Source organism: Vigna unguiculata, chromosome 2, assembly GCF_004118075.2.
Source record: "Vigna unguiculata cultivar IT97K-499-35 chromosome 2, ASM411807v1, whole genome shotgun sequence".
NCBI lineage: Eukaryota > Viridiplantae > Streptophyta > Magnoliopsida > Fabales > Fabaceae > Vigna > Vigna unguiculata.
The window spans coordinates 25,758,600-25,829,374 of record NC_040280.1 but is presented as its reverse complement, the minus strand read 5'-3'; the positions used below and the strand labels follow the sequence as shown (position 1 = coordinate 25,829,374).

At 31.5% G+C, this 70,775-nt stretch overlaps 10 protein-coding genes across 16 annotated transcripts in view; 5 read left to right on the top strand and 5 right to left on the bottom strand.

The window, feature by feature from the left end:
- The window catches only part of LOC114173669 (transcription initiation factor TFIID subunit 1-like), a 24,158-nt gene extending 5,465 nt beyond the window's left edge, over positions 1-18,693 (bottom strand). Inside the window, 15 exon segments of the mRNA XM_028058177.1 lie at positions 744-950; positions 2,180-2,383; positions 2,840-2,932; positions 3,339-3,548; positions 3,670-4,006; positions 6,618-6,855; positions 6,991-7,193; positions 8,267-9,380; positions 9,618-9,774; positions 11,414-11,532; positions 14,119-14,367; positions 16,172-16,217; positions 16,369-16,431; positions 17,474-17,580; positions 17,953-18,693. Of these exon segments, the coding sequence (XP_027913978.1) occupies positions 744-950; positions 2,180-2,383; positions 2,840-2,932; positions 3,339-3,548; positions 3,670-4,006; positions 6,618-6,855; positions 6,991-7,193; positions 8,267-9,380; positions 9,618-9,774; positions 11,414-11,532; positions 14,119-14,367; positions 16,172-16,217; positions 16,369-16,431; positions 17,474-17,580; positions 17,953-17,998 (3,393 nt within the window). The 5' untranslated portion in view covers positions 17,999-18,693.
- Positions 18,694-19,423: 730 nt separating this feature from the next.
- Positions 19,424-21,095, top strand: LOC114170542 (mediator of RNA polymerase II transcription subunit 32). Of its 3 annotated transcripts, none has more exons than XM_028056060.1 (3): positions 19,424-19,519; positions 19,623-19,725; positions 20,429-21,095. In XM_028056060.1, the coding sequence occupies exon 3, from the start codon at positions 20,433-20,435 to the stop codon at positions 20,871-20,873; it is 441 nt and encodes a 146-aa protein (XP_027911861.1). In that variant the 5' UTR covers positions 19,424-19,519; positions 19,623-19,725; positions 20,429-20,432; the 3' UTR covers positions 20,874-21,095. The 3 variants fall into 3 exon arrangements, with proteins under 3 accessions (XP_027911861.1, XP_027911855.1, XP_027911846.1); XM_028056054.1 differs by having other exon boundaries at positions 20,381-21,095; XM_028056045.1 differs by lacking the exon at positions 19,424-19,519 and having other exon boundaries at positions 19,537-19,725; positions 20,381-21,095.
- Positions 21,096-29,952: 8,857 nt separating this feature from the next.
- Positions 29,953-35,226, top strand: LOC114168845. Of its 3 annotated transcripts, XR_003600778.1 has the most exons (5): positions 29,954-30,799; positions 33,245-33,300; positions 33,382-33,574; positions 34,339-34,752; positions 35,143-35,226. XR_003600778.1 is itself a non-coding variant. In XM_028053821.1 (4 exons), the coding sequence occupies exons 1-4, from the start codon at positions 30,152-30,154 to the stop codon at positions 34,687-34,689; spliced, it is 1,245 nt and encodes a 414-aa protein (XP_027909622.1). In that variant the 5' UTR covers positions 29,953-30,151; the 3' UTR covers positions 34,690-35,123. The 3 variants fall into 3 exon arrangements, 2 of the variants coding, with proteins under 2 accessions (XP_027909622.1, XP_027909610.1); XM_028053821.1 differs by lacking the exon at positions 35,143-35,226 and having other exon boundaries at positions 29,953-30,799; positions 33,385-33,574; positions 34,339-35,123; XM_028053809.1 differs by lacking the exon at positions 35,143-35,226 and having other exon boundaries at positions 34,339-35,121.
- A 27-nt stretch (positions 35,227-35,253) lies between these two features.
- Positions 35,254-35,860, bottom strand: LOC114168860. The gene has a single exon (XM_028053831.1). It carries the CDS (start codon positions 35,811-35,813, stop codon positions 35,274-35,276), a length of 540 nt encoding a protein of 179 aa, XP_027909632.1. The 5' UTR covers positions 35,814-35,860; the 3' UTR covers positions 35,254-35,273.
- Positions 35,861-38,284: 2,424 nt separating this feature from the next.
- LOC114170136 (acyl-CoA-binding protein) lies at positions 38,285-40,159 on the bottom strand. The gene is made up of 4 exons (XM_028055623.1): positions 39,953-40,159; positions 38,879-38,996; positions 38,695-38,757; positions 38,285-38,610 (listed from the first exon to the last, which is right to left on the bottom strand). The coding sequence occupies exons 1-4, from the start codon at positions 39,962-39,964 to the stop codon at positions 38,531-38,533; spliced, it is 273 nt and encodes a 90-aa protein (XP_027911424.1). The 5' UTR covers positions 39,965-40,159; the 3' UTR covers positions 38,285-38,530.
- A 2,130-nt stretch (positions 40,160-42,289) lies between these two features.
- Positions 42,290-45,481, top strand: LOC114174606 (probable LRR receptor-like serine/threonine-protein kinase At3g47570). Its single transcript, XM_028059435.1, has 2 exons — positions 42,290-44,987; positions 45,108-45,481. The coding sequence occupies exons 1-2, from the start codon at positions 42,290-42,292 to the stop codon at positions 45,479-45,481; spliced, it is 3,072 nt and encodes a 1,023-aa protein (XP_027915236.1).
- Positions 45,482-47,817: 2,336 nt separating this feature from the next.
- On the bottom strand, positions 47,818-50,032 carry LOC114166199 (60S ribosomal protein L13-1). The gene is made up of 5 exons (XM_028050889.1): positions 49,906-50,032; positions 49,086-49,206; positions 48,860-48,993; positions 48,399-48,557; positions 47,818-48,269 (listed from the first exon to the last, which is right to left on the bottom strand). The coding sequence occupies exons 2-5, from the start codon at positions 49,192-49,194 to the stop codon at positions 48,048-48,050; spliced, it is 624 nt and encodes a 207-aa protein (XP_027906690.1). The 5' UTR covers positions 49,195-49,206; positions 49,906-50,032; the 3' UTR covers positions 47,818-48,047.
- A 6,024-nt stretch (positions 50,033-56,056) lies between these two features.
- On the top strand, positions 56,057-58,856 carry LOC114173465 (probable polyamine transporter At1g31830). 3 transcript variants are annotated; one of them, XM_028057896.1, is made up of 3 exons: positions 56,081-56,295; positions 56,677-56,773; positions 56,997-58,856. In XM_028057896.1, the coding sequence occupies exon 3, from the start codon at positions 57,042-57,044 to the stop codon at positions 58,452-58,454; it is 1,413 nt and encodes a 470-aa protein (XP_027913697.1). In that variant the 5' UTR covers positions 56,081-56,295; positions 56,677-56,773; positions 56,997-57,041; the 3' UTR covers positions 58,455-58,856. The 3 variants fall into 3 exon arrangements, with proteins under 3 accessions (XP_027913695.1, XP_027913697.1, XP_027913696.1); XM_028057894.1 differs by lacking the exon at positions 56,677-56,773 and having other exon boundaries at positions 56,057-56,295; XM_028057895.1 differs by lacking the exon at positions 56,081-56,295 and having other exon boundaries at positions 56,302-56,773.
- Positions 58,857-63,317: 4,461 nt separating this feature from the next.
- Positions 63,318-64,933, top strand: LOC114174298. Its single transcript, XM_028059117.1, has 4 exons — positions 63,318-63,698; positions 64,171-64,266; positions 64,339-64,387; positions 64,534-64,933. The coding sequence occupies exons 1-4, from the start codon at positions 63,372-63,374 to the stop codon at positions 64,620-64,622; spliced, it is 561 nt and encodes a 186-aa protein (XP_027914918.1). The 5' UTR covers positions 63,318-63,371; the 3' UTR covers positions 64,623-64,933.
- A 2,541-nt stretch (positions 64,934-67,474) lies between these two features.
- Positions 67,475-68,824, bottom strand: LOC114173160. The gene has a single exon (XM_028057406.1). It carries the CDS (start codon positions 68,361-68,363, stop codon positions 67,608-67,610), a length of 756 nt encoding a protein of 251 aa, XP_027913207.1. The 5' UTR covers positions 68,364-68,824; the 3' UTR covers positions 67,475-67,607.
- Positions 68,825-70,775: the final 1,951 nt, after the last annotated feature.

Below are 70,775 nucleotides of genomic sequence, written 5' to 3'. Positions count from 1 at the left end.
TCTGGACAAATCAGAACAATTCTTAACAATTGGATTAAGCCTAGTTAAACCCAAGAAATCCGGCTTGGGAAGTGAGGGTTATACTTCACTTATATACTTTAATCTAACAACACTGTAGAAAAGTGAGGGATCTAAGATGTCAAGCATTTGAATTGGCAGGATCAGACATCTGTGGATAGTCTGATAATAGCTAGATAGTGAGTAACCAAACAAGCCTAGCAAAAATCACTAAGGTAGACACTGCTACAGTCTGAAAAATTTGTATTTGGGTCATTAACCTTACAAAACCGATTTATAAGCTAAGAGTTACCCTCCACTTAAATACCTTAATTTGGTCTTATTTTTAATCAATGTAAGAACTCCAACAGAGATCAAACCATTTTTCAGCAATAATTTTCATTTTTGAGATGCAGCTTGTCTATCGGTTCAGTACATAAACAAGATTCACAATTAATATCTCCATTAATATCAGCTTTATTCATAACATAATTGAATACAAGATGAGAAAAAAAAAAAATACTTTGCTGCAATACTTTTCACTTTTTGAAGTGCAGCTTGAAAAACAGTTTATTACAAAACAAGATTCTCTGTTAATATCAGCTTTATTCAGAACACAATAACACAATTGAGTACAATATATGAGAAAACTATCACCTGCCAGAAAAAAAAGCCTTTTTAACATCAAGCTCTATAGCTTACTTAAGCATATAAAGTTCACAACAGATCACCAAAATTCCACGCACCTCTCGTGCAGCCTCCATGCTTAATCTCCGTAGATCAGCATCTGTACCAGTAACAGTGGAACCTCCACGGTTAGCAGCTGCTTTCTTCTTCACCATTGCACTAGACACTGGTGCCTTTGGAGGTGCCCGAGCATAGCTGAAACCCATGCCACGACCAGAAGGATCACCAACACCAGTAATTTCCATTCGTTCAATATTTTCCTTGCCCTGCTAAGAAGTCCCACCAATGTAAAATAAATAGCATACAGAAAATTAAATTTACAAATACAAGCATATTATCACCACACTATTGCTCCATGTTTCTAAACTCCAGTATAACATACATTTTCACTTGTATTCAAATTCTATTGGATTCATAAGACAGTAAACAAATCAAAGAGTTGCAGAAATTGTAGGAAACATAAGGATGCAGAACAAATATCTTTCAGGACAAGTCTCCTTGTGCAAATGTCAAGAAGCAAAAGACCATCTTATCAACACAACACTTACACAGCTTAAACAGGTCACCTTTATAATATACTACAGCGATCTTCTATTTTTGGGCTCAATTATTAAGTTGAAAAATATAAATTACAGATAAGAAATTAGAAAGACAAGATTTTGCTTTTATAAGGGATGGGGAAATATAGTGGATAATGTTTATCCTTTTGCAAAACGTAATTGTATTCTAGTATTTCTTTAGCTACCATTCCAGAAATTTTACTCCATCTTTTTGAGTCAATTAAGTTCATCATCCACTTCAAATTAAGAAAATTTGATCCTCCCTTTAATTTTCTTCTATCACAAACACTGGAATAGTAAATTTTCAATCCAAACAACAAAAGTCTTAACATGGGAACATTAAGCTCAGTAAAAGATCAATTCTTCTATTAGTTTTAAATCAAACATTTGACGACTTGTAATATAATCAAGATTTGAAATAATTTTATGAGTTTAGCAGTCATAAATTTAGTGAAATTTTGATCAAATTTAAGGAAACTCATGAGATTTGAGGATTTCATAAGACTTTATTGATGTTTTAATTAATGAATTTTGAATTAAAAAATGTTAAAAATAATTCAAAACAATTACCAAGTAGAAAATGGGAATTTGAGGTACTTGGTAACAGAAAATTAATAGCAGAATCCCCCTCGCTTCATCTTAAACACACAGGAGTTAATGAGCTTGGAAAAAACAACTCTTGGAACCAAAATTCACTCGGTCTAAACTTAGTGCAGTCAAGTCTATTTCAAAATATTATTTGATTAAGGATTCTCAGACCCTGGCAAAAGATTCTGTGAAAAACAATAGCATGTTTCCAAGTTTCAAATTCGTGTACAAAACAATAAACAAACAGTGCAAATGTATGAGATCATTGCATATAGTAGAAATTTTTAACACGGCCAGGATAGATGCCAGTGCCAAATATACTGAAAATCAGATTTAACATAGATCACCTGGCTTGTACAAGCAACAAAATTGCTACTTAAGTTCCAAGGAGTAATCTGCAGTTCCCTCTCAATGTGTGATGCAGCAGCCAATGCTATTGCTTCATCAGGAAGCCGACTCATTGCAGACGAAATATTTGTAGGGTGTGTTTCAGTTATTCCTAAGTGTTTTAGCCGGTAGAGACCTGCTTGCATGCTTTCATAGGCACAAACCTAAAACAATTTAAAATAAATACAGCACAACGAAGGAATCTTATTAAATGAAGCAAGATAACAGGATATATCTTACAACAAAAAATCGGTAAAGCAAAAAACACCCAAATTTGCAACGAAGATTGACATGCAGTTAATTCACTTTATCGCAAGCAAAGCAACATGTAGATTATAGACCACCCAATCAAAAGCAATACAAGGTGAGCATGCATAACCATGTTTCGCATCCAATAAAATGAATTGTTACTTAATGAAGCCTTATTATATCTACAACCCAAAAGCATAGTATGAATCAGAAAGAAGTCTACAAATCATGCAATTCAAATATTAAGTTTCAGAAAACAGCTTCCAAACCTCCACAAAAAATTTTAATTGACTTTTTTTACTATTAGTATATTTCAACAGAAAGACATATCTTAAACTATAAATAAAAGAATTTTATACGATATAACTCACAAGCTCTGGCGGAACCATTTTTCTCAATTCATCCTCTGACCACATGCGGAAATTTCTCTTTTTAACCAAAATCGACTGTCCATTTGCTCCCCTCTGCAGTAATAGATAACATCCAGGAATACATAAAACAATAAAAACAACAAATTGAGATTGTAATTCCAATATAAAACTATTTTGCAGAAATTTCAATTTTTCTCTTTTTTTTTGGAAAATACAAGTGACAGTTTCATTCGAGAAAATGTTTCCTTTTATTTTTCATTTCCTATTTTTGTAAATAACTACAAAAGTTTGACCTTTTTTACTTTATTTTTGTTTTCAAAAATCCGTACAGAAAACAATGAAAACAATTGTTCTTTTACTGTTTCTATAAATATATTTGAAAAAAAAAACAGAATGAGAACACATTGTAATAAACCAACCAAAGCCATAAGGAATTCTGTTAAGCATCCATTTCTTATAAATTGTTTCGAGGATAATAAGCTTTGGGACTCTCTTGTACCTGTAAATTTGCATATTCCTTGATTTTCTTACGAAATGACGCTTCCGATTGGTAAGGAAACTGTGAGAGAAATTCATCAACACGGATATGAGGAGGCAAGTGCCGCTTCTCTGCTGCTTGGAATTCACGGCACATGTGTACCAACAACCTGTTCATCATGTAAGTCTGAAGATTTTTACTTCCCGGTGAAAATACCTCCATGAGTGGCTCCTGCAAAGAGTAATTTAGAGAAACAACTTAGCACAAATAACAAATATAGATTGGACTTTTATTCCTTCCATTGTGATATTCTCAGAGACAAACCAACAAAAACCAACAAAAACCAACAAACCTGCTGTCCAACAACATTAATTTTATCAATGCGCCTTAATGATAGCTTTCCCTTTGGTGAGCGAACCAGCAGGTAGTCAGTTAGTGGAACTTTATGAGGAAATACAGGTGCTCTATACATATTTGTCTCTAGCGATGACTGACAGCAACCAGGTTTTAAATCTCCAAGGAAAGGAGACTTATCAGCAGGATCCAGAGAAATAACGTGCCCCAAGCTACTATCTGTGTTGCGTAATAAAGAGCCAGATTGATCATCAGGTGAGCATTTTTGATAGTATGTACAAAGTCTTGCACCCATTCCAACATTGCTCAAAAGTAAAGGTCTTTCTTCACAATACCTACAAAAAGAACATATTCAATGCCGTTAAAAACATAAAAACTTAAGAGAAAATGTGTGAAAGAGGGAATGTATTATTGTGTTGACCAAGGACCACAAACTGGAATTTAAAATGTGTACATTAGTTACAAAAACAATAATTAACAGTTGGCATTAGTAACATCATACAAAAAACTATGTTAACAACTAACTACCAACGGTGCAGTTGAAAACTGAACTGTAAAATACACTAAAATAAATGCAATTCACAGAATCCAAAAGAGAAACAAAGTAAAAAACTGTATCCCCATTCCAGGCAACAAATTAAAAAAAAAAAAATGCTCTTAATATAATAGAGCTGAAGGCAATAGAACATGCTTTATATGCACAAAAAATATAAATTGCAAGCATTTTTAATTTCAGATGAGTACTCACTAATACGAAAAAATGTAAAGGCAGAAACTGAGTAGGTAGAATTTTATTATCCGAGGGATTCCCTCTCTACAACTGAGCCAATGTCCAATTCACAAAAACGCTGACAAAATTAATGAATACTTCTACCATTCTTTCCCTATTTATATAATCATATCTAATTTCTCTTACTATCTAACACCATGGTACCATCCTAGTCTTACCTAAATATATGAAATTACATAACAAGCAAAGTAACAAGTTGAAGGGCTGTATAGTAAAAAAAAGATACTTCCAAAATTTAGTCAGCCAAAGTCAACAATCCAGAACTTGCAAATGGAAATGGATATATCACCAAACAAAAAAAAAATTGCATTTAGCATCAGTAATATGTGAAAACAAAAGCTGAGTAGTTTCAACTATCAAGCAAAAGTTTTTCTGGTTTACTGCTTTAGGAGAATTCAAGATGCAAAGGATGTTATTACTTTTTAACCAAAACGGCACTGTACCTCTGAAAGTAAGAACTTGTTATAATCAATCTACAAAAAGAAACTTTTCTCACAGCAAGTGAATAATAAATATTATCATGTACCATTCTCCTTCTAGCCTTCAACACTTCCCCCACCCACCACCACCAACATTTCTAACCTAACAAAAATATAAAACAGACAGTAGAGAAAAACAGAAGAAGATACTCGACCATGAATGAATGTGCAAGCAGAAACTCAGTCACCCATTTCTACATATGTCAATAGATTCCGTTAAAAAGTGAACTTAAGCCTAACTCAACCCTACAAAATTGACTTGTAAGGTGAGGTTTCTACAAACTTATATACCGTAAATTCGCCTTATTCCTAATCGATGTAGAACTTTCAACACCCTCCTAATGTCGAGGCATATACATCTTGTGCGTGAGACTAGACATTAATGGGTGATCCGATAGCGGGTGGAATAATAAACCCAACAAACTACAAATTTCGCTAGAATAGGCTATAACACTAGTTCTGATATCATGTTAAGAAGTACACTTTAAGTCTAAATCAACCCTACAAGTCGGTTTCGTAAGGTTGAGTTAAGCTTAAATCTCACTTCTGCTGAGCAATATTGCTTTGAAGAGTATATAGAGCATATTGAGACATTTGCTATCGTTCTTCTTCATTTTGTTTGTTTTGGAGAATATTAGTCTCCCGATAGTTGTGCTTCTCTTTTTTCCCACAGAAAATTAATTTATTTAAGACAAGATTCTTATAAACAAAAAGTTATACAAAAGAAAACAGATTGTTTTCATTGTTAAGACAAGGACCCAAAGTTGTAAAAATCACCCGTACAATCGCATACTCCTGCGAGTTTGATGGATGCAGCAAGCTTATGCGCATTACAGATAGGAGGTGCAGACAGTACTCAGATTGCATGGTTGCTCGCAAAATCGCAGGATCATGCACCACACTGATTCGCTTTGGTTTGAGCACACGGGCTCAAGAGTTAAAACAGGCCATTTCTAGGCTAAAAGACTAAAGTTTGACCTAAAAAGAAGCTCAACTTACATGGCCCTTTTGTTTTGGTACTGTTGTCAAACAACCATCAGTCTAGTTATCAACAGTCATCGAAGCACTAATGCTGCTGCCACCAACACTATCCTCACCATTGTAAGCCACCACAACACTCATGACCATCATGCCAATGTTGCCTTCCTCATCTCCAGCATGCACTTCTACTCTGTATTTTTCTCTTGACACTTTTCTCTGTTCTTGCTGGAGAGTAATTTTATAAATTGTTAACCCGTTTTTAGTTCTGTTATGTATTGAACCATACTACTTTGAGGATCCTACGAGTTATTTATCCTACGAGTTATTTTATTGTTTATATTACTTTTAATGCATGCACCGGTCTATGAATATGATTTTTCGTATACTCATAACTCTTATGACTGAAGTTATGAGTTGAGTCACAATTTTACGATCCGCAGGTTTGACAGCTTTAAAAGGGAATGAATCAGATATTTTGCAAATTCAATTAATGAAATAGACCCATAATGACTTGAATACAAACTCTTGCAAATTGCATGTTAAATCAAAACAAACTGCAAACAGGAAACATAGTACATTGAATATGAATATAAGAGCTTGCAAATACATAGAATATATCAATATATTAAAAAACATCTAAGTTAATATTAATTCACTGCTTCAAAATACATAGGATAAAAGTTTCAAGTCACTTACTCCATCAGAAAAACATGTCCGTCTTTTACAGACAGATCAGACTTTTTCTTGAATGCCCCAGGAGGACGCAAGGACTTGTTCTCCCCAGGAACCCTCTGTGCTTTTGGCCACAAATGTATCTTTGAACGAACAAGATGTAACAAGGAGTTTGGTTGAACATTTTGTTCAGCAAGTGACTTCTGATCTTCAAGCTCCCTCCCTAAACAAAATATTTTCACTGTTTCCGATGCCTTAAAATCTACAAAAAAATCTCATATCAGCCATACAGAAGGGAGAAAGTACACTAAAATCTAAAACTTACTTGCAGCCTCATTATGATTTTAAATCCATTACAGAAATAAGAAACTTTATCATAGAAGGAACAATTCACAACCTAGCTTTTTGGAAGCTCTTGCTTTAACAGTTGAGAGAGTTTCTTCAGTATCCACATGCAATTTACTCCCCTTGCCACCCAAACTCTTTATAATAATCTTCATGGGTCCATGTATTGGCAATTTCCCTTGTTCTTTGACAGCAACTTCACTGTCATGGGGATACCATAATGCTTTTGGCCGGTGAAAATTTGCAATATCTTTACTGCAAAAGAGTTGGTAAGATTATAATGACAGAAAATCTACAATACACATGTAGACAATAGACATTAAAACCCCATATAAACTATAGAACTTGTATGCCTCACTTATACACAAATCAACAAAGGTGTTGCAAGAACTTGGTAAAGAACATAAGAAATCTCCGTATTGTTAAAAGCAACTAACATATAAAAAAATGGGCTGGTCTAATGGTGACTGATTATGAGCTAATATAGAAACTGTGAGCTAGGTTCAAACTTCAAATGCAATGAGTCGTTCTCTAATAAAAGCATCGGTGTCAAGGTCTATTATTGTTTTGCAATAGCATTTCGGAAGCAAAGGTCAAGATGCAAAGAATCAATCTTTATATCCGCCACAAGCTGTAACTGGTGGAAAACATCCGAAGCACTATGATACAGAGATTTCTCCAGCAATTTTGCTACCAGGGACGTTTGACAATAGATAAGGAGCTATGTTGATGGACATAGTAAAATGATAAGAGTGCATGTATGCACCATTTTAAGGTGGAGAATGAGACAAGTTCAGTTAAGTATACAGAGTGGGATTTAGTTCCATGAATTGTTCAGTGAAAAAAGAACTGAACTGCAAACTTGTATTTATATTAAGTGAATCGGTGTGTGAAATGAGATCCATTTAATTGGTATACTATGAAAAAATTATAAACAACAAACCTACGAGAAGATAATGCATCAAGTAACCAGTTCACAAATCTTGGACTCTATTCATTTAAGTGTACAACAAAAGTTCACCTACACTGAGACAGATGAACAAAGACATTTTTTTTCAAAATGATGGTAGTTTGAAAAAAACTGTGGACTGAAGGTATATTATTCAAGAATAGTGCATAGAGGCAAGAAAGAAATAAAACCCAAAAGCATTTGCAGATATGATGCTCTCACCATTGGGTATCTAGTAGCCTAATCATCAAGTCTGAATGTAAGATTTTACCTGAAGTTCATCTAAAAGAATATAATATTCTAAGCCAAAAATGTCTCAAAACAGGTAAAGCATGCTACGGACCAAATAGCTACCTCGTCCAAAAAAATAAATTCTTACTTGCTCAACTTCAATTTCATTGTCTGCAGCTTCAGCGCAGGTTGAGAGTGAAAAACTTTGACACCGTGTGCTGAGCGTTTTTTGGAATTTGATTTCAATTGCTGAGAAGTTTTGCGATTTGAATAATGTTTGTCATTAGAAACGTATCGCCATCCATATTGACTTCCATGTCCTGGTAGTTCAGAAGAGTCCCCACTGCTTGATTTTGAAGAACGAGTTAAAATTATAGCCCCAGCATGAAGACGAAGATGTGCACCATCCTTGCTATCCAAAACTTCGAAGTGCATTTGATCATCCTGAAGATCAAAGATAAGCTTTGGTTTGACCACAGGCTGATCAAGCTCCTCCCATATTATCTCGTCTAACCAGGAACCCTCCATCATGTCTCTATTTTGTGATATAGCCTTGTTAAAACGTGTAATTTGACCACTTTGATTATGTTTAGATAACTCCTCCTCTTTTCCATCTGCAAGACTAGCACTATCCACTTCAGATTTGGATTCTAACCTTAAAAGTTGGGGGTGAAAAAGACTTCTAGATATTAGATTGGTTTTAGCTTCAGAAGAATCCCTTGAGCCAAAGGCCTCCAATGAGACAGGAGAGCTGAGCAACACATCATGATCTTTATCTTCCAGTATCTTGTGAGGCTCCAGCTGAATATTCTGGATCCCACTTTCAATTTCTATTTCACTGCCACCAGAAACCCCCAACTCAGGTCCAGAAACTTCACAACTTTCAATATTATTATTACTTGGAACAGGAGAATTGCCCCAAATGATTTCATCTTCCCAGTCTTGCTGATCAAGAGGATAAAAGTTGGTCCATATGAAAGGATGATCTTTCCAGGAAAGGTCTTCTTCAAAATCCCCTTTCATTGGTTCAGCACTGTGACACGAGTCCTTTGATTGATGATCATCTTTCCTGGCCACTGAGGGCTCCGCATGAAGAAACCCAAATTTTGGAAACTCCAAGTCAACATCGTTGCTTTCTGATACATCATTATGAACTACAGAAACTTGTTTAGCATGTGAGAGACTCTGGGAGGAGCCCTTGAGGAATTCCTCTTCATCCTCTTCTACAAAATCATCAGTAAAATCCAAAGACTTGTATCTATCTGTAAACATGACAGGTAAAATGCCCATTAGAACAGAAGCCCCACATACAAACATTGCAAAAAGATAGCATTCATTTTGCCATTCAAATCTAACCATTGGCAGCCCTTAATTTCCCTCACATACTGTACAAATAGTGCAACAAAAATTTTAATTTTCTAATCATATCTCTCCTAAAAGATTTAATAGACTCTGACATAAAAACAAAATTCAGGTAAACATTTCCAATCTCCAATTACCCCTAGGATTAGGTTGCCGATGTTCTCTCTTTTCTCCCTTTCTGAGAGGTTCATGAATGCCAAAGATTTCAGAGAAGCGTAAAATTGCCACACCATCTTCCACATATAAAACAGGCAACGGCATAGCCATAGACCTTTTCTGGACTTCAGGCCCTTCCTGTTTGTTTCATCAATTAAGACATTAATATGTCAATAGAAAGTCAAACATGATCTTTTATAATCCTATCAACAATAATTATCATCAATGTTAGAGAAAAAATGTGTTAGTGTAAGCATTACTAATGCGCTGTGCTTATAGCAGGGTACTACACTCGATATACATCACAGTTAATAGCAAATACACACACAAGGAGCCAACTTGTCATCAATTTGATGCACACATCACAGAGAAATCCTTTTACTCTTTCCCACCCCACTTTAGCCATTTACAATTAATTAAGCACTAAACTGAAATGCCATCCTTTTTGCTGTTTCTTAAATGCATCAAGTGAAACAATAAATAGGCCAGTAAAACCACCATTTCAAAACAAGGTCGAGAGTTATGTGCAATTATGCATAGTTCAAGTAACAACTCTTCAAAAACCTAAAACTGTTTGGCACAGGCTTATATCTCTGCTTGTCCCACGTCACCACTAAAACCAACTTTTCCCACTAGGCAGGGTTGGATACAAAGAGCAAACAGCACCACAATTTACCCAAGATTATTTTAGGATTCAATTTTCTGTCCACTTGAATTATATTATTTGGTATTCAAAACAACTTATTATTTAACTTTACAGATTAATATTTTCATATTTCATTTTGGGGAGGGGGTGAGGGGAGGGTTTAAGATCACTATGGGGGCGCTATGTTTCCCTAAAATTAACCAAAAGCAAAAGGGGGCAAAATTATGAAGAATGAGGATCATAGGGTGACATTGGCAAAGGATTGAATTCCTTAACATGTGCTCATGGGCTCAAACCACACACACACACACACACACACACACATATATATATATATATAAACATACACAAACACACTGGATTATCATTCACGTCAATATAGTTTGAGTACTACGTAAAGTAATGCAGTATATGCACTCATTGAGTAGGCAGCTTCAGTCAAAAAATTACTTATGTGATCTGTCTTTAATTCTCTCAGTGGACAAGTTTGGCCTTATATGAGTAGACCAATTTTAGTATTTCCTACTTCTAATTAAGATTTCATTCAGTATAAACGAATTTAAAAGATATATCAGGATCAACCAATTTTCTTAAGAACAGAAAATTTTCTTCTATTTACCCATCTTATTAATCAGAAAATCAGCCTTCCACACATATCAACTAAGCCATCCATCAAAATTTTTTATCTATATAGTTGAATCACTTATATTTTCATCTGCAAGACTACAAGTAATCTAATAAAAATATTCAATATACAACTTGAAGGTCAAATATGGTCCAGAGTCAAAACAGTACAGAACTTAAATATCATTCATTTGAATTGTTATAATATATGAAGAATATACAATGATATCTACACAGTATCATAGAATATCGTATCTCTCGGGACTAATTTCCATATATTAGTTTTATGATTTATTTCCTCATGTCGCTGGAACTTCAGATTATGACTTGGTATAAGAATAAATAAGGGATAGTTGTTTACATAAAGTCAAATATCAATCAAAGAGCCTTCAGTCTCTCTTATTTCCTTTCCATCCCTTTATACCCAAAACCCTATTATAATTTCAAGAAGAATAAATATCAACGGCCAAAAAGAAATATTTAAGAGGTGGCAAAACTGAAATATACCTCCTCAGGTTTTTGTACATCAGCATCCAATTCTTCAGTCTGCAGTAAGTCAACATGTAATTCACGTTCAAGAGCACTCTCTTCTTTAGATGCATCTACCACAGCCTCTTCCTGCTCCTCTGAAAGAACAAAGCTAGCATATGTGAACTGCAAGATTCCAATATGAAATGAGGTACATCTACCAGTTATTAAGGGAAAACAAGCAATTTTATTTTTCTTTCCTAAAATTTCCAAGATTTCAAATTAACATACAATATTCATGGTTCAGATGACAAATACAAAACTTGGTTGATAGTCAAAGTCTACACACAAAAAACTATGATTGATTTCTTAAATACTTTGTCATAAGTGGTCAAACTTGCTCCGGTGTGGATCTTATTAATCATTTATTGCAAATAATTGGACCCTATAACAACTATTAATACATTTAATACATTACTATTATATATAACACAACCCTTTCTTATTTATTAAGGATATATTTGATTCCATAAATTGTTTTATACATTTCTTTCTTTAATAGTAATAGAAGAACCCATATCAATATTGATTCTATATAGTATATTACAAAATATAAATTTGTGTTACACAAACTTAGGAATGACACAGGGTGGGGCATATGCAGGTTTGAATATCTCATTTTCATTTCTGAAGTAAAAATCTATCCTCTTTCCTAACGTGCATGGAATTTTTGTCTCATCCTCATAATAGGAATACCCCATACCCTCCCGTCCTCCTTACCATTTCAAATATTAGTTAAATATTTTTTTTTAGAAAAAAATTAAAATCATAGCAAATAAAATATGATACTAATGATTCAATCTCCAAAGAACCCACATTGTAACGATTTATGCAATTGAATAAATTCAAATATTCTCATGTGAAAAAATATACAACAAATAAAAATATTAAAAAAAAAGTAGAAATAGTCAAATGTATGTCCTAAAAACTATTTGATTTAATGAAATTGAAGTTGTGTTTTCTCATATGCAATACATCGTTTGACCAAGGAGATACAAACACTAGTAAACTAAATTGTCTCATTGTGATGCGTCCTAACATTGCCTTTGTAACAAGTTATTAAGTCAATTTATAAACTCTCTTTATTAAGACCATTGAGATGCAGTTGTACAAACCCTAAACCCTAAACCCTAAAGGCATTATTTATGCAGATGGGGAAATACTCAAATTGGTTGGTACTCTGACATTGATTGGGCAGTGTCATCAAGCAATAGAAGCTTTACGTATTGTGTTCTTGTTGGAGGTAACTTAATATTTTAAAAAAGTACGAAACCAACTGGTCTGGCAAAATCAAGTGTAGAAACAGAAAAAAAGCACAATGGCATTAGCCAATTATAAGCTCATATGGCTAAAGCAACTCCAACAAGAACTTAAATTTGAAGAAAATTCCCAAATACACCTTTTATGTCACAATCAAGCAAAATTACGCATTGCCTCTAATTTTATCTTTCAAGCATATTGAGGTAAATTATCATTTCATGAGAGAAAAATTGGAGTTTGAATATATCAGGACTCGATTTGTCAACTCCAGAAAACTGTTTGCAACATGTTCACCAGGGATTAATCATATTTACAACAAGATAAACACATGACTTACATGCTCCAACTTGAGGGGGAATGTTATAATTATAAAAACAAGACATGGATCATTTATAATCAAGAATATCTTGGTTATAAAATATTATTAGGAATATTGTTATATTCCTGTGTCATATATTTTTATTAGAGGATATCATATCTCGTCGATTTATTGAATTGATTTCATTTTCTCAATACAAATAAAGCACCTCTGTTGTCTCAGATACACAAAATTTCAACTCAGTGACTCATCCATTTACTATAGTTTAACAACTAAGATCCAACATTGTCTAGCAATTATGTATAAAGCCAAAGTAAATTTATTACAATGACAATTTATAGCATAATCTAACAACTAATTCTCAGAAAATCAGCTCACAAACTAATGAGTTAATATATATAAAATTATTTCACAAGTGTGCCTAGTCGCACTCATTCACATTAAATTTCTAAATTTCATGCATCAAACAGAATGCCAAAAAACCATCCACAGCTTAGCTAGCATACTGGATGTCATTAAACAATCACATAGTAGTGAACCAAATGCCTAACAGAAAATATAACAATCAAACAACATATACTTCAAAACCTGTCATCAGTGAAAGAAAACTATCTTTAAGGTGCAAATAAATAGAGCCACAAAAACTTTAGTAAAATAGTTGAAGCACTCCCATTCGTGATAACAGTACATGTGTTTGAATTTCAATTAGGTAATTAAGTTGAGTTGAACTCAACTAGAGTTTAAAAAAAAAATAAGATTAAAAAAAAAAACTCATTATAATTTTTAACCTAATTGAAGTTTGAGGTAAACTTTGTTTCTGACAAAATCCAAGGAAAAGGTTCATATATGTTGGCACACAGTGTTCAATGGAAACTGAAAGCTGGTTAGGGTATTTCAACTGAAATCCAAACACCATATATCTGTCTCCAGCCAACATCTGAACAAGGCTGCATAAAAATGCCATAGCTAGATTACAAGAATCAATCTTTCTAGCACTTTTATGTGGAGTAAAACCAATATAACAAGTAAATTCATGTTTTAAGTTAAAATCAGACAAAATACAACAATAACAAAGTGGTGGTGCAATTCGTGTAAAAAATATTACCAGGTACGGAAATATTATCAGGTTTAGAGTCTTCATTCAGAAAGTCTTGCTCCTTCTCAGATTCTTCATCATAATTTTCATCATCAAATACAGAAGCTTTGGATTCCATACATACAGATGCTTCAGCAGAGAAAAATTCTTTTTTTGGCAATAAATAGTCTTCTTCATTGGCAGCCTCTGTCTCTGGACCATCATACTCTTCGTCAATATCTTCATAATCAACAGCGTCTTCAGCTTTTTCATGACAGTCTAACATTAAAAGAATCCAAAGTTAGTAAACTATTTAAGAGAAAAGGGCAAAAGAGATGGCTTATATTGCTCTTTTAAACAGGGCTACACTGTGTCAAATTCAAACTATTTTCCAGACAACAAATGCCCTTGATGTTCATTAGCTTTATCCAATGAAATTTCCAAGGAAGAAAAAATGTTGGAGCAGAAGGGTCAGAAATCCTCCCAACAGAAAATAACAATAACAAATTAACCGTATATCATGCAGAAATACTCTCAAATCCCTCTGCAGATCTGTCAAAGTAACTCATAAAATAAATTATGAGATTCAAATCAAAACCCTTCCCCTCACACGAAACAAGACTATGTCTTTGGATGACAAAGGAAAATTGGTATAATGCCCTATGCAGGAAAAATACTGTGGGACCCCATGTCTGAATTTCAGGTATGCCACTCAAGAAGCATAGGGCTTGTTTAGAGAAAACTTCTCCCTAAGCAATTCTCTAAGAAAAATATAAGGAAAAATGAAATTAGTTTCTCTAAGAGATAAAATTAACTTACGCATGTTAAAAATCAAATTTTGGAAAAGCTAAAAGGAATTAGTGAATACAAATTAGTCAATTTTTACAAGTTAATTTAACTTACAGAAAAACTAATTTCATTTTTCTTTTTTTTTCTCTCCTAGAAGAGCTTGTGGAGAAGACTCTCCAAACTGGCACTCAGTCGTGCAAGAAACTTGTATACAAGGATCACAATTCCATACAAACAAAAAATCTTGAAAACTATCCTTAAGCCAAATAAAATTTCAACAGCAGAAGCTACTCACTGTAATTTTTTTGCATTTTGCTTTAAAATACAACAAACCCCCATAAAAAGAGCTCCACTGCATAAAACCTTAACATCCTCTACAGATCAAATCCCAGAAAATCCAATGAAGTATTTCATATATCAATTCATTTCGACTAACATGCACTTCCCAAAAGGAAAATCCTTTTGGAGCAAACAGAAGCCAGGAGCACCAACCCATATTTTAGGTGCCAACCAATATCTATGTAACAATGTATGGCTGCCAATGAACGACAATTATTCACTCATGTTCATTAATACCATGACAACCCATCAGTGAAACTTCACGTGTGTTTGTTTTATCGATCTACTTCTATTGACTTGCACCACTGGCCCTTGTTAGCCCCAAACTTCGGGAATCACTACTAATGTTTTAGTTTTACAAAAACATTTTTATGAAATATTATCCAGAATGGAGAGTTACACCAAGAAGTGTTAACTCCAATCCTCCAATACCATAAATATACATGCCACAAATACATACAAGATGAGGAATGCTAGTGAAACATTCTTTTTAGCTCATACTCGACTTTAATTAAAAACTAGCAATGAGTCTGTGCTCTGCACAAGAGCATGAGAGAGAAAATGAGAGGGAAAAAGTGGGCCCAAATTGTATGCAGAAATGACACATGGCAGCAGCTCGACAGTTTTACAATACTATAAACTACAAAATTAGGGAAGAGTCATCAATAAGAAGTGAGAAACAAAATTTTGTGATTTCCAACAAATTTCAATCAACAATAGAGCGTGACAGAAAGTATAGTGGCAGAATTTCTAATAAGATGTATGGAATTTTCTTCTTTCAGAAGAAAGGACAATGAGCTGCTATATGATATTCTCTACCAAACATATGCCATGTGGGAAAGAATTCCAGTAGAAATAAAACACAGGTGAAATGCTCTCAGTTGATGAGGGAAAAAAATGATACCAACAGAATATCAAAAACTGCATGATATAGTTTTTTCCTGGCAGACTTCACCTTGTTCAACAACGTCAGGTGGTGTTTGTGGTGATTTTCCTGACAACTGCAAACAACAAATTACTATCATTGTCAAAACAGAAATCGAAGGAAAGACACAGTAGGAAAATCTGATAATTAGACACTTCTTAAGAGCATCCACAGAGAGCATTTTGGATTTCAAATTCAAACAGGTAATGATATTTAGATTTACTTACATCTATATCTGTCAGTGATGGACCCAACTTATCGGCTAATGCAGAAAGATGCTCCTTTGCATCCTAAAGAAGAAATAAGCTTATTTAGCACCAGCTTTAAAGCTTTTCGCCAAAACAGATATACATAAATAAACCAAGAAGCAATTGGTCATTCAACAATCAGTATAATTTAATTTTCATAACATGTATACATATCATAAATGGTGCAATTGTTTTCTAGGAAGGCCACCTTTCCTAGAACCTTCAATTTATTATTCCCTGGATCATTCATAATCTGGCATGCCCATGTCAGAGAAAGTAGTTAAAGGCATAAAGTATAAGCAGCAGCCTAGTACATAAATTTAACTAAGAAAAATCTATTTTGGATTTGTTAAAATTGATTTTGAAGTGGAGTAATTTATGTTTAGATATTTTACCTAAAAAGCAAGTTTGAGATAAGAAATTCAAAAGTAAAGCTGTCAACCTAACAAAACAAAACCACTTTTTATCACTTCTAGTCAAAACCAAGGACTGGAGGCAAAATTGATCCTATCCACCAATAACCAAACATCATTTTCACTGAAATGACGTTTCCAAAAGGCAAAGTAACTTCTTATGTTCTCCACCATGCAACCAAAAATACACATATAGCAAATATAAAATAAATCTTTGAAGTTTGCACACGAAATACTAAAATCCTCCAAAATTGAATTCCATGTAATTTGTTAATTTACACTTTGGACAATCATACTGAGCAACACAAGCTTCACAATGCTTCCTCTTTGCTTTTTAGAATTTAAGATGCACGACTCAAGTAAAAGTTCCCCACAAAGTACGAATCTCAAATATGGTGGCTTTAAATCTTCCAAAATAGAAGTTTAGTTACATAAAAACCTCTACTTACCAATTATAAATATACAATAGCTAAGAAATTTCATTTGGGCTGTATAACTATCTAAGATGTACATAGGAGTCCAGGAAGATAACAGAAACACTATGATTGAGTAAAAAAAACTACTACAAAGAAATCTAAGCATGACATTTATGCATGCATCAGCTCAATCCTGAATTTCTAAGTTGTTTGCCACCAAATGCAAATGCAACATTAAAGGCGGCATAAAATTACCTCATCAAGATAATCAACATCGAGATCACCAGAATTATCTACATTTCCAAACATGAACCCAAGAAATCGATTACCCTTGCCAGACTCCTCATATTCTTCTTCATCATCTATCATTTCAAATCCATCACACATGGAGTTAACAAAATATACCAAACAACAAACCATATAACATACTAGAACATCACGTGAACTTCAGCTTACAGATATCCCATTTCAGCACTAACTTAAAATTCAGCATAACCATTTCAACCCTACTCCTAATTCTAACCCTATATATGATAAGATACAGCCAGTGCAAGCAAACAAAAACATGTTCCGAGTCTACAGCACTGAACAACTAGACTACACATCCAATTACGCAACCCTTTAACCCTATTGAAGCAATTTCTTTTTTTCCTTTTTTATTTTCCTTTTTCTATTTCCCCTGTTCCTACCACTTCCCATGCTACAATTCCCCAATTTTCATTGCAGACACTTACCTTCGTCCCGCCCATCCTGCGAGGGGCTAGCCGAATCGTAACCCATGCTGACGGACCAGAGCTATCCGAATTATAACCCAATTCAGCACGAGCTCATCACAGCAGCTCCAAAACACAATTCCAGCAAAATCAATTCCGATTACTGCCTTCTTCTAGAGCTTACGTGCGTCGAAAACCCTATTTATACTTCACTAACCCTATTCCACTCTGCAATTTTCCCCTTCGTCCCCCAAAGAAAACAAAGCCCGCAAATTAGGTTTCCTCGCCGGGGACCAGATTAAATTCAGCAGAACATAATACTGCCCTGGCCTGTTGGTGAACGGACGAAGGGTTCCGGCGAATCAGCGTTTAGAGTTTATCAGAAATTGACTAATTGAGTTGCAGCTTCTTGTTATCGCACGGTCTGTTATTTAATTGAAGATGAGATCGTTCATTTCATTTGGTTGTCGCGTCAGAGGAGGGAGGCGGAAGCATGCGGAGGAAGGCGTTAGGTTGAGAAGACCCTCAAGAAGACGCTCGAGATCTGCGACCACGTGTTCGACGCCGTCCAAGGTGTTCGTCGAGAAGACCCTTTATTCCGAATTGAGTTGCATGTTGATGATGCCGTAAGGTGTGTTATTTATTTTGAAAGTGAGATCGTTCATCTCTTGGGGAGAGAGAGAGAGAGGGAGGGTGTGATACCACGAGGGTGATATTCTCGACTCTCCGATTGCTTTCTGCACCCCTTGCTTTCTACGGCATCCCTAAACTTCTATAAAATACAAAACTTTATGATAAAACATATTCGAAATACCTGAACACTGTACTAACAAATTATAGTGTATTTTTACGTTACAATATCAGAAATTTTATTGAATAATTAAATTTATCGATTTCACTATATTTTTTAATTTGTTAGTGCTCTTAAAATAACTACATATCTTTGTTAACTTGTTTTAATACTCAACTGTTCTAATATCAGTAGAAAAAATACATTCAAATCAAATTTGGGATAAGTTTTTAATATATTTTAGATTTTTTAAATTTTTTAAAATAAAAAAATTTATTATGTTTTTTTTTCTTATTTTTATGGGTCAACTTAATGTTTAAAATACAATCATTTAATTGAATTAAATAAATTATATATACATGTAAAATTGTTAAAATTTAGTTATACAATATACACAACTAGATATACATTAGTTATTTATAATAAAATATCTCTATATCTATGACTAATGTTATTTTTGCTTACTTTATATATATATATATATATATATATATATATATATATATATATATATATATTATAAATTTTATTGGTATTAATATAAATTATTTTATTAATTGTTTTATTTTCTAAATTTTATTTATATTTTTATAATTAATATTTAGGAAAAAAATTATAAATTTAGCACGAGGCACTTGACTAATATTATTATCACAACTGGATCGATATTTTTTTAAATATTTTGTTGTGTGTTAAATTTTAACATATTTATATGCACTTTCTTCTAGTTTTAGAGTGACAAAACAGATTTGAATTGAAGAACAGATCCATCAACCCGTCAGAAAATAAATGGATTAGGTAAGGATATTGAATTTATAACCCCGTTGAAATTAGGGACATTTCTTCTTGCACCACTATCATTTTTGCTACAATTTTCATTTCACTTCTCTCTTCTCATCAGAGACCCAACGCAGGAGGAAGAAGGCGAGTGGCGATCACCTTTGGTCACCTACGGAGACAACACCCACAGCGCCGGCGGCGAGCCACTGAGAACGACGACTCAGGTGCCTTCACACTTTTAGACTTTTTCCCCCTTTTTGCCCTAATCGTTTCTCGTTGTCCCCCCGCTGACATGGCGATCCCTAATCTTTAAACCTTTATAAAATCGTGGTTGGGAGCTCATCGTCTGCAATAGGCCAATGAGATTCAATGATTAAGTGGATAGATTGTATTGTATCACCTCTCTTAATTATGTGTACGCCCTAAGAATGCTGATGATCAATCTGGTGATAACAGTGGTATCAATCTGAATGACTTTCTTGAGAAGAAATATTGTTCAATGTCTATGTCTATGCCATAAGAATCTGCCACCATCAATTAATATTTATGTGGAATGATTATTGTTGAACATGTTGACTGTGCCTAGAACAATTTCAAGTTGAATCGAAATGTTCTTGATTGTGTACAATTACAGATTTGAATTTATGACATCAAAGTCTGGCAGATTTTAGTTATGTTTATAGGGTACTTGGTATGGCCGTGTTTTTCTATCACCCTCTCGTCTTGATAATTCAACAATTTTTTTTCATAGTGATATTTTAGTATGTCATGTATTTTCAGTGAACAATATCCAAATATCAAGATAGGAGACAAATAGCCTTGAGATATTAGTAGCTACTGTTGTTGAGCTTTAATTCTTTTGGTGTTACTTTTCCTTAGGATCTGTTTTTACAAGAATCTTAGAATTTATTTGGTTGACACAAGCAGCCCAATGGACAGCGTAGTTGATTCTCTGAATAATGCCTATCAAGATTTTGTTACTGCTGCTGCCAATGTGTTAGAAGCCAAAGAAAATGCTGGTTCCGTTAAAACAACAGCAACAGATACTGCTCTAGAGAACTTTAGGCAGAAGTGGGAATTGTTCAGAGTAGCATGTGATCAAGCTGAGGAATTTGTGGAGTCTGTGAAGCAAAGGATAGGATCAGAGTGTCTGGTGGATGAGGCAACAAGGCCTGTGGCAGGAAAACCTGGACAAGCTACTATGACTGGTCTTCCTCCCATAAGTGCAGTTCGGTTGGAACAAATGAGTAAAGCAGTTCGATGGCTTGTCATTGAATTGCAGCATGGTTCTGGAGCTACTTCTGCTAATTCAGCTCTTTCCCATCCCTCAGCTCCATTTGATGCCAGGTTTTCTGAAGATGCTACTCAATAGCATTAACGTAACTTTGATGATTAATGTTATAAATTTCTCTCTATGCTGATCTTTCTTAGGGTATACTGCTTTAGCCTCTCTGTTAAGCTGTTAAAGAATGCAACTTATGTGCATTGTGCATCTCTGACAACATTCCTTAGTTTTATGTTTTGGTGATAATTAATGTATTTTACTTTATCCTACAAATTATCATGAGTTCCACTATGAATTTATTAAACACTATAATATGTATTTGTACTAGTCGTGCAATTCCGAAACTGCATTCTAAACTATACATTGTGTTGAAAATAATTTATAAGAGGACCAACTTGGTCTACAAAAGTAACAGATTTCTTAAATTAATTTCACTCTTAAGTATGAAATTGAACATGCAGAACATGCCAAAAATTGAAAAGTAATTTTGCATGCCAAAAATTGAAAAGTAATTTTGCAACGTACTATTTAAAATAATTTTGCAATATTTTAGTGTGGAAGGTCTATATTAATTTTGAAATATTTTGGATTAATCATTTCAAAATGTTTTATGATTATTTACTATTATAGGATGTGTTTTGTATAACAGTTTAGAGTTTATTAAAAAAAATGAAATAATTTTAACAGTTCTGTATATGAATTAAATATTTGTTGCGACTATTTACATTAAATTAACAAAAGGTTCGTAACTAACTTGTTTTTCCATGTAAAGTTAAAATTTACAATTTTTGTTGGAAATTTTAGTTGAGAAAATAACAATGAATTATTTAAAAAAAAGATATTATTGATGCAAAAGAAATATTATTTATTAATTGACAATAATAATAAAAAAAATAAAGAAAAAACATTAAAGTATTTTAAAAACAAATATTTAAAATATACAAAAAAATATATTATGAAATTTACTTTATCATCCATTTTATTTTGTTGATAATTATCCTAAAAATTAGTTGTTTAGTTATTTGATATTTTTAATTTTTTATTTATATCTATTTTGCTGCCATATTTACATCGAAATTATTTTACTTTTTTATCCATTTATTTTATTTTTAAACTAATTTATTTTATTATAATATATGAAAATAATATACTATTAAATTTACTTTATTATCCATTTTATTTTGTTGATGAGTGTCTTAAAACCTATTATAATATACGAAAAGATGACCATTCTCATATTATCTCGATCGACTAAAATTTTTTTGGGATCTAGGTTAATGCACAGGCATCAAAACTCAATTTCTAATTCACCTTCATTGCGAGTTTTGTTTACCAAAAATGACTCACTTAGAGCTCTTAATTCTGTGACATAGCTCAACAGAGTAGTCTTATTACCCATCTTATTTTGTAGTCTATTAAAGATTATTTTTTAAATCATTTATTTTAATTTATTTTTTTGCCACATGTGTATAGGAGTTATTTTAATTTTTTCTAAGTTTATTTATTTATGCATAAAACATAAAATAAGTCATTTCATGCATTAATTATACGAGTCTAAGAATACATATTAGGTGAGTCTGTCTATGCACTGATTAAACGAGTTTTGTAACACACATTACGTGAGTTTGTCCGTATACCGATTAAACAAGTCTAGCAATATACATTAGATAAGTTTATTTATACACATATTATACGAGTTTATTAATACATATTAGACAATTATATCCATTATCTTATTAGACGTGTCTTGTAATACACATAAGATGAGTTTGTTTATACACATTAGATGAGTGTAGAAATACACATTGTGTTCATATACTGATTAGACGCGTCTCACATTAGATATCAGATGAATTCGTTGATACACTAATTATACGAGTCTAACAATATACAATAGACGAATATGTTCATTAATTGATTTGTATTTATAACAAATATAGTTTATGTATTTTTGCATAATCTATCATTTGTATTTTTAGAGAATTTAATATATATATATATATATATATATATATTCTAAACTTATGAATAATTTTTACGTTAATTTTATTCAAAATTTAATTATAAACTTAAAAATACTATTATTTTGTTTTCTAAATATTTTTTAATATGATATATTTAAATATTTTTTAATATAATATATATTTAATAACATAAAAAAACACATACAAAGTAACATCAACCGTGCATATACACGGATATAAAACTAGTATAAAATAAAAATATGTAACAATTCTTGATAAAGATAATGTTAAGTGTGATACCACATAGATAAAGCAAATAAGGAAATAAGTCATAGTCAAATAGAAACATAACATATAAAGTGTTTGTGATTAAATCCAAAGATCGTTCACATTTGTGTTAAAAATCAACAAAGAAAGCATCAACTAACTGAAAATATTTGTCGTACATCAATAAATTGTGCAATGCTTGTTATATCTCTTGAATCTCGTCCCATATTTGACTAAGCATATTAGCATATTTGAGAGATTGGGCTTGAGGTTGTTGTTCTCTTTCGTTTGGCAATTACTTTTGGTCATGATTTAGTTCTTATTTGTTGCACGACCCTACCATGTTGCCATGTATCATCAATTTTTGTAAAGATCTTTCATCATCAATAAGCAAACTCATATTTTATAAACATCTTTAACCAATGATGGTATCAAATATTAGTTATTAGATCACCATAAATAAGGAAGATGCACATAATTTGCTTTTGTACTTTCTCATACGTTGAATAATGTAATATGACCAATTAATTTAATTAATTTGAATGAATTGTTTCACTACCCACGTAATGAATATGTCTTCCTCCATCAATTGTTATGGAACTCAAAATATGCGACTCCGTTTTTTCTGTTGAGTTTTTTTTTTACTGAGTATTAAAATCATACTATTTTAATACTTTAAAAATAATTTTAATATATTTTAAAATTAATGACTATCAATATATTTTAAATATAAAATAGATAAAGAGAAGAGAAAAAATCAGAAGAAAATCTAAACTCAAAATATGCCTATAATGCAACAAGTTATCTTCAATAGCTAAGCTCCCTTCATTTTTAATATATCTCTTCAGTAATCTTGGTCTAATCATGTTTGACAAAGAAATGTCTCAGTCATAGTTAATTTATTATGAAATTTTCGTGAGACTTTGACTCAAAAGCAAATAGAAGATGCTTGAATTCCTGTTTTTTATTTTTCATAATTATTCAAAATAAATAAAAAAATATTTTTGGATTTTAAAGGTGCTGCCATAATGATGTTATTTATGCAGTTACACAATAACCTTTCATTAATGGTAAAGTTTTTAATATAAATATATTGTAGGGAGAAAATAAATATAATGACTTATCAGTCAATCAAAAGTTAATATCAAAATCAATAAAAGGAGTACAATTTTCTTTAGAGATGACAATATGGGTCTGTTCTGTCCAATCGACCCGCAAAAATAATACAGGACGGGCCAAGGTAATGAATCCGCAAGTTTGCATTGATCCGGTTCATAGAAGCTCACAGGCAGCATGGACTAGCTCGCAAACCTGCATTAAAAAAAACTTGTACTTGTGTATATCATTTACTTTTTTTTATGGACTATTGCATTAACGTTCCAAATTATTGTATAACCGAAAAAGATAAGTATTATGTATTTTTTAATGTGCTAAAATTTAAAGAATACATTATATATGTCATAGTATCAATATGAATATGATGAAAATGAATTATCAATTTATCATCAAACTTCCCAAAGTCTTTACTTAATTTTGTGAACTTCTTAAAGTTTTCTAATTTTTTAAATGTTGAAAGTTTTATCATAAGAATTTAAAAAAAAAAACGGGCTGGCTCGCGAGTATGTAGGTCCGCAATTATACAGGACAGACCAGACTTTTCAACCCGCGGTTAAAATGCGGGGCAGGGCAGGACGGACTGACCGCATTGCCACCCCTAATTTTTTTTATTAGTTTTTAACCAATAATTATATTTGCATAGATAAGATTATTGTTAATTATCCATGCTGTTAATAAAGTTGTAATAAACCGGATTAGATCATAAATATATTAATATTTGGAACTCTGCATTAATGGTATCTTTTGCTTGTTATCTTGGTTTCTTGTTGGTGATTCTATTGTGCATGAGGCTTTCTTTTGACATAAATATTTTATGATAAAGTTTTAGTGATGATGAGAATTAGAAAGTGGTAATTTTGGTGACTCGTTAGTTGAGCAAATGAGATGAGATGAGCATGACCTTTAGAATTACATTTCATCTTCTGTATATGCTAAAGAACTACATTTATGTTTTTCATCATAATTTTTCCCACTTCTTTCCCCGATATGTTATCATTTCGTGAGTACATGTTCACATTTATATTCTTGATTTCTTTTTATCTATGTTTCATTAAATCCCAAATTTTTCTTTAGAAATTTAAGAAAAATATAACATAATAAAGATTATAGAAGTAAATATTTTTGCATATTTTATTATTGTATTTTTTATTTTAGTTTTTACTATTTTTTACTTATAATTTATGTAAAAATGATAAGTAAAATTGATTAATTTCATTCAAATATGATTTCTTTATTCTTTATGAATGATTTAAAAAAATATCATACAATCAACGCAATTCAAATATTTTTACAGTCCATTTTTTTTTTCAGATTCTTTTTGGTTTAAGTTTTCTTTCATGCAATGAACTTTAAAAATTTCAGCGACAATTTTCTTAAGCTAAAAGTTCAAATAGCTTAAATACGTCACAAATTTTCAACCATCAAAACCGATGGGTGAACTTTTCTCAATCTGGTCACTACATATTTATCACCTTCAAACAAACATAGACATCAATTTAATAACCATAATAAAAATGTTAGCAGCTAATTCAATAATAAAAATATATAACTACTCATTTTGTTTTTTGCAAATTAAACAAAAATTTTATTAAATTAAAAAATTTGCTAATTCTGATACATATACAAATAACATAGCCATGAATTTTCAGTATAAAATATTTAATTTAATTATATTTTTAATGTTATGTAATGTAAATACACCCACGGATGACATCTCAACACATCATTCCACGTTTCCAACGACCTCCTTCCATGTCTTTCATAAAATGTCAGCATTGTATTTCAATTAATTGGTCTCCTTCTGGATAATTATATCCAATTGTAAAATTTGGAATTAAGTAAGGAATTAATTTATGCGATAATAAAATAGATCTCATGTAATTTCTCTATTGATAAATAGAATTAATATAAATAATAAAGGATAACAATGATAAATCAAAACCCCAATAGAAAATAATATTTTTTTATAAATAATTATTTTTAAGATAGCTTCTAGTTATATCTTGATAGATCGGAATGATGATACTCTAACAAAATGTAGTTTCAGATGATTCAAACATATTAAGATAGTCAAATCAACCTATATCAATTGTTTATCGAGTTTAATAATGTCGAGTTTATCACTAATTATTATGGTCTCAACTTTTATTATTGTCGACGCCATATTGTAATTCAGCATAGAAAAATTAAGATTTTGAGGAAACTGAAATTAGAATACTTAAATTGAAGATAGCGTCTTATTATTTACAACTTAGAATGATTAAATGAAAGAATGTCAAATATTAATTCTATATTTATTAATTTTTAAAATTTGATAATCAAAAATATATTTTAAAATTTAAAATATATTTAATTTGAAAAGAAATAATAATAATCAACTTAAAACCTTGGCATACACATGTGTAAACAATAATTATCATTGTCACCGCACAATTATCATTCTTATGATTATGTAATATTTTCAATATTTTAATCGTGATTATGACAATATAAATAAATAATTATTCTAATAATTATAATAATATAATAAAATAATGATATTATTTTATACAAAATGGATTGGACTCAAAATACCGATCCGTAAAAAGCGAGTTGAATCGAAAATTTCAACCAGTCACTTTATTCTGACTTGTATTATTCAACTCCTCAATTTAATAATAAAACATAAGTAACTCATTTAAAAAAAAAACAATTAAATAAATTATCTTTTACATTATATTTTCTAAATATATAAATATATTATAATATTGTAATTTAAGTCACTAATATTTACAAATTAAATCTCATTTATTAGTTATAATTAAGTAATGTAATATATAAATATAATAATTATTTTAATTTATTTAATTAAAAATATTAACTAATAATTAAAAAATAAAAAATATTTATTTAATTAAATATACTTTTAATGTTAATTTATATACATATAAACATTTTAAAATTAAAAAATTAAGAACAAATTTAAAAATATACTGACGGGTTCATATTCTACTAAACAAGTTATTAATCTGTTATTATTTTTATTTGACAAGTCACTACGACTCATTTTTAATGGACTACAAAGGGATCCGAGGAAAATTGACGAACCCCTTATCCTTCTGAATATTGCTATTTATTTTTCTAACCCATACAGATATTATGGGCATTAGGACCCTCTCAGAAATTTTAAAGAGCTGTGTGTGGAATCATTTAAAATGACATGTCATCAAACTGAGCACTTTGTGCAAGCCCCTGGACTTGTAATAAATTAGACAATTAATTAAATTAAATTAAATTAATATTTTTAAAAGAAAAATGCACAAAAAGTTAAAATATATTAAATTGAAAAAAATATAAAATATATACTTTTATTTAATTTAAATACTGTTCATTTTTATCTTAAACATATTCTAATATCCTATTTTACCTCTCCAATAATACTCATCTTTCTCATTTAACTCTCCTACCAAATGGCTTTCTTACAAAGTTCTCCAATAGGGATGAATAAAGTATATTGGCCATGAACTTAGAAACACAATTACAATTGATTGAAAAGAAACCAAATATTAAGTGATACTATATTTGGTGTTCTTTCCGTTCATATTAATTATCAACATTTTTATATTTAATTAAGATAGGCGTTGCACTATTTTAATATTATGTTTATATATATATATATATATATGATTGAAGATATACTGTGTCTGCATCGAAAAAATTTAGAGTAATAATTTGAACACATTATAGTGATCACGCATAAACAAAGATTCGTCTTTAACTCAAAATAGCCATATGCAAGCAAGTAGCACTTTTTATATAATTAAAAATTAAAAATTAACTTGTTTGATTAAAGATTGAAATTGACAAGAATGAGATTACTCTACCTTTAAACTTATACTATAATTTCTTATCTTCTAACAAATAAGTATGTTTGTCCAAATCTCAAAGAAAATATAAACGAAGAGAAAGGTTTTCGATAATTTTTATAAAATAAATTTTGAGTAACTGATTTTTCTATTATAATTTGAATTGTTAATAATAAAATATTTGAATTTTATAGATAGAGTTTACTTTTATTCTTAAATATTTTATTCGTTTTTATTATAATAATAATAATAATACGTTTTTTAAACAACTTAAAAAGTTGAAAATATCGTAATAATTTAAAATAAAATAAATATAAAAAAGTAGTAGATACTTATGTCCATCTTCTAGCCTAATTTAAAATATTGAATGATATCACCCCTCTAATATTTAACGAATCCCAATAATTTAATAAAAATGATAATGTGATGTATTTAGATAAGACGAATCGAAGTGTATGTATTGGTAGTGTCGTAGCTGTGGACTTGTGACCTAGTTGTTCCCTCACTCTTTCTTTCTGCTTTTTGGCTATCTTCCTTTCCATCTGCTTTCGCATATACTTTCCATTAAAGACCTAAGTGTACAATCATCACCCCTTTATTTGCCACAACCAGATCAACCACTAATCATTTTTTCTGTACATCATGTTTCTTCCTTTCCATTGCTTTTGCTTTCACCACACTGTAACAAATCATTTTTTCTTTTACATTTTATTAGTCACATCACTTCTCAACAACGATGTAACAAAACTTATTAGCTGCCTTTTTTTTTTATAACTTTTTAGACTTTCTCATTAATATATAATTTTCATATTTTTTAAATTTTAATTTATTTTTATGCGGTGTTCCTCTCTGGGAATGGTACTCTTTAAGTGTATATGTGATGACGGTTTTTTTATTTTGCTCGTATTCTTTTCAAGTGATATACAGTGATTTGCGAGTGTGGATTTGCGGGATTCAACAATTATTCCATTCATCTATATGTAAACTGATTTGAGTGTATTATGCGTTACATTACCAAATTAACCTTGATTTTAAAAATGTACAAGTGAATGCACCCGTGTGTGGTATGGATTGATGTGGTGGGGGAGAAATATGGTAGATGTGGTGAGAGAGGAAGATGGTAAATGTGGTGGAGGAAGATGGTAGTGGAGGAAGGGTGATTGAATGGGAATGTGCAGAGGTTACATAACCAGTGCGGTGTGTGTGACATCAGTTACGTAACTGGTGCTTGCGTAAAAGGGAGACCAACATCGGTTACGTGACAGGTGTTGTGTGTGTGTGTTTTGATTTTTTTTTCACTTTTTTTCTAAAACTTTTTTTAAAATTTAATTGAATAACTTTTTTTTATTTTAAAATTTCATATAATTTTAATATTTTTTTTAATTCATATATCATTTTCTTTTTCTACCAAAGCATTTTGGAAACTTTCTAATTCTATTTATTTTATCTATCACATCAATTAAATTTTTTACTAATTTTCATAAAACTTATCTTAAAATTCACTCGCTCCATCTTCTAAATTTACTAAAAAAAACGTACAAATTCATTTCGTTAATCATTCCCAAATTTATATTTCAAACGAACACACCTTGATCGTATCTTGACGTCGTGTGTAAAATTACTGCTTGAATTATTTATATTTATATTTTATTCTGTAAGAGTAGTGTATTCTGTCGTTTTCATTTTGTGAAGATACCAACACTGTAGACACAATGGCAGAGATGATAGAGCCACATTTCTTTCTGCAACTCTTCAAAATAGTAAAAGGTGAATTGACAAAACCCAAAAAAACCAAAAAGATCAATCATTGATTGACATCAACCAACAAAGAAAATAAGAAAAAAAAATTGTGATTACACAAGTACTAATTTAATTCGTAAAAACTAATTATACCAGTATAATAGAAATATTTATTAGTTTATTTAATTTTTATAAAATAGAATTCTTAAAAAACTTTTTATGATGAAAGACAAAGGCACTCACATGAAGAGAAAGAAAGGACAAAAAGGCACTGTTCCCCTTTTTCTTGAGTTGTAAAAGTCCACACAACAAAAACCAGCAACGCCATTACTCTACTCTACACTGCGCTTCTTCTCCTTTTCCCGTACCAGCAAAGGCTGCACCACCATTCATTGAAACCATTCCCGGAGACCAAAACCCAAACCTCGTTGCAATGGCGAAAGAGAAACAACAGCAGCAGCAAGAAGAAGAAGACTATCACAAGATGTTGCGTTCGTATTTAGGGCTCAGCTTCTCCATGTTTCTGGCGACGCTGGCAAACAACTCGGTGCCGGCGCTACAGGGAAAGGTGCGCATGCTGTCGCTGCGGGCGGTGGAGGCGGCGGAGGAGCTGCGCCAGATGAAGTCGCGGCGGCAGGAGGACTCGAAGGCGAACGCTCGAGTGGTGGAGATCTTCGCGTCGCACCGGAACGCGTGGCAGACAGAGGAGAAGCGTCTGGTGCAGCAGATCGAGGCGGCGGCGGAGGAGATCGCGCGCCTGCGGGGGCGCGTGGCGGAGCTGGAGGAGTGCGTGGCGCGTGCGGAGAAGGAGGTGGGGGAGCGGGACGAGATGATTGGGTTCATGTCGCGGAGGATAGAGGAGGAGGGATTGGGTGGGAGGGAGCACTACGGGAAGAAGAGTGGGGAGTGGTTTCCGAAGGAGGTGGAGGAGGAGGAATTGGTGGGGTCCACTAGGAGTTTGGAGGAGGAGGTTGAGGTTATCTATGAACAGCATAGTCAACATTTTGGGAATAATGGCTTTGATTCTGAGTTTATGGCCTCTGCTTCCAAGTTCTGGGCTGAGAAAGCCTCGCTGTGGCAGGTTTGTGGATTTCTTTTTAGTGTGGTTGACTTTGATTACCTTTTTTCGCTGAAATTTGAGATGAGTGTGTTTAGCTTGGCTTGTTTTGATTAAATAATTGCTTCTTCTTGTCTTACTTTTCGGTAAAGGTTCTTAATCAACACATGCAAAGACAATTGGAAGTTTACATAAACAAAGGAAAATGGCGATTGCAATTTTAATTTAGTTAGCTTTGTATTAAATATGTTTATAATTGTGTCAATCATGTCATTATTCGCTTTCTGAAAAGCAAACTTTGTTTAGTCTCTCTTAATTATAAAATTTTGTTATCTGTGGTCTTGTCATTCACAAAAAAATTGTCACTATTTAACATCTCATCTCATCTACGAAAACTAAGAATTACTCATCACCCATTTTTACGCCCGAGAGACGATAATAATAAAAGTATTATTGAGGTGTTAAAAGTGAAATGAATCTCATTCATAAAGAAAGGACTGGAGAGATATTTAATTCAATTTATTTCCTAAAGTGGTAGATAATTAATACTTTATCTTGATTAAAAAGTGGTCTATGGCGAAAAGTTTTGCTCTTTTTCAAGGACGATGACCCGGTTTAGGATTCTGGTCGGGATGTTTCTGCTCGGTTCTAACCTTGTGGACTGTTCATTTACCGCACCACTTTTTACTGGATTTTTAAGGTTATAAGTTTTAGGAGGGTACGGCATAACTTTTGCTTTAGACATGACGTTTCTATGAGGAAAAAGAAATGGGATATGTAATGGCAAGTTGGGGGTCCTAGAAGGCTTCTTTTTCCCTGTGGAGTTTAGATGTAGTTGGTTAGGCTTCATAATGGTTCACCATGGTGGAGCCATAGACCATCCAATTGTTATTTGTCTACTTCTGTCCTTTGCTTGTAGCAATCTGTCCCCTATTGCATGTTATGTTACTCTGTGTGCCTGGTCCACTTTACTTTCAGCAGGCAGTAGTCACCATTCTTATCCGGTGCTGAAATATAGGGCCTTTATTCTCTAGGTTGTTTATTGTCTGTGCTGGGGATATGGTTGCTAATTGATTAAGTCACTGATATCGCTGTTGGTGGGTGGTTCGTGCATGTTTTTGATTATTGTTTGCATACCCCAAAGAAACCATAGTCTGCATTGATTGCAACAGTTGGTTGGGTTGGAGCACACCATAGTTTGTAATCGCTAAATTCAAACTCACCCTTAGTATGCATTGATTGACATGGAAAAGTTCTTGCTCTGCCCTTTGTTGCTGGTATCAGGATCTCACGATCTTTTACTCTTTGCTGCTGCAAACAGCAGTTGGCAAGCACATGCTTTCTTCTTCGAGAGTGGTTGACTGAACGAAGGAGACACACGACAGACTAAGGATATCTTTAGAGCACCCACCAGGGAGAAATGAGTTTCTTGTTTTATTAGGTTTTAGACTTCGGGTAGAATTGGGTTTGAAAGAATTTTAGAAAATGATGTTTTGAAAGTGAGTTTAGGAATAAATGATTTTGTTTGGATGATAAAGTAAAATCTCTTTTGAAGTGTAGACACAGATATGTTTGTGGATTCTACACCCAGAAAATTCTACTAAAAGAATAGCCAAGAATTTCCAGTTCTCTTAACATTAATTCTATTCACCATAGAATTGGTTTTGAAAACGTGAAAAAGAAAAGACACATCCCAAATTAACGTATTATGATTTGTCTCCCCTTAAAACGTGAAATCTCGTGTTTCTAATCATGTTAATGATTTGTGCTCTGGGGATTTTCTGTATTCTATTTGATCTTTTACCCGTTGAATCTTGTAGAACACATGAGTATTGAAGTTGTAAATTTTCATCTATTGTCAAAACCGGACTGAATCCGTCCCGTGTCCAGTTCATTAGAACCACAGAACCCATTTTCAATTGAACTGGTTGCGGTAAAAAACTGGCTTAAAACTGATTCAAAACAGGTTTACATTTTTTTGTAAAATATTTTTTAAATGTTATTTTGGTTTTTTTCCTTAAAATAAAAATTGTAAAGTATTTATCATTTTCTTTTCAAGTAACTAGTTATTTTCGAAAAACATTATTATGTATGTTGAACCTCGAATATAAATATTATGATATATTTGATTTATATGCATGTTTTGAATGTTAAATACTTTAAAAAATTTAGTTTTAGTTTTTAGTATTATTAAGTTATGATGTTATATGTATTGTTATTTTATATTTTATTTATAATCATGGTGATTAATAAACCTTGCAGTGGTACCTTAACCAATTCAATGACCAGTCTCAAAACTTAGATATTTATTTATTGGCTCCTGTTTCTATTAATTAAATTTTGCCATCAAGATTGTTTGGTTTTTTGTTTCTAAAAGATCATGTTGTGGAGTATTATCAACCAAAAACAAATCACATGAAATGGTAATTTCTCTTTCAATTTCTGACCTATAAATGTCTACTCTTCCAGGATGTACAGTACGAATCCCTTGAATCGATGTATAATACAAAGCATTTTGTTGCCAGGTAAATAATTGATAGTCTAAATGCAGATAACTTCTGAAGCATTTGGAATCATATCCAACTAAACGAATTTTTTTTCACCAGAAGGGAGTCTCCCTGGAAGGTAGATGGTGATTCTGCTGGAGTTTCCTCTAAACTTAAATTACTTGAGCAAGATTTATTAAATCTAGAGAAGATTGGTAAAAATGATCCTTCCAAGGTGTCATCTTTGGTTAAGAAGCAGGCAAAGAGATATCAAGGGCTTGCAGAAAAAATAGATGATTTGTGCCGAAGAATAGTAAGTAACTCATGTTTTATTGCTTCTTTTGTTTTAGGTTTTTCTATGTTGCATATTGTAATTAATCTAAAAGTTGGAATCATAATAATCCTTTTCCATTTTTGCAAAATACAAAAAAACCTCTAATTATTGTAAAGCACTACTACGTGCATATTTTGAAATCTGTTTTTGATGTCAACTAATATGTAAAATGTATGGTGTCAACTGCCTATCAAATAATCTTCAGCGGTACATCCTCTTAGTTGGTATATGTCCTTTACAACTCTACTGAGAAGAATAAATTATCGTGATGCTCTGCAAATAAATTGTCTGGTATCATTGGTCCCAAGTTGATGGTTGTGTCCATAAATACATACATAAAAACCAAAGGTGAGACTGTCTGAGGGGTGGTGAGAGCATTGATGGTTATGTCGCTATCAACTTCATTCAGGAAGTGAAAATTAAAGCTTGTATTAATTATTGTGCGGTGCAAGCATGATGCACAACGTTATGAATCGGGATTGAAAGAGACACCAAAAATCTTATGTTAGTACTTCTGTTTATAGTGTGGATGTTAGTCTGTTTTAGAAGAAAGTGAACTTTAAGGTTTACGTTATGGGGGTAGAGGCACCACCTACTAATGCATTTTCTTCCAAAACAACAGACCCTTTGCTAGCCTGCTTCTGCTGACATAACTCATTGCTTCATTTAGTTAAAGTTGGACCATTTTCCTGTCACGTGAGACCGATTGCAATTTTGGGCCTGACATCTTTATTTTTGAACAGGCTAATGATCCCTGCGAGCCTTCCCTCAGTTCAGAATTCCGAACCCAAACTCAAACAGAGTTTTTATTGGAAGCATTTCGGCTTCAACAGGGGGTATCTGAAACTGGACAGAACCTAATGGCATTGCAAACTGAAATTGGGAAGAACAGTTACAGGGAGGAGATGAGAAACGAGACCACACTAACCACAAGACGGTCTTTGGACTCTATGAGGAACAACTTCAAAGAAATCCAGCGAAATCTGGAGATATGGTTGGCCAGAATTATTGGCGATCTTGAAGGGATTCTTTCAAGGGAAGGGGCATCTCGTGTAAGAGAATATTATATTTCTAGATATCCCTTTGTTCAATAGAATCTGAGAAACTGGTAGCAGTAGGAAGCCTCACTTCTCAAGCTAACAAGTTATCTCTTGTGGGTATGTATATTTTTTCAATTCATAGAAGTGGTAGTTGGATATCCCTGTGAAATGAAATCATACCACTGCTGCTTATGTTAGCATCTTAAATATTTTCTTCTTCTTCTTCCCTTCCCCACGTGGACATCCATCTTAAATGCATTTTGTCCATTTTCTGATGGAACCACTCATTTTGTGAAACCCAGAAGAAAAACAAGAATAACAGTTAAAATGCATTATGTCACTAAACACAGAAGAAACACACATACAATTACTGGTTAAAACAAATATGGAAGAACAAGATATCAATCACCCTCATACTCATTGTTCGCTGTTTTTGTTTGTTTGTTTGTTTGTGTTCATTCACTTGATGCTTTCCGTACCCATCACATTTGTTGGCATCCTTATCAGTCATGATCATGTCAAGAAAGAGACAGAAACATGGATCAGAAGTCATGCATTAAACAATGGCAAATCTCTTGCATTCACCGTCAAATTAATTTACATATGATTACTCCGTCGTTTTCCGCCGGCCACCTTCATCACCTCTTAAGGCTCAACACAGACAAGTTCAACCATTTTTCCTCATTCTGCAATAACTTGGTGTCCATGGACGACGACCGTGGCCACCGCTTTCTTAACAACTTCATGATTCTCCTCCTTGCAATGGGTTTATCAGCTTTCTTCGTATCAATGTGCCATCTCATAGCCATTTGCTTCTGGTACCAACGCATCACACACCAAAACCCTCCGCAGCGCCACCCGACGCCGCCAGCGACGGCCTCCACAGCGGTGCAGATGATCCCTACACACACGTACCACCGGAAGAGAGTTGATGGCGGTGTGGTTTCCGGCGACGGGGATGAAGGTGGGACGTGTGTGGTGTGCTTAGGTGAGTTTGAGGAGGGTGAGAAGCTGAGGAGGTTGCCTGAGTGCATGCACTGTTTCCACGTGGCATGCATTGACACGTGGCTGTGTTCGCATTCAAGTTGCCCCGTTTGCCGGAGCATTGCCGCGCCGCCTCTGGGGGTGCTCCACTCCGAGCATGATTTGAACGATGCGTATGAGCACAGCATACACATGACGCAGTTTTCTGTTGTACAAAATGGCTTTGTGTTACGAGGGTGAGGCCATGTTCATTTCAATAAAATTATATTTTTATTTCTTCTCATTTTTAACTTAATATTTACTATGTTTTAATAAATTATACTCACTTTCTTTATACTTTTAACAACATCACATACATTTTTCTTGTTTTATCTAAAAATATCGTACTAGTTAAAATTTAAATAAAAATTAAAGTTTCAAAATTTAAAAAGTATGAAATCTTTTATCAGAGGATTTTTTTAATAAAATAAAAAATACTGTTTACTAAAAGAAAAGAGAGATAAATGTGTACTATATAGAGTACATATGCCCTTTTATAAAATGCACTTCTATTTCAAAATATTAGAGGGAATATAAGTTTCATTTCTTACAATTTCCATTTGATATTGTAAATATGTCATCTTTTAAAGTGTATGTCGAATTTGTTGAAAATAATAAGTAAAATGTCATTCGGAGAATATATTAATATTATTATTGCTGTAATTATAATTATATTATTTTGTTATATTCTCATTCTCACCTTGAATGAAGTGGAGAAAAAAAGAAGAGAAAATAAATCATCAAAAATTTCGAGCACATTGCAGAAGTGTTTTTTATACATGTGTCAACTAAGTGTACACATCTTTTAACTTTTAGATGAATAAAAAAATCATCAAAATTATCCAAAATCCACTATTGGCAAATGATGTAGAGGAACCAAAATTGGAATCCTACAACTTGAAACCTGTTATCTTCTATTCAGCATCAATAGCTTGGTTAATTTTATTTTGAAAATTTAAGACCTTTCGAGTTTGCTAGCAAAACTAACACTGATGCAAACCTTATTATGTTCTTATCTTTTGTTATATGATTGATTATGGCCGTATGTATCTCCCTCTAAAAATTTTAATAATTTAGACATGTTGAAGTAAGAATAACAAAAAAAAAAAAATCAGTTGTGGAAATATAACATTCCTCAACTATTGTTTCGGATTTGATTTGGTAGGCGAGTTTATTATTTTAAGTAAATTAATACCAATTATATTTACAAAATAATATTATTAAAAAAACGTTATAGAATGTTTTGATCTTAGGTCTTTTGGGATAATATTGGTAGGGTTACCATATTTGAGGTATTGTTATTAAAAAACACTTCTAAAGATTGAAGAAGAAATATATATTTCAATTATTTTGGTCTCAACTTCCAACGAAAAGATACTAAAACAAATTCCATATATTAAGTATGATATCACCTTTCAACAACAACCATTCTAAATCAATTGTCATTGTCGAATACATTCGACAATAGATTTTTTATAATCATCGCATGTTTCATTTTAATTTAAAATATATTACCGCGCCATAATTTTTTGTTACGGTCCATCTATAATAGTCAAATGAGTTTTGGTCAGCTTAATTTTAAGAAATTAAAAATAGTATTTTACTATAATATTTACATATATTAGAATTTAAAATCAAAACACTATATTCAAAAATTAAAATTAATTTTATTCATGTGATTTAAATTCTAAAATGTATATTTCTTAATTATATGTTGATTTAAATTATTAATTTTTAAATTAAATAAAAATTACTAATTGATTTAACATAAGATTGAATCCTACCAATTTTTTTAATCCATTTAGAATATGGACAAGCAACAATTTTTTTTTCATTCGGCTCATTGAAGTGAACCGAATTACCTTATCTCAACTTTTAACTATAACATGTAAGCATTTAATATGGTAGAGTTTTGCTAACTACCATGTCAAAATAACTTCTATAGGTATTGATCAATTTTCGTAGCATAACAGCTGCAGTAAGTAGAATGTGATCATATTAAGAGATTGTAGACATGGTATATTTAAAACATGTCAAAGCTAGGAGCTCAAACCTAACTAGTTGTCAATTCCTAGTCCCTTCTGATCAAATCATAAAACAAATTCATAAGAATTTTGAAAATTTTAAAACACCTAACTGTATTTTTATGTCTCAACTACTTTAGTGTCTTTATTTATGAGATATAACTCACCACGTGGATGCAGAATAGATCAATGAAGAATTGATGTGCATTCATGATCCTCGTAAGTGCCTAACTTTGCCAACTACCTTTTCTGTCCCATTTAAACAATACTCATCTAAAACTAGCAAAACGACAACCTAATCACCAAGGCTTACCTCGATTTCTCAGAAAGTAATGAAAAAATATATTTCTATTTTGGGACATAAGAGATGGAAGGTGATCCGATTCCAAATCTGATAATAGAGTTGTTATCAATCAACATGTCTCAATTCCTATATGATGTGAGATAGGAAGAACAATCATGGCGATCATCATCGGTAACTGTGGTTACAAATTCACATGCACTGTTTGGGAGTGAAAGAACAAGGATAAAACAAACTCAAACATGTGAAGAAATTCAGATTCACCAAAGAGAGGAGAGGGAAACAGGGAGATCAATCAACAGAAGTGAAAAGTAGTAGTTTTAACTTCTAATTATACTAAAGAAACTCTGAGGTCCATTGCATTTGTCTGATAGCATTTTCAATCACAGTGAATAGTGATACAGATAACTGAACTCAAAGCAACAAGTCTAAATCATTACGAGTAAATAAGAGTTTAACTATAAAAGCTTCAAACACTGCAATTGTTTATTTCCAAACAGTTGGGAACTTGTAGCACAGAATCATAATGCAAGACTTGAGAATGTTTTCAAGCAGGCAAGCCAGCTTGTTCCAGCAACTGTTTCACCTTAATGATGTAATCATTCATTGCATCGTCCGTGGATTTCGCTGCAAAAAATGGTTTGATTCTCTGAGAAAACATGAAGTAATAGCAAGAAACATAAATTGATCAACCTTGATTTTATCTACTACCTTCAACAGCCTTCCATGCATCCCATTTAGCTCTGTCCTTCATGTTGAACATTCCAGGACGGGCTGTAAAATCAGATCGAAAATCCATGAACAAAGATAATCCATTTTAATTTATAAAAGAAAAAGGGTGAATCCTATTGATAAAGAGGATTCAAAATTTATTTGTTAAAGAAATATCACTCACCAGTGTTAACAGGTCCAACAGTGGCTTGCTTGTACAATCCATAAATGATAAGCAAGTCTTCATTTGTTTGAGTTGGTGGCAAAGTTTTTGCTTTGGTAGCATACAGCTCAAAGTCCTCCTGCACAACCATATTCCAATGAGTGTGTGATGCTTCAAGTGTCAATTTTTTTATAAGCCAATGTCAAGAAGCATAGAAGTCTAAAACCAGTTCAAAACTCAGAACACACTCACAAAATACCTTCTGATAGCAACTACAGTACATTAGCAACAATCCATGTTCATTATAAAGTATTGATTTAACATACGAGCCTGGGATTTGGGATGCATATTTGATGGATTTAACTTCATAGTGACTGAACAATAGGCTGATTACAGTATTTGAACAACTGTATTCTTTTCAAAATCTAGTCAAATAGTTGCATAAAGCATTACTTTACTATTATAACCAGTATTGCAACATAATTTCCCATTACACAATTACTATTATGATAGCATGTGCTTTTGCATTTGCGGATTCAAAAAAGAACAATCAATCCCCCTAAAAACTTAACCAGTATCTTCAAGCCTACAGCAATACAAACTACAGATCAAAAGGTCTCTACTACAAACAATCAAGCAACTAATTGCAAGTGCAGTACATGGAGAAATTACAATTATCCAGTACTTTCTTGTTCAAAAGAAAATCATCATCCTACAAAAAAAAAAACACTCACTATTCCAAGTTCCAACATCATCTGAGGCCACAAAAACCAGAACCCATAGAATTTCATCCACTTCGAGACAACTCTAAAACCCACCCACCAAGCAAAACAAACAAAAAAACCTTTTTTTGCCAAGAAATTTAGCTCCCCATAATAAATTAAACAGTGACATGGATCTGGAAAGCCATACAGAAGAAGAGACATTTGCTAGCAGAGAAACACTCCCACACACACAAAAAAAAAGTAAATAACCGAGCACAAGGCAAGAACAAGATTGAAAGCTATGCATAATATTTACATCAACCATATATGATTGACGAAAAACAAAGGTTGAAACACATGGAAGAAGCACATAGATTGAAGAGACACACACCTTCAAACCCATGAGTGTTTTGAGATTGATCGGGTTGTTGGATCTTTGTTAGATTGTAGATGAAGATGGCGGTGTTGGGCGTTACGTTCGAAGCGTACTTATAGTTGCAGAGATTGGGAGTGTGGGTCAGGGAACAATTTCACAACGCGCGTCTACGTAACGCAACCATATTCCCATATCCATTGAAAAGCTTGAAAATTGGAAATTAGAAATTAAAAAATTCTAGAAAATTAAGTTTTTCAGAATAAATTTATTTCGCTGTTTTCTTTATTTTCATCCCAGACATAAAGAATTTTTAATTTTTAATCATCTTACTTGATCTTTGTAAAATATCAATTACACCAGAAAAACGCCTCACAAAATAGCACTTAATTTGAATTTACATCAAAAAACGGAAGAATTAACTTATAAATAACAAATTCATTCAGAAACTTGAGTCAAATATAACTCATTAACTACTACTTTACTACCATTTAAGGTACGTTAAAGTAAGTTTTTTTTTTTTTTATCTTTCAAATTTTCTTTCCACAAAAGTTATATTTTCACTGATAACGGTAGGAGAAATTCCTTTGTTTTAATAGGAAATATATTAGTATACTACATTAAGACATTTTAGATTAATCATAGTTGTACTTTGTCGATTTTTTTAAGAAAATAGTAAATGTAAAATTAACAAATCAACCCTCTCCTACTTTATCTTTTTCTTCCTACACCGGTCTAAAATATCCTCCTTTACATTATTTTTCCATCACCTTTTTCTTCTCATTTCTTTCATCTTCTTTTAACGGTGTATGTTTATTAAAAAGTACATTATAAATTATACAATTTCAAATGTAGTTTTTATTTTTGTATTCTAAATTACATAATTATAAATGATCTTTTTTTTATATTTTGAATTGTATATTTTTTAGTATAAGTTTTATATTATGAATTGATGAATACATTCAAAATAAACACTCAATTTATAAATTTATATTTCTTTATTATTCATTTCAAACGTCTTTAGATTAAATAATCCGTAACTAAAAATGAAAATCGTGAACTAAAGAATAAATTTTGAATTTTTAAGTTTATGGGAATTTCTTTCTCTATCTTCATTTCTTTTTGAACCCCATATTTTTTTTAAAATTCAATTATACTCATGTTGACTAAAAATGCAAATCGTGAACCAAAGAATAAATTTAGAATTTTTAAGTTTATGGGAATCTCTTTCTCTATCTTCATTTCTTTTTGAACCTCATATTTTTAAATTTTCAATTATTCTCAAATGTTGTAATTATAGTTTTAGACTATAATCTATAATGTAATTTTATATTTTGAATTGTGTAATCCACAATCTAAATTTATACTTCGAATTATAAATCCATAATGTAATTTTATAGTATGAATTGTATATGAAATGCACATGGATTGTGAAATCTAAAATTTATATTTTACATCTTTCATAATTATTCCCATATTCGTCCTCACATTTTATATTATTGTGATATTTTCGTTTATTTTTACGAAAATTTGTGAATGTTCCTGAAGGTGAAGATGGAAGAAGAAAATGGGATAGAGGTGGAAGAAGAATATTGGGTGGAGGTGAAGATGGTAGTGGAAGTGGAGGTGAAAAAAGAAAATAGGGTGGAGGTGGAAGAAGAAGATAAGCCGGAGGAAAGTATGGAGGTGACATGGGGGAGGAGGAGAGAAGAAGAAAAGGGCAAATTTGACCTTTTTCTTTCCTTGTGGAGTGCATTAAAAAAATGAGGGTGTAGGATGAAATTCTCAATTTTTCTCTTTCTTTTTTTTGTGGGTTGTAACTCATGTAGGCCTCAAGCCCATTTGTCACTTAGTTTACTAATAAAAAGGCCAGGCACTAAAGCTATTAATTTGGCCCAACTTTTCATTATTGGATGCTCATCTCCTAATAAGACGTCGTATCAAATGCGACAGAAGGAAACGTTGCTGAAAGAAAAGAACAAAGTGATAAAAGCTGAGACTATTCGCAACATAAGAAACAACACCTATGTGACAAACAAAACGTAGTTTATGTCAATCAACCCAACTATGATTTTGATGGCTAACAATAAAACAAACAAATAATTCATAAATATAAATAAATCAAAATAATGTAGTGTAGACTGAAATATTACCTTGATTCAGTAATGAATCTTAACCAATATCTTTAAAAAAGTCAAAATGATATATTCACAAAAGTCTAGTTTTAATGTCCAATATGACTGTTACAGTTTATTCAATATATATATGGTGAATAAAAATGTTAATTACCAATCCTATATAAAGTGATCCAACAATAGAATATCACCATCAACCAACCTTCAATTTCTCATCAAAATGAAGTATTCTTCTTCCATCTTACTCACATCTTGGTCCATTTGTGCTCAATTCTTTTCTCTCTTCACAATCAACACACTATGCTTTACACCAAATGCAGCAGCTTTTACATCAGGAAATGAGACTGATAATCTAGCATTGCTGAAATTCAAGGACTCCATAACCGATGATCCACATGGAATCTTCCTCTCCTGGAATACTTCTACTCACTTTTGTAACTGGTATGGAGTCACATGCAATTCCATGTTTCAAAGAGTCACACACTTGAACTTGCAAGGATACAACTTGAAGGGATTCATATCTCCCCATGTAGCCAATCTTTCTTTTATGACAGATTTCAACATTGCAAACAATAGCTTCCATGGAAAAATCCCACAAGAGTTAGGATTATTGTCACAGTTACAGAAACTCTCTCTTCTAAATAACTCCTTAGTAGGTGAAATTCCTACAAATTTGACAGGTTGTGCTCATCTCACAACTTTACTCTTGAATGGGAACAATCTCAATGGAAAAATCCCTGTTCAAATTGCTTCACTTCCAAAGCTTCAACTTTTGGCACTTTATAGCAATCAATTCACAGGGGGAATTCCATCATTCTTAGGAAATATTTCATCACTGATTCGTCTCTCTGTGGCTTCAAACAATTTAGAGGGAAATGTTCCACAGGAAATATGTCGTCTAAAAAGCTTGACGCTTCTTTCATTTAGTGAGAACAAACTCAGTGGAACAATTCCCTTGTGTGTCTATAATATGTCATCTCTTACTGTGATCTCAGCTACAGAAAATCAATTTAATGGCTCTTTTCCACCCTACATGTTTAACACCCTATCCAATCTCCAAGTATTTTATTTTAATCTCAACCAAATCTCAGGCTCAATCCCACCATCCATCACAAATGCATCTAATCTTTCAATATTTGAAATTGGTGGAAACAGCCTCACTGGTGGAGTTCCAAGCATGGGGAAGCTACAAGATCTTTATTATTTTGTTGTTGATAAAAACTTTCTAGGTGAAAGTTCAAGTAATGATTTGGTGTTCTTAGAATCATTAACAAATTGTACTAAGTTGAATGTCTTAGATATAGCCTACAACAATTTTGGAAGCCATTTGCCAAATTCTTTGGGCAACTTATCCACTCAACTCACTCAACTATATTTTGGAGGTAATCAGATATCTGGAGAAATTCCTGCAGCACTTGGAAATCTAATTGGCTTAAGTATTTTGGCACTGGAATATAACTTTGTCAGTGGGAAAATCCCAACAACTTTTGGAAAGTTTCAGAAAATGCAGATGTTAAATTTGGGCTCAAACAAGCTTTCAGGAGATATTAAATCCTGGATTGGCAATCTTAGCCAATTGTTTCATTTGGAAATAGGAGAAAACATGTTACAAGGAAACATTCCACCAAGTGTAGGAAACTGTCAAAAGTTACAATACTTGGACATTTCCAATAACAACCTTTCAGGAATCATACCCATAGAGATTTTTCAGCTTTCATCTCTAACAAACGTGTTGGATTTGTCAGAAAACTCATTGAGTGGAAGCATACCAAAAGAAGTGGCCAATTTAAAAAATCTGAATTCATTGTACATATCTGATAATCATCTCTCAGGTGTCATTCCTGAAAGCTTTGGAGAATGCATAATGTTGGAACAAATCTATTTGCAAGGGAATTCCTTACAAGGAAGCATACCATCCTCTTTGGCATCACTCAAAGGACTTGAACAGTTAGACCTTTCACGAAACCAATTATCTGGATCAATACCTAAGATTCTGCAGACAATTTCTTTCTTAGAATACTTGAATGTGTCATTTAACATGTTGAATGGTGAGGTTCCAACTGAAGGTGTCTTCCGAAATGCAAGTGGGGTAGTGATTTCTGGAAATAGTGGCCTCTGTGGAGGTATTTCAAAACTACATCTACCATCATGCCCTGTCAAAGGTAAGAAACTTGTAAAACACAAGTTCAAATTGATGATAGTGTCAGTGATAGTGAGTGTGGTTGTCATTTTTCTCATGCTACTTATTCTAACTATCTATTGGATGAGGAAAAAGACTAAAAAAGCTTCTTTGGATTCACCAACAATAAACCTGCTAGCTAAAGTTTCATACCAGAGCTTATACAATGCAACTGATGGATTCTCAGTTACAAATTTGATAGGGTGTGGGATTTCTAGTTCTGTCTATAGAGGAACTCTTGAGTTAGAAGATAAAGTTGTCGCCATAAAGGTTCTAAACCTTAAACAAAAGGGATCTCAAAAGAGTTTCCTTGTTGAATGCAATGCACTGAGAAGTATTAGACATAGAAATCTGGTTCAGATTTTGACGTGTTGTTCTGGCACAGATTACAAAGGTCAGGAATTTAAAGCTTTAATTTTTGAGTACATGAGAAATGGAAGCTTGGAGCAATGGCTACACCCAATGTCACTAAATGAAGAACATCCAAGATTATTGAGTCTTGATCAAAGATTAAATATCATCATTGATGTAGCCACTGCCTTAAATTATCTTCACCATGATTGTGAGCCAACAATCATTCACTGTGATTTGAAGCCAAGTAATGTCCTTCTTGATGATGATATGATTGCTCATGTTACAGATTTTGGCATAGCAAGATTTCTCTCAGATACCGAAGACTCCACTTCTTTGAAAACAAGTACAATTGGAATCAAGGGTACTATTGGCTATGCTCCTCCAGGTACATTCAGAAGTTTCGAATCATAGTGTTTTTCTTTCAAACTTTGATATTTTTGGTGTCAAATTGTTAATTTTTTCGTATTGTGCATTGACAGTTTTTTTTTCTTGTTCTTATGTTTAGAGTATGGAATGAGTTCTGAGGTATCAACTTTGGGTGACATGTATAGCTTTGGAATTCTGGTGTTGGAGATTCTGACAGGAAAAAGACCTACAGATAAAATGTTTGAAGATGGTCTAAATCTTCATAACTTTGTTTCAATTTCATTTCCTAGTAATCTTTTGCAAATTTTGGATCCACGACTTATTCAAACATATGAAGCAACAACATTAGATGGAAATAATTGGAATCTTAATCAAAATGTCGAGAAATGCATAGTTTCACTTTTTATGATTGGACTTGCTTGTTCTGAGGAGCCACCAAAAGAAAGAATGAATGTGGTTGATCTTACCAAGGAGCTTAGTCGAATCAAAAGGGTCTTTTCTGCTGGTGAGTAAAGCAGAATCTATTTTATGGAACAGAAAATTGTTATTGATCTAAAACAAAGTTTCATGTTTAATTTAATTTTATTTTATTTTTCTATCTTTTTGTTAATCATTTTAATATTAAGAAGTGAGTTTAGATTTTATTTATCCTTCTATTTTTTTGGTTTTTGTATTAATCATTTTATAATATCAATGAGTAAATATAAGTGCAGCTAGTCTCATAAAATCGATGTTAGTGAAAATTATCTTCACTGATCTGAATTTATCTTATATATATATTTATATAGTTGAAAATTTGGATGTAATAGACTAATTATTTATCGATGGCTTTGGTCACTGTCTCATTTTGTTTGCCATCTTGATACGTTTCTCAAAGTTCCAAAACTACAAATTAATATAATTAATGTCTTCGAATCTCAGGCGTTGGCGATTGAGAAATATAAGCTGAATTCAGAGCCATGGATGGTTATTTTGGTAACATGTTATATATAATACTTTTTTTTCAAATATTATAAATTTAAACTATTTTTATTCTATTTATTAATTTTTTTCTTTAACATTTAAACATTAATTATTGTTCGATCTTTGATTATATAAGGATAACAGATTTTTTATTTTATTCTACTACATAAGGATACAAGTTAGCCGATTCCACCTCACATTTCACCTACTAATCTCATGATATAGACTAAATTGAGCTGATGGATTAAAAGCTCTAACCTAATTTATCAAATTTTTGACAGACTCTGATACATCATAATATATAAAGATTAGTAAAATTTAATTAACTTAGATTATTTCTTTAATATGTGTGAAGGTGTGTTTTTATTATAAATAAGAACAGAAGTACTAGCTAATAAAGTTAAACCGGATGCAATGTTGTGTTTTTATTTGCCATAATTTCATGACCGTCTATTAAATAAATGAATTCATATCCTTCATGTAGCATATCATGCGATGTAATACTCAATAGATTTAAGAGATGTATTCTACTTTATAGTTTTTTTTTTTTATGGATAAAATTTACTTAATAATTTCTAAATTTTGTTGAAAAACATAAAAATTCTCTTACATTATAATTTACATCCATCAACCTCATTTATACATTTTTTTTATTCAGAAGGGTCCTGACAAAAGCATAAATCAACAAAAAAAATTGAGAAGGTTTTAGATATTACAAGAAGCATTGAACGAAAAAAGAAAATATCTCTTAAATTCAAATTCATTATATATAATTATATGTGTGTGCTTGTATGTATGTTTCAGAAAAGTTGTGATAAATACATAAATGAACAAAAGAAATTGAATAAGGTTAAGAGAATTTACAGAAAAAGGCATTCAAAGAAACCAGAACATTTTTACTTACAAAATAATTCTTTGCTTTCCATTTAGTATTTCATGAACTCAGATTTTACGAATCGTTCTCTTTATCTTTACTATAATGTTTAAATTATAAGGTAACTTTGGAATTGTAATTAGGTCTGAATTTACAACTACTGAATTACTAGCGAGACTAGAAAAGAATATAAGTCAAAACATGTTGCAAAGGAAACACCAAGTCAAATATGAGAAGAAGCAGTCAACAAAAGTGTGGATCATACCTTCACCTAGCTACCATGAGATTCAATTCAATAGTATGATCTTAGAGTGATGCTAAAAGATTCATTCACTTTTGTTCTCTATACAGCTCTATAAAGTTCATAGATTCTTCCACAGATATGTATACTTTAATTTATTTTCTTATAAGAGTTACGAGGCAATATATTTGAAAATGTGGAAAACAAAAAAAACTCTCGTGAAATAAAAATTTACGTTCTATAAGTAATTACTCTTATTTCGGTGAACCTAGAAATTATACCATTTTAATATAATTCACAGCAATGTTTGGGTTTTGGTTTCAGCTTATTTTTTAATTTTTCCCATTTTGTTACAAAAAAATTATAATGGGTTTTTGTTGTTAAGTCTCTTTGTTAAATCTAATAATGATGTCGTCATTATATTATTACACTGTACATTGATAAATAGTCATACCTGCATTGCTTATATCGTCAAAAGTGTCATGTTAATGTATACATACGTACTTCAAAAAGATAAAAAAGTTAATTTCAGAGTCCATATTTATATTGTAACATGCTTGCACTATTAACCAGATAAAATGATAACTTAAATTTCAATTGTATTCTACCACACCATTGCAATTGTTCTAAAATATAGAACAAAAGTAATATAGGCCATAAATATTAATGTCACAAAAGGATAAAAATTGAAGATTTGCTAAAAAACAGTTGAAGATTTTTTTTATGCATCCAATAAAAATGTCTTTCAAAGTTCTTCCATCCGTTGTTAAGTAAATAATAATGCGAACAGCAATTAGAAACATCCTCAACAAAAATAAATACTGCCCAATAATCCAGACAATAAAAGGTTTATAGGTAAACCAACAAAATAAAAATAGGTAAAGAGATCACGTTTTCGACTGAACATGTTCTCAATAAAACTAATCTCGAGCAAAAATTGTCTTGCAACAACTATCATATGAAGGGAAGGGACTACAAACTTAGGACTTACAAAAAGATCATCACTTTTTGTCTTCCTTCTCTGCCTCAGCAGCTTTCTTCAGTCTGGCACCATAATGGCGCTTGTTTGTACGCTCAAGTCTCAGCTTGTAATAAGCTTTGAATGCCTTCATCTCATCTGTGACCTTCACAAGTTCAACAGACGGCTTCTCCCTAGTAATAGGTAAGTATGAACCTTGTACTTGCGTTGCATTTGCAAGTTCCTCAGGAGTAGAGTCGCCAGCCTGCAAAACATTAACAGAAAGCGAAGGGGCAAACATTTTTCCTCTTTTAGATCTTTGGCAGAAATTAAAACATCAAACATGAAGGAAATGGCCACACAATCAAAACAGATAATTCAACATATGCACTACCTTAACCTTGCGTGCCCTTCTTGGGAAGACAACCAATTTGGCCTTGTATGTTTTCAGCCTCTGCACATTTGCTTGCAGACTTTCCAAAGAACGGTTCTTGCGGCGGTGGTCAACAGAAATTCCAATTGTTGGAGCAAGCTTTTTGGGAATACCAGCAGCCTATGACATATAGAAAAGCAGAACTCATAGTCTTTTACACACTTGCATTTTATAAATGAATGCTTAACAAAACTTTATGATAATTTTATCTTGTATCAACATCGAGCAAACAAAAGGAAAAATTGAAATAAAAATCCCGAGGAATAAGCATGCTTCCAAAACATTAACTCATCAAAAATTATTCATTGTTCAATACGCAAAAAATGAGTAACAAATTTCAATTTGAAGTCCAAAAACAATAATTACAAGCAGTGGATACTAATCAATGAATCTTAACAGGAGATAGGAAATAAAAGTTTTACCTTCAGCTCTTCAAGAGAAAATCCTCTGCCAGCTCTAACTTTCATGTTGTATTTCAAAGTTTGACCATGTACAATAGGTCTAAGAGGACCTGCAGTGGGTCTTGGGAAAATCTTCACAGCTTTCTTCTGACGAGCTGAACAATGCAACAGTTTAAACTTGTTAGAAAATTATAACTGTTAAAGCTAGGAAAGCATTTCCGAAAGAGGAAGAAAGTATGCCAATTACCCAACCGTCTTCTTGTCTTTCGTGCTGGCTGATTGAACCATGTCCTCACATAGTTTTGCCAATGCTTGCGGAAGTGTCCGCTGGGGATGACATTGTTATGCTTAACCATGGCTTAGCTTACCTATAAAAGTCATTCATAATAAATGAGTTTGGTTGATTAAATGGTAACCAGAGTACATGAATCATAAACCACAACCACCATACGAATTTAGATATATTCAATAAGCAACATAGTAATAAAAAATTAAATATTAAATCTAGTGCAGACAAAATAAAGAGGAATTCATCTATAATAGACCATTATTATTTCATGTGTTAACACACTTACCAAATAATTTTGTTTAAAAACAGTAATAAAACCAGATGATTGAACACATAAGATGCAAAGTGTTCTTTAGCATAGTTTCGTCTCATAAAACATGGGATAGACTCGCTAGCTGAATACATGCTCTGTTCTCATATAACATTTATGAGAGTTGAAGATTAGCCTCACAACTCGAGAAGCTAATTTCATAAATAGTACATCTATCTTAGTAGAGTTATAATCACAAAGAACAGAAAAAATAAAACAAATTCAGAGCCATAGTTGTAAAAAAACACAACAACAGTTCAAGAATATTAATCAATACCAAAATCGAGAGATCTCGAACGTCAGAAACTATGATAGTTCAAAGTATAATTCAATCACAAAACACTACAAGAATCCATAAAAGACTACACGAAAACTGGAGAATCTCTAATTTTCATAAGCAAACAATGCCACCGAAAGTAACAGCGAGATAAGCTCTAAGAAGAGAAATGCAGTCGTTGTAAGAGTTACCTTAGGCTCCTTCACGCACGGGAACTGCTACTGCGAAATGACGGAGACGGAGGCAGAATTAGGGTTTGTGTTTGTTTTTAAAGTAGTCTATGACACACAACACCTAGCTTTGACGGTTCAGATTGCATTAGGTTTTATGACTTTTTGGGCCCGTTAATATTTATGGATCAGTAAAGATTGGGCTATAGAATTATAATCCAACACAGTCTCTACAGACCCAATAAAAAAAAGCATCATGTTGTTTAGCTATCTATATTGTCAGTGTTATATATTTAGTAAAGATATCATTATTCGTATATTATTTATGATGTTTAGATTTCTTTGGTTTTTTTTTTACATTGACTAATATCAGTATGTTTAAAAAAGGAAAATATATTTATAATATGCATATAAGTTTATAAAAATATAATTAAAATTTGAAATAAAAATTTTGTTTCATAAATTTTGTGTAATTATATTTTTATTATAAAAATATATTTAAGTTATTTAATTTTTTTAATAAAATATACTTTAAATACAATTATTTTAACTAATATATAATAATTGATTTAATTAAAATAATAAAATTAAATTTAAATAAAGTAATAATTAATAGTTTTATACATTATCAAATATTTTATTTCATTACAAAAATAAATAATTTCTATAAATTGATAATAAATTTAGTAACAGAATGAAAGACTTTTTTAATTGTAATAATTAAATGACTTTAATTATTTTGTTTTCAATTCATTCTCGATAAAAACATAAAATAATCTTAAATTATAGACTTAATTAATCATATAGTACTTATTTCGGATGTGTCATTTTGGTAATTGTTTTTAAAACTATGTCAATTAAGTCCCAACTTTAAAAAAAATGTTTTAGTTAGGTCTTTTTCAATATAAATATAGTAATTGTGTATCATGTGTCAATATGTAGTTTCTTTCACGTATCAAGTATTTGGTATGACACGTAATATTATTAATGTCACGTATTATCACGTTTCAATATCATTTCTAACTATCATTGTCTTCATTTCAATTTAATTTCTATATATATCTTTCTATTTTATTTTAATCTCCACATAATTTATATATATTTCTGAAAACAAATACTAACTTATTCATTCAAAAGGTATAAAATGAATGCATATTTCAAAAGAACGAGAGTTGTTGATATAAAATACTATTATTTTTTATGAGTAATCTAGGGTTGCGAGAAAGAAAAGAACCATATTCATGGAAATTGTGACTGAATAGTTTCGCTTACGTTTTCGGTTAAAAAAATATATAATTGATATATAATCGTTTAAATATAGTTTCATTACAATAAATAAAATCATGTACAATGTAATAATAAAAATTCGACAAGTTTACGACAAAAGATCTATCGTAAAATAATCGTTGATAAATATTATTGATAAATTGTAAAATTTGTTCGTAATTATCAACTACCACAAATCCAATCATAAATATACATTAATTATTATCGACAAATTTTGATCATTAATCAAATTCGTCAATAAACTATTTACTCAATAAATAAACTATTTAAAACAAAATTATAAATTATTTATTTTTAAAATTAAATTTTAAAATAAATATTTAATAATTATTATATATACTGTCCTCTGCAAAAACTACACTAACATTAAAAAAAATTAACTTAATACGAAGAGAATAGTATATCCATTAATACGATAAATAATTTATATTACATGGTGTACAGTAAATGGTTATATGAATAAAGTTTTATTTTAATAATTATTATTTTAACAAGTGTATTTTTTTATTAACTGACAATATAAATCTTATTTGCACATAAATATATATATATATATATATATATATATATATATATATATATATATATATATATATGCATGTATTTTGAGTTATACATATAACTGAATCAATAATATTATATTATAAATGAACTATAAATTAAATTTTAATTAAAATTTATAAGTCCAACCTTTTTCATCTGTTGCTATCATCATTCATAATCAACAATTTAGCATTATTTTTTCTTCTGATTAATGTGAGAAGAAAATAAGCACCTGAATGAGAGGGAAATAGTGGGGTTAACAGCACGATTGCATAGTACATAAACATGTTTTGCTCCACTATTTTATCGTACTTAGACCATCCTACATGTACACATTCTTTATTAGCTATGTGACGGAAGGAAGATACAATCTTTTTTATTTAAAATTAATGAAATTTAATAAATTATGAAAAGTAACACTGACCAAAATCATTGATTTTCAATCAATTTTAATTGTTTTTTTTAAATGTTAGGAAGTGCTCCTAGTATTCCTTTTATATTTTTAGTCTTGATTGATTTTATCAATAGTGATTTTGGTCATTTTATTTTCCATTGACTCTAGTTTTAGGTTTTTAAAAAGCCGAATATGTTCTATTTATTTTTATTTAATTTATTTAATTCAATTGAATCTTAAATTTAACATATTTGTTTAAGTACCATCAACAGATGTTTAAATTAGTTAAAATGTTAAAAAAATGTATATAAAATTTCAAATTATGACTGAACTTGCGTTTTTTTCAAGATCTAAAACCTAAAGTTATAAAAAATAAATAAATAAAATTCTCAAATAATAGTTGAAGATACCAAAATTACAATTTAAAAAAAATTATAGTTGAAATGCAACCATTTCTTTTATAGATTTATGGTTGGGTATTTTTATAGTAAAAGATCTTTTATATATATATATATATATATATATATATATATATATATATATATATATATATATATATATATATATATATATATAAACTAAAGTTTTACAATTTTGCACTAAAATTACATAAAAAAAAAATGACGATGTTGAGTAAGTCAGGCAAAATAATACTACTCATTTAAAAGAAGTTGTGCACATATATCAATGGTAGAAGTCATGTAGATCGAATAAGATTTTGGTTAGTAATAATTTCCATTTTTTAAAATAAATCAAAGTCATGTATGAGTCATATGATTCTGCTATAATATGAATTCAATTTATTTCGAATTGTAATAACTATCAACATACAAATTAATAAATTCATATGTAGATTAACATTTTATATTTTAGTTTATTGCTTGTTAGCATGCATGTGAGCTTTTTAGACTATTAGATTTTTCAGTGCTTTTTCATTTAGGGTTCTCTTCTCCTAGAGTTTAGCGTCAGTCGAGATAAAGGAAGTTAGGGTTTATAAGTTTTTCAAAATGAATTGCTTATTTTAATCCTTGTATGTGTTTTCTATTGCTGGATTGATGTTTGCATTGAACTGTATATTGTTTATTCTCTAGTTTTTGGCTCTGCATGTGTGAGCACATGTGAGGATCTGCTATTCTCGTCCAAGTGAGGAGTGTTTTGCACAAGTGAGAATAACAAGAACTTGTCCTTGCTCTTTGTCTCTAGTTGTCACCTGAGTGAAGGTATTTCGTCTGAGCGAGAGTAATCTCGCCTAAGCAAGACGAGTTAGCTTAAGCGATAACTCGTAGATGTTTCAAATGCTCTTTGTTTTCAATCTCGTCCAGACGAGAGTTTTTGGCTTGAGCGAGAGACTTCTGTCGTTTGAGCGAAAACTCTTTAGCTTGAGTGAAATTGACAACATAATTGTTTAATTATTTGATTGCTTCCATGATTGAGTGATTTACCTCTTTAAAACATGAAGTATGATGCCATGTATGTTTTATGTGATGAAATGAGACTGAAATTTGTTGTGCTTGGTATGTGATGATAATGGATGTGTGAGTATATATACATAGTATGTGCTAGATGTAATTTCACGAATCTGGTAAGAAATTTATTATATTGTATGTAATGAAATAAGGATTTAAGTAAGGTTGCATCCTAATACTTTAATGAATCAGTCAAACTCACATATAGTAGACTGGTTCATGTGATGAGAGCAACAAGAGGTCCTAGTATCTACCAGGATAATGGTCTTAGATGATTATGGACTAACCTTGTGTGTGATAGGGTGAAAGTCATTGACAATTACTCTACAGAGCAATAAAGACCACTAAGCAACTAGTGAATCCGATCTCACTACATGTATCCAGATAATTGAGTTAAATGGTATGTCTTGGTTTGTTATCACATGTTGCTTCTGTTTGATAATAGCTTGCTTCTTTACTTGTTAAAAATATTTAACTCTAGTTTACCATTTTCCTGTTTGTATTATATTTTCTTGTGGTGTTTTCTTTTTTGTAATGATTACCAATGTTGGTGTGAGCAAATGGGGAGATTGTGATCGCACAAATGGGGGGATGTTGTTTTTTATACTAGGTTTTAGTTATTGTTCTTTTGAGTATCCTTTGAAAAACTATTTCCTTTGTAATTCTTTACTATGTCAGCAATCTTTTGGTAAACTGATTTGCATTATGAAACATGTTTATGACATTGATTTGTACTATGATATCTCTATTTCAATATATTTTGAAGGATTGTAATGGTTAAATTCTGATATACTTCCTATCGTTGCTCTATATTATTATAATTATGTAATATTTTATTTGTTAGAAATTCTATTAAATGGGATCATAATATATATATATATATATATATATATATATATATATTTATGAAGATATCTACATATAATAAAATAAGACTTATAATGTAATTTTTAGATTGGAGATGAACTTATAATTAGATTAGTGATTCATTTAGGAGTTATTTATCGTTTTCAATTCTAAATTGTATTGAAAACGTTTAAAATATATTTTGATAATCTCTTAGTGAGTTTAAAATAAATCTATAACGATATATAAAAAATATAATTGTTTGTGTTTATGATTTGTTATTCTAGGTTTATCTTTAAATGTTATTTAAAAATTAATTACATTAAAAATAGTTTATCATTAAGTGTTATTCTATATTTTTTTGTATATATTTATTTTTTTAATTTTATAGTTAGCAACTATTTTAAAAATTAGTTATGTATTTTTTATTAATTTTAACTTAAATTTGTATAAAAATTAAAAATATAAACATATAAAAACGACAACACAACACGTGTGCGTCTTTATTTTCGCTAATAAAGATAATATTCATATATACTGTAGAAAAGAAAAAACCCTAAGATGTTTACTTTTTAGACCTGCAAGTTGTATTTGGGACTGGATATTGGAATAAATAAAACATGTTTGTTACCTTTTTGGTGTTTTTGCTTTATGTTTTCATTCTAAACTGTATAGAAAACGTTTATAATATGTTTGGGTAAACTCTTTTACAAATGTTTAAAAATAAAAAAGTATTCTTTTTATAACGTAGAGTAAAAGGAAGATGTTCACTTTCTATAAATTATTATTTTTTCTCTTTCTATTTTTTAAAATAATTTTTGACCGAATATTATGTTCAAATGAAGATGATGCCGTGAAATTACATAACTAGTAATGGTTTTAAATTATTATTAACTATATTTCATTAAATAATGACAGCTTTTTATACCCACTTTTAAATTTTCTTAATTAATAATATTTAGGTTATAAAGGTAATTGTCACTAAGTTAGTTATAATGACAATGTGACCGCTCTTATCATATCTCAGGATCACAATTATGGGTTAATTTAATTTCATTAAAAAACAGTATTTTTTGTGATTATTGTGTCCCACTCTTATTATATTAATTCACGTTATTCATGCGTGTCCATAATTAAAACTACATTTGGAACTTTTTTCTTTTCCCTATTTTTCAAAGTAAGTGATCAATATGCTGAATTCAATAAAAGGTAATGTAATTTTATTTTAATTATGGTGAAAATTTTAAATATTAAAATATAATTTAAAAATAGATAAAACAAAAATATAAGTAGAGAAAGGATAAAGAGAACCAGACACGGGGACAGACAAGAAAAGGTGAGTCTTTGGGACCGCTGATAATTTTTTATTTTTTTTGAAACAATTGTTAAATTAAACCAATCTAAGATTAAAATTAAAATTATATTTAAAATATAAATATTTGATATTCAATAATAATAGAATAAAGCACAACAACACTTATATGATTTTTGATAGACTTAAATATGATTTTACTAAAAACAATTTATGTAATTTCTTAATTAGTGTGGTTAGTAAAGAATATCTTAAATTTAATATTAATTCGAATGATCAGATAACAAACCAAAACAATCGAATAAAATAAAACCGAACCAGTTCATTTGGATGTCGGCGTAACTCGCGTAACTCAGTTCTTATGTTATGAAACAACAATTCAAAAACCATATACACCTTTTCTACACACAAAAAATGTTCACTGTATAAAGATTCTCGGTCCCTTTCCTTCTGAAGCTACTTTTGTATTTCTTGTGTTGTGAGTGGACACGCACGGCTGACGCTGGATTCCACGATGGTGAATGTTATCTTCTCCACCATGACGGGATAGCACATCATTGATGGTTCGTTCATTAATCATTTTCCTTTTGTCCTTCTCTATCTGCCGTTTATTTCGATAGGGTCTCATAATTTAGTTTTCGGAGCTTTTCACGAATGGGTTTATTCCTAGGAGGAATCGCTTGTTGTTACTGTCTTTCTTTTATCTTCTGAGATCGGTGTTCCAAGATCTGTTCCTAGCGCTCCTCCCTTTTGATCCGTGCGAATTTTGTTTGGATTTTAAATGTTTGAAATTTATATTAGCCCAGTAGACCCATCTTGGTAATATTTTTTTCCTTTCACTTCACTGCGTGATTTGGTGGGTTTTTGGCTCTGTTGATGGATGTGGGGATTTCTGCGGCAGCATTGACGAAACCGGGGTTTACTTTATGACTTTTATTTGACAGCCGGAGTCTTAAAAGCATTTGATTTTGTGGTTGATGGTGTTATTTCAAAACTGTGCATTTGGCCCGTGTATGATCTTTTCAGAAAAAGACCTTCAGGGTAATCTCAGAGTCACACTCTTTATTTACACATTATCCACTATTGGTGTTGTTGAATCTTATTAAAACATTTGAAAATTGCTTTACCTCACTTTTTTATGTAATTAGTTTGACTTCAATGAATTTTATTCAGTAATAATGATTGTGCTAAAAGGAGTGTAGCAGAAACTGTTGCCACACACCTCAACTTCTGATTTTGTGATTCTTGAAAAAATATGATACAGAAATTAAGGATAGCGGCTGCTAATAGACAACAAGCTTCCATTCAAATGGGGGAATTCGCCCAGGACGAGTATGTAGCTGTCAGTGAATCAACTTCCACCAGAGCAAATCACTCAAGTAAAGTTTCAGTTCTTCCTCTTGTGTTTCTCATCTTCTATGAGGTTTCAGGTGGGCCATTTGGGGTAGAGGATACTGTGCAAGCAGCTGGTCCTCTCTTAGCCCTCCTTGGATTCTTGTTTTTCCCATTAATATGGAGTGTTCCTGAAGCTTTGATCACGGCGGAGATGGGTACCATGTTCCCTGAAAACGGTGGTTATGTGGTTTGGGTTTCCTCTGCTCTGGGTCCCTATTGGGGGTTTCAGCAAGGTTGGATGAAATGGCTAAGTGGGGTGATAGACAATGCTTTATACCCAGTTCTATTTCTTGACTATCTGAAATCAGCAGTACCAGCTTTAGGTGGTGGATTACCTAGAGTTGCTGCAACATGGGGTTTAACTATTGTGCTCACTTACTTGAACTATAGGGGTATGGTCATTGTGGGATGGGTAGCTGTTTGTTTAGGGATTTTCTCACTCCTCCCTTTTGTGGTTATGGGGTTCTTGTCAATTCCTGATCTAGAGCCTTCAAGATGGGTTGTGGCAAATCTGAATGATGTTAACTGGAATTTGTATCTGAACACTCTATTTTGGAATCTGAACTATTGGGATTCCATAAGTACTCTTGCTGGAGAAGTGGATAATCCAAAGAAAACTCTTCCAAGGGCTTTGTTTTATGCTGTGATTCTAGTAGTTCTAGGGTACTTCTTTCCTCTCCTAATTGGTACTGGTGCTGTTCCTCTCAACCGGGATCTTTGGTCTGATGGCTACTTCTCAGATGTTGCTATGATCATAGGAGGGGCATGGTTGAGATGGTGGCTTCAGGCTGCTGCCGCCATGTCAAATATGGGAATGTTTGTTGCTGAAATGAGCAGTGATTCATTCCAGCTACTAGGCATGGCTGAGAGGGGAATGTTGCCTGAGTTCTTCACCAAGAGGTCTCGCCACGGAACACCTCTAGTAGGAATACTCTTTTCTGCATCAGGTGTGATTATACTGTCATGGATGAGCTTTCAAGAAATTGTAGCTGCTGAAAATTTCTTGTACTGTTTTGGGATGATTCTGGAGTTTATTGCATTCATTCTGTTAAGGATCAGACACCCCAATGCATCTCGCCCTTACAAGGTAGCAGGGGGAACAGTAGGAGCAATTTTGCTCTGTATCCCTCCCACAATTCTGATTGGTGTTGTGTTGTTTTTCTCCTCACTCAAAGTAATGTTTGTGAGCCTCATTGCTATGGCAATAGGCCTTGTGTTGCAGCCTTGCCTCAAATATGTGGAGAAAAAGAGATGGATGAAGTTTTCCCACAGTTCTGATCTCCCTGATTTTGGCAATCTGGAGGTGAATCGCTCTTTGGTGTATTAATCTGTCTTGTTTCAATAATGTGAAGAAGATTTGCTCTTCAGGTTCCTTAAACAAGCTAGTTAATTTAAACCATGTCAGGGCAACTTTGTATCCAACACCTTTGGTAATCTATCTGGTTGTCTATGATTTTAGTTTGATCAATAGATAGATGAGGTGGTAATTAGAAACTTGGAAGCTATAATTTAGAATTTCTTTGGAAACTCAGTTATTTGTTTATAAGAAAATTCCTGTTATCATTTGAAGAGGGAGAAAAATAAGATTTGCATGTTTTTCTTATGTAATTTGAAGTTGTTTGGTAGAGAAGTTAAATCATGAATCTAGTTCTTTTGGTAGCTTTTAGATTGATTGGTAGATATGCTTTCTGTAAAACAGTAATAGTTATTTGCATTATTTTTCTTTTTACTATTCATTTCATATTTCCTTTCCTTTGGTTATAAAAATTGTTGTGTTAATTTTGGGTAGAATTAACTATTTTTCTTGAAAAAATTCATTTAAAATTTTGAAATTATTATTATTATTGTTATTATTATTTTTGTTGGCTTTTTGATTCACGTAGGTATTTATGTCACTCGTCTTTTTCCTTTCTCTGTTCAAAAGATACTAAAGATTGGATTTGATCCCACCTCAAAAGAACCACTGTACATTATTAGACAATCTAATACGAGGATAGTATGGTCCCCTCTTATGGAAATAGAACCAAGGGTAGGACAATTAAGTTATAGAAGTAAAATTAAATAAACTTATAATATCTATAGTGCAGCTATTTATTTGTCTTGTTCAATTTTAATAAGCGTTGATTGGTAAAAAAATAAAAAATAAAATTTTGGATGCTCTTGCCATTTATTTGCAGAAGAAATTGAGTTTTTCTTTTAAGCCAGTTCTCAAAAATATTTTTTCTGGAGTAAAAAATAAAAAGCATTCTTAATGGGAAGATAATTTTTTTCTTTTCCGGTAGCTTTTCTTTTTTAGGCTTAAATACCTTTTTGATCCTCATTTTTGTAGTGTTTGTTGCGGATGGTCTTCATTTTGACAGAATGTTTAAAATGGTTCTCATTTTTACCGAATGTTTAAAATGATCATCATTTTCGCAATTGGTGTATTATTTGGTCATTTTCTGTAATGCCGTTTAAATCATTAACGGAGCATTGTACAGGTGACACAGTTTCTATGTACAGTACACATACCACGCCCTAATACAAACCGTGTCATCTGTACAATGCTTCGTTAATGATTTAAACGAAAGACCAAATAAAACACGAATTGCAAAAATGATGATCATTTTAAACATTCTGTCAGAATGAGGACCATCCGCAATAAACACTACAAAAATATGAGGACCAAAAAGGTATTTAAGCTTTTTTAATTACCTGTTTCAAATACATGCTTAACCAATCATTGTTTGGTTTCCGTGAAAAAACTAATTAATTTTTTTTAAGTTGTTTAATAAGAAAAGATAAATATTTTTTAATTTGTATAACATTCAAAGAGAAACTTATTCAAAATAACATAAATATTTCAAATAATATATATATGTTCTTGTATATAAAAACGTAAAATCATGATGTGCTCCTATTCTCATACCTTATCCATCGATGAAAAAACTATACAGTAGATTAAAAAATATTTATCTTTTAAATCTATTTAACAATTATTTATGTTTAGGGTATAAGGCCGAGCACTTATCTAAATCACTCGTTTAATTTTTTTTTCTAATGTTACTTTATTTTTCTTTTCTCCTTTTCTCCTCTTGTTTGGTGTTCTTTCTCCTTCTCGTTCCACGATTAATGTTGTAATAAATGCGAAGTAAAAATTTTTACCAATTAACTTTGGGTTTTTATTTATAGTTTTTTTATATGGGTCTTAATCAAGTCCAATTGTTTTTTAATCTTGATTACTTACCTGTTTTACTTTAACTACTCAACTGACATTGTTGAGCGTACGTGCTCCAACCGGTTGTGTCCTTGTGCCCGAATAGTTAGATGAGAATGACAAATCATGGTCAGTATCGCGCACGTTCACATTAAGATCCTTCTTAATGTGATTTTCAATTACTTATTGCTCAATCTGATATTCAATTACTTATTGCTTGGGTTGACCGGCCGTCGAAGGCCGCTTATTCTCAGGACCTTTCGGTTGTGGAGCTCCTAAAATCATTCTGAAAAAATTATCACATCAACATGTTAAGACTTAGATCGTCTGTCTGTAGCGGACAGTCTTCGGTTGCTTAATCTTAAGTTGTTAGATAAACTACGATATAATTTATTTTTATACTATTAATAAGAAATATACTTGTGAAAAGTAATTCATTGCACAACTTACTTAAAAAGAGTTTTATTGAAAAAATAATACTTTTTAATTCATGTAAAGTTTTTGCTGGAAAAAAATCAATGTCAAACAAATAAATAGGAAGCAATTATTTTATCTGAATTATTTATTTATAGAACAGTAGAGAAAACACATAACCGGAAGCTATTCATATATTTACTACATTAACATACATTTAATCTTATAATTTTATTATTTTTATCAGCAATTAATTGAAAATAAAAAAACAATACAATTATATATATATATATATATATATATATATATATATAATTCTGTTAATATAACATTAAAAAAATTATATAACCATTATTTTGAAATGAAAAATTATTAATTATTTTGAAAAAAAGAGTACATTAGTTATTTTATTAGATAAATAAAAGCATTTATTTCTTCATATATATATATATATATATATATATATATATATATATATATATATATATATATATATATATATATTAAAGAGTATAACTATTCAATTAATTTTATTATTTTAAAAGCATTTCTTTCTTTTTATATGATATTATCTTTAATTGAATAGTTATACTCTTTAACTAAGTACAATCTTATTATTTTTGAGTAACTAAGTACAAAATAATTCAATTTAAAATATACATAATTTTCCAAAAATAGTATTTAAGAAAATGTAAGTAATTATTTTTATGTTAAATTACTCTTTTGGTCATTCTATTTGTCAAGTAATATCAGTTTGATCTTCAAGTTCTTTTTGTCTCAATTTGGTCCTCATTTTTTTTAAAAATGATTCAATTTGATCATTGCTGTTAATTTTGACCAAACTGCGTTAAAGTCAACGACAAGTGTTAATTTCTGTTTTTTTTTTTAATTTTTGAATTTTTTTTTGAATTTTTTAAAATATTTCTAGAAATATTTAATAAAAACGTTAATTTTAGTAAGAATATCACCATAAGATTTATAAAAAAATAAATTGAGTGTCAATTTAATGAGGAACAATATTGTTTCATTTTTACAAAAATTAGGAGTAAATTGAAATTAAAAACAAATATAGGGACCAAATTGAATTATTTTGACATGTGACACAACTGTGAGGTGACACATGTAAAAAAAAATTCAAAAAAACTAGAAATTGACACGTGGTGTTAACTTTAAAACCGTCTAGTCAAACTAACGATAAGGACTACATTGAATCATTTTTTAAAGAATGAGTCAAACTAACGATAAGGACTATATTGAATCATTTTTTAAAAAAATTAGGACCAAATTGAGACAAAAAAACTTGAGGACCAAATTGATATTACTTGACAAATAGAAGGACCAAAAAAGTAATTTTAACCTTATTTTTAAAGGAAAAACTATTAAGTTATTTTGAAATAAAGAAAAATTACTAAATCACTTATTATTATTTATCTCACTCGATTGTTTATGAGATGGTTCAATATAACTTGGTTTGAGATGAGTTTGATTCAACTTAGTTCAAAGTGAATTTGACTAATTTGGTTGAAGGTGAACAAGACCCTATTAAGCTTAAGAAAGTCCGATCCGACTTGTTCTAAGGTGGATCAAATCTAATATGACCTAAAGTGGTATCGACTTAACTTGACCTAAAGTGGACCAAACTCAACTTGACCCAACGAAAACTTGACTTAACTTGGCTCAATGTAGTTTTGACCTTACACAACCCAATTAGAATCGATGTAGATTCTGAGTTAATTTGACTTTACTAACACGAATTAAACATGTCTCAATCTGAGATTGAAATAAATCAATTATACTCGGTCTTATTTGAACTCGACCTTAACAACTTACTTAAGATGTTTCTTTTTATATCTCATCAAATTTCTTTTTGCGCATCATCGTAGGCTTCCAAAATTTTTGATCCATAATAAGGTGGGATGAGTGTTTTTGGAAAAGATATTTTCAAAATTAGTCTAGTGTGTTTCATAAAATAAAATTCGATTTTATGTAAGAAATTTTTTGATGAAATTTAGAAAGGAGCGACCAGTTACTTAACTTGGATCCAATTATTTTGAATTGAAACTAACCCGCACATATGGGTCAATAAATCAACATTCACTTATAGAGTTTTTACTAATATTTTAATCGTATGAACTTGTTCTAATGTGCATCTTCTCGCTGTATAAACTTTTTAAACTCCAACCCTTATGAATAAGAGCTTAAAACCACAAGAAGTGGATCAAATTAATTGGTTTACTTATTTATTAACTAAAGAAAGAGAGAAAACGACTTTGTCAACATTATCTTGTCATCTCATGGTATCACTTGTTATGTTTTTCATTGTCTTTTTTTCCTATCAAATAAGTTATGTCTAATTTTTATTTCATTTGACATAAAATCCTAAAAGATTCATTTGAATTGATATGAACACACGGTTGCTTAACTTTCGGTGACAAAAATTAATATTTGTAGTGCAATATAAGAGATAGTTTAGTAATTTTTATTTAAATTATTTATTGTCTTTTTCTAGTCGCTACGAATTTAAAAAATCACTTTAAGAATGAAACAAAAAAGAAGAAGAAAAACTTCAAAATTTAAATACTCGCGCTAAGTTAACCGCTTAATGTCAAAATCAATCTGAAACTGTCAATAGAGATGAAGAAGACGGGAAAGAAAACCAAACCAACGGTGGCAGATCTCCTTAAAACACCGTCGCCGGTGGGTTCACCGGTGGGTTCACCGGAAGCGGATTCTCCGGCGATTTTCACGAGGGCGGCTTCCACCTCCAAGCGCGCGAAGAGAGCTACTCTAGCCACCAGCTCCTCTCCACCTCGCAGTCACAGAGCTCCGAGCAACATCTCTGACCTCAGAAACTTCACCTCTTCCGGCGTCGAAGATCTCAAGCGTCGCATCGATTACTCTCACTCCGAGTTTCTCAAGGATCTCGAGGGATCTAACTCGCGTCTCCACAAACGCTTCAAGGTTTCTTCTCTAGTTGTCCTTCACTTTCTCACAAACGTCATAACATCGCATTTCTGAGATCCTTTGAAGAAGGTGCTACGAGTTTCCTGAAATTGTTAATTAATTAATTCTCACCTGGTTGATCGGGAAACAAATGAAACAGAAAACATGTTAAGCAACCAAAAGTATTCAAGGACTAGAAAATGTGAAAAGTGAATTTGGATTCTGAGATTCAATTCGAACAGATTGTTATGGAATATTTGCGTAATTACCTCTGTTTTGGTTTTGCTTGATTTCAATTGCCAGCACATTGTCTCTAGTTTAAGAGAAAATTGAAACAGGACAAGTGGAGAAGGAAATCTGAAGATTAGTCCTGTGTGGTTATGTTTCATCAACATTAGGAAACCTGAGAGTCGATATTTAGTTTTAATCGTAGTAAACTTTTGGATTAACCATGAATAATTACTTAGTTGTTTCTATTTTGAAAATTTAGATGCAGACTCAAGCATACCAGCAAGTAATGGATGAAGCAGAGAAGGAATACAAAAAGGTTTCTGAACGAATAACGGAAAGCCGAGATGCAATGAAGGTGTCGTTTCCTTCACTGTCACTTTAAACTATCGTTTGGAAGCATTATAAGAGTCTAATGGTTCTTTTTCAGGCTTCTTACGAAGAGTTCATGTTGGACGCCCAGGCTAGCGCCTCTCGTGGTATGCGTACTACAATCAATTCCAAACATGCTTTTATTGTCATTCATCACAATAATTTGAGATGTTTTGTTCAACATTTTTGTACTTAAATGTCCATTTTTCGGAATTTCATTTGTCAGATAGTGATTTTGACTTTAAAATTTCAGCATGCAAAACTTCTATCGTTGAGCTTTCGCAATCGTTTGAGAAGGCGATTGACTCTCTTCGAAAACGCTATGGAGTTTCATCAAATTAACCATGTAACTTGGTGATGCTCAGTTGCTCACTGGTTAAGGTAAACTTCAACTCTTTGACGTCTTTCATGGTCTATGGGATTGCGAACTGCTCGCTCATAATCATTCTTCTAGCCACGACTGACAATTTCCTCGAATGATTTTATGTATGTTCGGTTGACAATTGAAATATTCACAGGGTTAGCATTTATCACAATTTTTTTTGAGAATGGGAGGGGAAAAGAAATCAATCATGCCCTACTAAACTTAAGGGAATGATAAATAATTTCAGTAAGCTAGAAATAAAATGTCAGAGAATACTTCCTTCTTCTTTTTTGCCTTCTACAACTTTTTCTTCTTTTTTCTTTCTTTCTCTCCCTTACTGTGGTCTATTTTATTACACATTTTTTCATTCTTCTTCTTACCTTTCTCTTAAATTGTAAAAAAGTTGGTTGAGAGTAGGACTTTTCTTATAGCAATATTAAAAGTGTGACACATAACATGCCAAATTAAATAGATAAACTCAACCTAAATGAAATGAATAATAGCTAACAGTTGAGATTAAATAATAAATCACCATTATATTTTTGTTTCTGGTTTCATCTATTGCATTTGTTTCATTCCAATTGTGAAACCCTGCGGTTAAATAACACCTAGAAGGGCAATCATCCTGAAATAGGAAACTTGTGGAAGTTAGTGAAAAATGCACCTATGCAAAAAAAAGAAAAAGGGTAGCATCTTATTGAAATCAGATTTTAATATATGTTTTGAGGTTGCCGTCAAATTATTTAGTTTATCAAATTTTGGGGTTTTCTCTAAATCATTGTTATGCGTGATGGATTTATGCGATAGACGTCTACCCCCTTCATGCCAAAAACCTATAAAATACTCGATCTATTATTAAAGCCGGGTACAAAATTGTAGATAATTCCACTGGTCACAGTTGCAAGAATTGGTAAATCACCTTAAGAATGTGGTGAATATATGTATGGTATATTGTAAAGACCAATAGAAAATCAATGCATATAGTAATTGTTCTAGCTACTTGATGTCAATTTTATCGATTAAAAAAATCTTGCATAGCCACTACTTTACGTCAATTAGCAAGTTTTGAAATAAACAAAAAAAATATTTCAATTTACATATATCAAGAGATGCTAACTATGTTAAATTTTATTAATTCCTAAAATATTTCCTAAAGTATCCTTGTTATTAATTAGTTATGCATAGATAGATGACAGTGATACATATATATTAATTAAAATTATAGTATTTTAGAAAAATAAAAAAATAAATAAAAATTAGAATGTAGTTTTTTCTTTTTGAATTACATCATAGTCCAAGTATCTATTTTCGAAGGACGACATCTGAACAATTTGATATCATTGAGTTACGAAAAAAAAATCATATATAAGATGAAAAAATCCTTTTTAACTTGAAACCTTTAAAAAATAGTTTACATTTTTATAAAGAAAGTTCACTTCAATGGCAAATATCGACGAAAAAAATTGAAACATTGAAATAAACTTGAGTTTGCCTCTCTCTCAACCGGTTCTTAAATTTGCAATTAATACCGTTTTGTAAAGTTTTACGAGTCACGGTTCTATATTCATCCAATAAACAAAGTTAATATCCAGTTCATTGTTGATATTTGAATAAGGCTGTGGACAATTGTGGCTTTCATGCTAATAAATTTGCCAGAGCAGATAAGTTCTGTTCATAGATTCCCTACAGAAAACTCTTTGGCATTGCTCATCAGTAATTGCGGCCATCTTAGAGCTTGGCCCGCGCAAGCTATGCCTCTACGCCCAGTTGGATAATATCAATATAGTAATGCATTAAATGTTTAAACTATATGCATAAGTGGTATTAAACGGTTAACATAAATGAAAAAGACAAACCATTCATTTTTTAATATAAGATATAAGTGCCAGATGTAAGATAAACTTCCTTTAATCTCTTCTATTCAGAAAATGTATTTTTTTTTTCACAGAAAAATTTCCGAAAACTTTAATTATATCCAAAAATATGCAGAGAATTGATATGATTAAATATAATTTATTTCCTCATTATATGATAGACGACGTGTTAGTTGAGTATTTATTGGTGGTCCCTTTTTATAGAGTTTGATTTTATTAATTTTGTTGTGTAAGTAATTATTGAGCATTTATTGTTAATTGAGTATTTATTTTTTGTGACCAAAATTTTCTTAATAATATGTTAACTGAATCATGCACGGTATAAAAGTGTTTTTTATTATTTTTATCCAAAATATTTTCTTAGTAGTAAAATTCCTAAAAACTTTAAAAAGCACTTCTACTTTTATATAAAAAATATATATTCATAACTTGTACACTTGATTGAATAACTCACTTTCCTTATTAGTATGTGGTGGTTGAATATTTATTGGAGGGTTAGCGTGTGATTATAGTTAATTTGTTTTGTGCAAGTAATCAAATTTGGTTGAAAACTTCTTGTGACATAATTTCCTTAATAAATATGCTAAGCGTAATCGTACACATAGTTTAAGTGATCCAGTTCTAGTGGTAGTGCTAGATTAACTCGCTAATGCTAATGCATCCTAATCTTATCCTAATATTAAGAGTCTTTTATTGCACGGTTGGGACCTAAGCAATACTTGCACACTATCCAATGTATTTTCTACGTGAATACAAATTTGAACTGACATAGGCTTTTATTTGTAATTATTATTGAATTTATTGGCAAACACTATTTATTAAAACTAAAAAATACAAGTATTTTAAGTAAAAATAATATTTTTAAATATATGTTTGAGTTAATAAATTCCTCTCCATCATAATTAATATATGAAGTGCTCTGTAACCCATGTCACCAAAGCAATTGCACAGTGCAATTAGCTAAATGGCAAAACTACACCTTGATTATCACCACTCAACCATTCAACTTCACTAAGGATAAAAGAAGAAAAAGAAAAAGAAAATCAAATGTATCAAAAAGGAAAAAAATGGCCACCCTAGAAAACCCAATCAGAAACGGTGGTGACGAGTTCCACCGTTTTTGCGAAACGCAACCTCGGTGTCTAGCCCAAAGCCATCGACGGTGCGAACGTGAACCAGAGATGAGTGGTTGAAGAGTTCGACGAGGGGCTGGATGCTGTAGAGGTCGTTAGCGGAGTACTTATCGGCGCGTCTAGACAGCGCCACGTGGAGAACGCACACCCCCTCAGGCTTCAACGTGCGTTCGATCTCCGCCACGAACCGCTCCGGGTACAGCGCGTGGTCGAACACGTTGGAGAATTCGAAATCAAACGTGTCGTTGTTGAAGGGTTGGTTGTGAAAGTCACCCTTCACAACAAGAGGAGGGTAAGGAACCAAATCCATTCCCACCGAGTCAACCACTCCGATTCGCCGCAACGCCTCCACCTCCTGCCCCACCCGCGCACCGATGCACAACGCCTTTGAGGTGTTTCGGAGCAGCTTTTTGTCCTTGAGCTCCTCGAAGAAGCGCGCAAAGACGGGAATCTTGCGGTCCCAGTCGCGGGTTGTCCATATTTTTCGGAGCTTGGGGTTGAGGGTCTTGTTGAGCTGGCGCTGTATGTAGGATTCGTAGGAGGAGTAACCGGGTCGGATTGTGAGGTCTTTGTTTGTTACAGGATTATGAAAGGGTTGTTGTTGTGGGAATAATAGGTAGAGGAAGATGAATGGGAGAGAGAGGAAGAGGGAGACGAGGAAGCACCTTAGGATGAATGTTTTTGTGAGCGTGATTTTCATGACCGCATGCATATCATATCTTTCATCTCATAGAGAAACCGATCGTGTTCTTGGTTTTGCTATGTTTGGAAATTGGGTACGTAGCTTCTGCATTGTTTTGGCTTTTGTGGATTTTGGCATGGGAGTGAGATGAAGGAGGTGTGTGAGATGAAGGTGATAAAAGGGGTTGGGACAACTGGCTGGGGACCCATGAAATTTTCTGGAACTTAATCCCAACAGAGAGAGAAAAGAAAACGAAATTTAAGTAAATAGTTAAAAGATAAAACTATATAAATATAAATTGAATAATTTAAAACTAGAATGTTTTGAAAGAAAATTACTTTTGCAGATACGGCGTTTATCATTACGAGGTGACATAGACGGAGGTACGCGTGGCGCGTAGGGCGCATGCATTGAGTAAGGTGGCACCGTTTCTTCTGTTGCTTTTGTATGTTTTGTTAACTTTAAGCCCGGCTCCTATTTTGTTTTCTTTTTTATAATTATTCTGGTGTAGTTTTTATTTTGAAAAAAAGTAATATTAAAATAGATTTAAGAAAAATGTGAAAGTGTAGGTAAGTATGTCAAAGTTATATGATTTTACTATAAAACAAAAATCAGAGATGACAACGTGGATTGATTGAGTTTGTTTACGCCTGTATATTATAGGTCGGGTTGGTCCGTACCTCAAAAATTTGTGGGATTGAAAATGTAACCCGTTATACATATATGTTGGCTTGTGGGTTTGCAGACTTATCTACATATTTGAACATTTTGATTTAAAAAAGAAAAAGTCATTGATATCATAATTTTAACATTTCATCGAAACAAACTTTGAGTATGAAAATAGTCTAATATAAAAATTTAAAAGTATTTGAAATATCATAATTTTAATATGTAGAGCATCAAAACATTAAAAAAAAGTCCTATAACATCAAAACAACAAGTCCAATAAATAATATTATAACATTTTAATAAAAGTATTGAATCATCGAAACAAATCTAATAAACAACAAGAGTGAGAGATATTAGGTTATACGAGTCACAAACCAACTTGCACACGGGACACAAACTAATTTATACAAACAAGGTTTTAGTTGGTCTGTAAGTTCAGTATCTCGACTGATTCTACATATTTTTGTCTGACATATGGTTCGACCCGTCAAATTAAGCTTTCATTCCCATCTCTAAAAAAAATTGTGTGAATATTACACATAATTTTTATTTGAAGCATTTTTAATATTAATGATATACCTTTATTGTAGAGGGTTTTAAAATGAAGTTATATTATGGTAACACGATTTCTATTAAAATTGAATTAAAATTATATTTATTTGTCATAACTTTATTTTAAAATATATTGATTTAAAGTACTATTTTGGCATGAGTCGAATTTAAACATATTTTACAATAAAATTGTGTCATTCCAACTTCTTTACCATAAAATTGTATCAAATTTGGACAATTTATTTATTTTCACAATTTTTTAAAAATATGTTTATTTTTGATAATTTAAAACAAAATTGCACCATAGTGCTTTTGCCCGATCCGCATGAATACATAGTAGTATACATAAAGGGTAGATAGGAAAAAGGAAAATGAAAGAATTAAATAATTAAAGTACTGATGATGGGTCCAATCTGGGGCTAACAAATCAAGTGACAAAAATGCTCGAGAAAGCCATGATTGTAGGGTGAGTTTGGAGAAGCAGTAGGAAACAAGTCAAATTAAAATGAATTGATAGAGATGATCGCGCTTCGTTCACGCAAGGCTAATGAATCATAGTAGAACAGATTAATTCATTGTTCATCATCTGTTTTCAAATTAAAGATATCATAATAAGGTAACCGTCCCATTTAAGTAATAAAATATGAAAAAGTTTCCAAATAAAATGGTTCGACGGCATCACGCGACAATATCAAATTCCAATGCATTCTATCGAACACTTTGTCTGCTTCCGGAATCGACCTCAATAGAATAACCATTTACCGTTGATTTGATTTGATTAACGTTGGCTTTGGATTGCGTTCTGAGAGGTCAAACATGGGATTACGGTCGCACCAACTCCAAGCCAATTGAAAGTAACAGAGTCCTTCACGGTTTTGTTGTTCTTTGTGAGCTAAAATTTTACTCAATAACTTATAATTGTGTGTTTCTAAATTAATTTTAAAGTGATGTTATTTTTATAGTACTTTTATTATATTGCGTGTTTTTTAATTATTATATAATTATCTTATCTGATAATTTTTTTCTTCTTTTTCCTTTGGATTTCGATTCAAAACTTATTATCTTCAAATACACTCAATAATTTCTCATTGAAATTACAAACTTTAAATCGAACAATACTTGTATTCTAACATTTAAAAATGTTATATACATTAATAAATATTTTTGTAAGAACTTGGAGAGATAATTTTTTATAAATTAAAATTAAATAATATATATAAG

Excerpts from the sequence above, each read along its gene's own strand:
- LOC114168845 (XM_028053809.1), top strand. The coding sequence starts at position 30,152 with ATGGCGAAAGAGAAACAACAGCAGCAGCAAGAAGAAGAAGACTATCAC. Across the intron at positions 30,800-33,244 it reads AGAAAGCCTCGCTGTGGCAG|GATGTACAGTACGAATCCCT; the intron begins GTTTGTGGATTT and ends CTACTCTTCCAG. Across the intron at positions 33,301-33,381 it reads ACAAAGCATTTTGTTGCCAG|AAGGGAGTCTCCCTGGAAGG; the intron begins GTAAATAATTGA and ends TTTTTTCACCAG.
- LOC114174298 (XM_028059117.1), top strand. The coding sequence starts at position 63,372 with ATGAAGAAGACGGGAAAGAAAACCAAACCAACGGTGGCAGATCTCCTT. Across the intron at positions 63,699-64,170 it reads GTCTCCACAAACGCTTCAAG|ATGCAGACTCAAGCATACCA; the intron begins GTTTCTTCTCTA and ends TTGAAAATTTAG. Across the intron at positions 64,267-64,338 it reads AAAGCCGAGATGCAATGAAG|GCTTCTTACGAAGAGTTCAT; the intron begins GTGTCGTTTCCT and ends GTTCTTTTTCAG.
- LOC114173160 (XM_028057406.1), bottom strand. The coding sequence starts at position 68,363 with ATGCATGCGGTCATGAAAATCACGCTCACAAAAACATTCATCCTAAGG.
- LOC114170542 (XM_028056060.1), top strand. The coding sequence starts at position 20,433 with ATGGACAGCGTAGTTGATTCTCTGAATAATGCCTATCAAGATTTTGTT.
- LOC114170136 (XM_028055623.1), bottom strand. Across the intron at positions 38,758-38,878 it reads TGTTGGACCTGTTAACACTG|CCCGTCCTGGAATGTTCAAC; the intron begins GTGAGTGATATT and ends CTGATTTTACAG. Across the intron at positions 38,611-38,694 it reads TGCATGGAAGGCTGTTGAAG|CGAAATCCACGGACGATGCA; the intron begins GTAGTAGATAAA and ends CATTTTTTGCAG.
- LOC114174606 (XM_028059435.1), top strand. The coding sequence starts at position 42,290 with ATGAAGTATTCTTCTTCCATCTTACTCACATCTTGGTCCATTTGTGCT. Across the intron at positions 44,988-45,107 it reads TATTGGCTATGCTCCTCCAG|AGTATGGAATGAGTTCTGAG; the intron begins GTACATTCAGAA and ends TCTTATGTTTAG.
- LOC114168860 (XM_028053831.1), bottom strand. The coding sequence starts at position 35,813 with ATGTGTATGCTGTGCTCATACGCATCGTTCAAATCATGCTCGGAGTGG.
- LOC114166199 (XM_028050889.1), bottom strand. The coding sequence starts at position 49,194 with ATGGTTAAGCATAACAATGTCATCCCCAGCGGACACTTCCGCAAGCAT. Across the intron at positions 48,994-49,085 it reads AAAGACAAGAAGACGGTTGG|CTCGTCAGAAGAAAGCTGTG; the intron begins GTAATTGGCATA and ends TGCATTGTTCAG. Across the intron at positions 48,270-48,398 it reads GAAGGGCACGCAAGGTTAAG|GCTGGCGACTCTACTCCTGA; the intron begins GTAGTGCATATG and ends AATGTTTTGCAG.